This window comes from Tympanuchus pallidicinctus, unplaced genomic scaffold, assembly GCF_026119805.1.
Source record: "Tympanuchus pallidicinctus isolate F22 unplaced genomic scaffold, pur_lepc_1.0 scaffold3, whole genome shotgun sequence".
Classification (NCBI taxonomy): Eukaryota; Metazoa; Chordata; class Aves; order Galliformes; family Phasianidae; genus Tympanuchus; species Tympanuchus pallidicinctus.
In genome coordinates this window covers 96150920-96223008 of record NW_026294747.1, presented here as the reverse complement: position 1 = coordinate 96223008, position 72089 = coordinate 96150920, and the positions used below count along the sequence as shown (strand labels likewise).

Sequence of the window (72089 nt, the reverse complement as noted above, 5' to 3'; positions counted from 1 at the left end):
ACAGATTTTCATCTGGAATCATACAGGTGCTCAGCTTATCCTACCTGCCATTGTGCTCCTGGCCCCTGGCAGAAGGAGACATCACAGCCTGTTTGCTGTTCTTTCGAACAGTATTTAAGAGGAAAAAGCCATCTGCAGAAGTTGTACTAATGGAAAAGAAACCAAGGTTTTTCTAATTGGTGGGGAGACATAGCCACTGTTCATGTCTAGATTTGAGGCTAACTTGACAATGACCTTTTGTTTAATGTTGTTAATTTTGCTTCTGGCAGTTTTTCATTAAAGGAGGATAATGAAGATACAAGCCCGTAGATGTAAATCATTAAGGGCTCTAACTAGCAATGCAATCGCAAAAGGTAGATCCTTCCCTGCCTATTTTTTTCTTGTTCATATTTAAATATGTGCACAGTTTAGATAGTGGAAGACTCGGTGTCTTAAGAAAATAAACACATCATAAGACACCACACAATAGTTCGTAAGAAGCCACTGTTCTATTGTGTTCTATTGCCAGTGGTGAAATTCAGATTAGTCTGCACCTGAAGTACTTTTGAATGAAGACCTCATGCACAAGCAGAACAGCACTGTCCGGAAAGCCAATGCTGTCATTCAGGACTGAACCACATCAGCAGTGTTGGACACATACAAGAGCTTTTATCATTACAATGCTCTAAGATGATTGTTACTATCAACTTCATGACATACTACTGCTGAAGCAGAGCACATACAAGGTATTGCTTGCTAAGGAATCATTTGTGTGCACCCTTTAATGCACTGCAGCCCAACCTGCTGTCAAGAAAATGCATTTCACAGGTGCCTTATAAGCAATCTGTATACACATTAGATGAGAAAATCACAATGATTTTGAATCAGGAGGAGCTTCATGCTGCATTATCACCATCAGATATACTTTGAAGACCACATATTCCTTCACCAATGTTAGAAAACATTTTCTCACTCAGTTTTCACTGAGAGGCCCAATACTGAACACAGTATCAGAGGGATGATCACTTCCTTGCTCCTTGCTGGCAACACTATTTCTGATACAAGCCAGGATGCTGTTGGCCGTCTTGGCCACTTGTGCACACTGCTGGCTCATGTTCAGCTGAGCACTGACCAACACCCCCAGGTTTGTTTCTTCCACACAATCTTCCAGCTGCTCTGTCCCAAGCCTGTAGCATTACCTGAAGTTGTTGTAGCCAAAGTGCGGGACCCAACACTTGGACTTGTTGAACTTCATCCCATCTATCCAGCCTGTCCAGATTGCTCTGTAGGGCCTTCCTACTCCCAGGCAGATCAGCACTTCCTGCCAACTTGGTGTATTCTGCAGACTTACTGAGGGTGAACTCAAGCCCTCATCCAGATGACCCAAAGAGACACTGAACAGGACAGGCCCCAGTACTGACCCCTGAGGAGCACCACTTGTTACCAGCTCACCACCAAGCTCTGAGCCTGGCCACCCAGCCAGTTTTTCATTCAGTAAAGAGTGCAACTGTCCACACCATGGGCTGTCCAAGCTTTTCCAGGAAAACATCAAACTTTGTTTCACTATTTTGTTATTTCAGGATTCTCGTTGCCTGTAGCAATGGAGCTGCCACCTCAGATATTCTTCTGTGGGTGAAGTAGGCTAACCTAAGTGTACCTGTGAGAAACAAATAAATAGAACGGGAACTGTAACCTTAAGCTGTCCTTTTGCGACATAGTAACGTTTCCATCGGGAAGGAATTTGTCAATCTCTAATATCTGTAAGCCAATTCTAATAAATAATTACAAAATACCAAAGTGTTTTCAGGAAAAAAACAAATCTACAGACAACTGACACTTCCAGTTTTTTCAGTAATCTGGATATTGTCCTGAAATTTATTAAAAATACAGCAGGTTAGAAGTGGCTGAAGATGTGCAAATTGGGCCCAAAGGACAGCTGTGTCCTTCAAGAATCATTTTTAATGACAAAGGTGAGTTAGCATTCAAACACGCAGCACAAAACCATTCAGAGTGCAGAGTGCAGAAGCATTTTGTATGATCTAACTCTTCCTATTGCAACTAGCAATAAAACTGGCAAACTTAGAGCAGAGTTTCAGCAGTTGCTAATCTTGATCTTGCCTACAATCTTCCTATGGCCTACTATTGATTTTGTGTTTTGTTGGTTGCTTTTTTTTCCCTGTATGAAGGCCTTAAGATTGTGGTATGATGTTGTGGAGTGGTTTGTAGCTTCTGTGGTCTTCAGTGTCACCCTAAGGTATATCTGTTCCATGGTTTTCAGTGAAGTAAGAGAGAAGACCCTATGACACAGCACATATTTCCAGCTCAGTGCTCCTAGATACACAGGGAAATGCCAATAAAATTCTCTCCCCAGATGTTATGAACAGAAAGCAATAAGCAACACTGTTGGATGTCTGTGAATTCTTAAATATCATATATGGGCAAAAGGCTGGACTAACTTTCCTGATGTTCACACCCTACTTAGGCAGTGCTTTTGCTGAAACCCATGGCAGCTTTGACTGAATAAGAGCAGTAAGATTTGGTCCCATGACAATAAAAATCTAAATTTAAAATGAGGTGTGTGCTAACAAAGCTCACAAAAATCACTTGTAGGAGAAGTTTGTCATCTTTTTTTATAAAAAAAAGAACATGGCAGAGAAACAGACTGTCAGACACTTTCAGAGCCAGTATTTCTAGTACAACAAATACTTGTTTTATACAGTCGAGTACAAAGCTATGAATCATCTTGCATATGAAGTGCAAAATCAAGAAAAAGTCATGAATATAGATAGTTACTTGCTTTAATCTCAAGTCATTCCAGTCTTACTGGTAATAACTCCTCGATTAGTTTCATATTCAATGGGATAACAATTTTTAAAGGGATTTTTAGATGAATAATATTGTTGGTTTTTTAGCTCAGATTTCATTATTTCTATCTGACTTCAAGTGTTACAGAAGTTACTAGCCACACAAAGCAAGAATGAAGACATTGCTATAACAGATCAACTTGCAGTGCTTTATCTGCACCTTATTACCAGCAAATAGCAGTTTCTGTAATGGAGGAAGGCACAGGAAGGCTTAATTATGGAACAACTATAGAAAGATCATTTCAGTTTTTACTTGGACAAAGCAACAAAGCTATTCTGTAGGCTGCACTGGCTATAAGGTGGGAGAAGTGGCAGAGGCCACAATCAAGACAGTTCAAGATGAGGAACTAAAAAGTCACAAAGACATCAGTCCAAAGAGTGAAATTGTTAGGAACTTGAACTATAACAATATTGAACTGCCCAGAGGCAGCTACTTGGGTGTTACTCTGCAACACCAGCAATGGTGCATAGTAACCAATAAAAAGGACAGAGCTTCCAGCTCTTCTGCAAACTGCCAGAAAGACTTTGCATACACTGCCAGTTACTGGTGTCTAACTTCAAGGTTCAGACCTGTGCAGTGTTAACACCCAAGTAGCTGCCTCTGGGCAGTTCAATTTCTTCATGTCTTAGAGTTTTCCCTGGTATTTCCTACAGCACCATGCTGAGAGTCCCTAAGTCCCTAAGGCAGCCACATCAGAAACAGTAATGCTCGTAAGGGCAGCATGTGCACATCCAGAGATGTAAAAAAACAGACTCTGAAGGCTCCTAGACAGCTAATACACATCAAGATCTCTAGCCTGTAACTGAGGCAGTGTTTTTTTAAATTAAGATTATAATCCAAATGTAATTTTTAGGATGAACTTGTTTTTCTGTCGATTGCAGTGTTTAACAATCAGCTGAGCATTAGATGTGCCCAGTATGTGTTCCTGGGACTGGTAAAATCTTTGGGCTGGATAGACAGGTGCCAAATCGGGTTCCGAATTTTAATCTTTAATTAGTAGGGAAATACAAATAAAATAACAATTTTCTCTTCTCTCAGAACGGGTGTGCACACATATGCGTTCCCCTTCTGGTGAGTAAATATCACACCCTGACTTTGGGCCATCATCTGCCATATGATGTGTGAGAACATTTTGTTGCTCTCTTTTAGGATTTATTCCTATTTGGAAGAAAATGGAGGTGCAGCACTGCTGACAAATCTGCTAAGCCAAGTGCTTTGTTCCTCATGAGCAAGTAAGATGAAGTAAAATGTGCACAGTGGGAGCGGCAGGCTGAGGCCCTGAATAGATGGCTATTAGGAAAACTACTTGAATTTTTGGAGGCATTTTGAATGGGCACTGCCCTGTGATTAATGACTTCTCTTTTAGTCTCTCTCACCTGTAAGTCACCAATCTCTCTGGCTGACAGCAAACTGAACTGTAAATCTCATAGTAGCACAGCTCTTGCATTCCCTGTTTTGCCTTGAAGTTGCTGTAAAACATACATTTAGAGTTTTTTGGAAAGCATTAAAGACAACATACTAAATCATAAGTGGAAAAATTAAAAAAAAAAAAATGGGAGGGGGGTAGACCACTCAATTTTGATAAATTTGACAATTATATGCAGGTTTTCTTACCTTCTGTTATATCATACTGGTGGTGCTCAAAGCCCAGTGAAGAAAACACTGTGGTAATGGATTTCAAGGATTTCTCCAGGCTCTGTGAGGACTCTGCATTGCCCTGGAAGCCTGAGCTGAAGCAATGTTTTTGCTTTAGGAAAGCTTCGTAGTTCTCTTGTGCTTCTGCTGAGGGTGAGCACTACATACTTCCTACTGATACTCCTCTCATTCCACTCAGATTCCTCCAGGGGAAAATACCTCATTGGGTAGTTGATGTTTGAGCATTTCCACAGCATATCTGCATTTCCCACAGCCAGGTCAAACAGTGTACTCTGCCTTCTCTGCTATTCAGGTAAATCTATCATATTTAATAGGGAGCCTATTGCTGGTCATTCAGAAACAAAAGTTAATAAAGCATCTTTTTTATTCCTGCAGCCAGAATATGCTACTTCACTACAGATCAGAGTCAGCAACAGAAGAGAACAAACATTTCTGGTGAATAATAGCATCATTTCAGTTTGTGAAATGTTATGCAACAAAGTAATAATCACGGCCTTCCTTGAAGGACAGTTAGGTAACACATTCATTAGAGCTTAGTTGAAGAAGCCTCTCAAAGATCAAAGACTTCATCTGCAGCATTCAGTAATTCCTGCAAAAGTGACATTCAGAACTTCTAGATATTTTTATATATTGTACTTAGTAATTTTCCTTGCAGAAAAAGGAGACATACACAGCAAAACCCAGTCATGTTTCCCTACATTTCATCTTCAAATGATCTCAAATTAAGCATGCAAATATTCATACAAAAACACATAAAGCTACATACACAAACTGAACAAGTAAAAAACAAATGATAAACAATATTGAAGCATATGTCTGACACCTCTCACCATGGCAAGTATTTCCTGTACAGTTCAAAGACCTGTGAGTCTGCACACCTAAGCTCTTTTCAAAGGAACCTAATATCATTACATGCCAGAATTCACGGATCCTCTTTTTAAGGCTTTCATCTATTCCTGCCTGAATAAGAAGCAAAAAAAAAAAAAAAGAAAAGTCATTTTTTTTTCTTCCAGAACAGCCATTTTCTGTTATAACTTAAAAGACGGAAAATGGTATGGGGTTGATTCATTCAGTAGTGAATATGTCTTCCAATCTTCCTCCTGACAATGGTATGGGAATACTTCAGATACAGGACAAATGTGATTTATCACTAAGTACATCCACTTGTCAACGGTATGAGTACACACATGATGGAGACCACTGTTATCTCTTCCACTGTCTCACTATTCTCTTTGTTTCACACAGACAGGGCAGCAGGAAGGAAAGTGCAAAGAAAGGCTCCTACCCCACTGCTCCTCACACCATCACCAGGCAGCTGGTGAGAACATACAGCTCTCATTAACATACAATCATTAAGGTTGGAAGAGACGACTAAGATTGTCTAGTCCAACTATCAACCCATCATCACCACGTCCACAAACCCATGTCACTCAGTGCCATATCTACATGTTTCTTGAAAACAACATCTTTTGATATTCTCATATCCAGGGTGACAAAGGGGATCAAAAGTTGTAAGGATGGCCTCTTTCCAGCTTGCCAAAGATTATGGATGCACGAACTACCCCAGATTACCATTCATCTGCTTTTTCTGCCTGCTAAGAGTAGAATTTATGAATGAAACCCCTGGAGGAGGAACTTTGCCTGTTATTCAACTATATTTTTCTGAGGAAAAAAAAAAAAAATTATTTAAGCTAAACCAATCAGTATATGCCACAGCACCAAACACAGATGGCACAAGGGGACTTTTGACAGATAGTCACTAATGAGCTCCCTGATGGATATCATGCTAGTTAGGTTATCAGGGACTAGAGTGTCTTGGTAGTTCTGTCAGCATCACTCACACAGGGAAAGGAAGAAAAAGGGGAGAAAAGCTGAATGGGAGTAAGGGAATGAGAACATAACCAGGTGGTTAGAATTGAACATTTAATAATACGGTCATTGCATCAGATGTTGCTCCAGGAAGCACTTCAACAAAAGGGAAAGGGAAAAGGGAAAAGGGAAAAGGGAAAAGGGAAAAGGGAAAAGGGAAAAGGGAAAAGAGAAAGGAAAAGGAGGGGAGAGAAGAGAAGTAATGCAAAAGAACGACAGAGCCTTGTGAACAACAAAAATCTTTCTTTTTCTATTACTTGAATGAGCAAAATAAAGTCTATCTGGCAGCTTTACTGCTATCTGGCAACACATCCTTCTTGCAACACACAATACAGTACTATGGTAGTTCAGTTTTTCCCAGAAATGATAAGACAGATCAGTATTTCATTATTCTAGTCCAGTAAAAACACAAAGAAATACTGTTGCAACACAGTGTTAATGGTATGAGGAAGATAAAGAGTGAAAGAAAAGAATTACCACTTATAAGAGAGAGAAATGAGGGAGGGGTATACTGTAATCATGATTGCAAGTGGTAAGTGTATGTACTGTTCTGTCTGCTACTTGGGGAGAAAAAGAGCACTAACCGCATACCTTTGATCAGCCAAACCTAATGGAGAGACAAAAATGCTGAAATAAAATAAAATCTTCCTGAAATCACTGACACAATTCTAAAGTTTATCTTTCAAAGAAATATTAAAGGTAAAATGAAATGCCTCTGAGAACACTGCATCAGTATGGCAAAAAGAAACAAAAAAATCACATACAGATAAAATCTGAGAGTTAATCTAGAAATGACTTTTCAGCACAGAATTGTTTTCCAGTGGAAGACACATCAGCAGTTTCTAAAAATCTGCTTTATCTGCACATTCAAAAGACCAGAAGAGAAGTATTTAATCTCCTGACCTGGGGGCACTTACCTCAAAAACCAACACTTGCAACCAGTTTATCTTCACAGCAGCTTGAAAACATAACATGCCTCAGCACTTCAATACCTGCTGGGTATTCCAGGGATGAATGCTATACGCCGAAATAATGCCCTGAGGATGGTCGCGGCACTGTTAGTTAATTTTCTCTAAGGTAATGCTAGCACTTCCTCTCTGGTACAATCATTCACAGAATAGCTTGAGAAACCTACACTGCAGGAAACATATCTATTACCTTCTGACAATAAGAGAAAGCTATAACCACTTTGTTTCTCTTGTCATATTTCAAAATGTTACACAGTAGTAATCAGGCTGGAGTGTCATAGGAACTGCCATCATTGTATTGTAATACTGAGGAGTTGTCTCTCCAAAGCCATCCCTTCAGGACATTTCAGTACCAGCGCTGTTTTAAAGTGGCTGAATGAAAAACATCTGGCATATGCTCTTCAGGGCCTTCAGGTTTTTTGATTTTTTTATAGCATAAACCAAACTGTTAGAAGGATCCCTGCCATAGAATAGAATCATAGAATTGTTTGAGTTTTAAGGAACCCTTAAAGGTCATCTAGTCCAACTCCCCTGTAATGAACAGGGTCACCTACAGCTACATCACGTTGCTCAGAGCCCCATTCAGCCTGGCCTTGAATGTCTCCAGGAATGAGGCATCCATCACCTTTGTGGGCAACTTCTTCCACTGCCTCACCATCCTCACTGTAAAAAACTTTTTTTTAAATATCCAGTTCTAAATCTCCCCTGTTTTAGTTTGAAATCATTCCCCTTTGTCCTATCACCACAGACCCTGCTAAAGAGTCTCCTTTCTTGTAGCTCTTCTTTCAATACTGAAAGATCATTTTCAGGTCTCACTGGAGCCTTCTCTTCTCCAGGCTGAACAGCTCCAGCTCCCTCAGCCTGTCCTTGTAGAGGAGGTGTTCCACCCCTGGGATCATTTTTGTGGCCTTCCTCTGGATGTGCTCCAACAGATCCATGTCTCTCCCGTACTGAGGACTCCACATCTGGACACAGTACTACAGGTGAGGCCTCACCAGCACAGAGTAGAGGGGCAGGATCACCTCCCTCAAGCTGCTGGTCGTGATTCTTTTGATGCAGCCCAGGATACAGTTGGCTTTCTGGACTGAGGACACACTGCTGGCTCATGTCCAGCTTGCCATCCACTAGCATCCCCAAGTCCTTTTCATCAGGGCTGCACTCAATCCTTTCATCCTCCAGCTTGCATTGATAGTGGGGTTTGCTGCATCTCAGTTGGAAAACCTTGCACTTGTCTTTGTTGAACCTCATGAGGTTCTCCTTGGCTTACTGTATGCAAATACTCTTATTAAGATAAACCAGTATTTCCCAGTGCAGCACACACAGAACATGCATATATGCCTGTGTATCTGGTGAAAAAATGTAGGAAGAGTCTAAAATTAGGTAATAGTACAGAGCAATAAAAACTGTTGATGAAGGTGGGAAAGGAAATCCTCACTGAGAAGATACAGAATTTATCAATAAACTAAAGAAACATAGTTCTGATTGTTGTCACTTATACAGTAAAAACAGGACCAAGAAATACCCCAGCATATCTGAGATGTTTCTGAGTGCATCTTTCTTATGATAAGCACTCATTCGATGTTAGTGGAACTCAGTCGCAGGCTGCACATTAGGAATTAAGCTGTAGGAGAGGTATGAGGTGTGAATCATTCTCATCATTCTCCATGCACATATTCTCTTTCAAAAGATAGAGCTTTTCAATAGGATTTTTTTTTTTTTTCCCCACTTAACATTACACGTTTGCTTGAACAATCTACTTCAGTACTATATATATAGTTCATGCTCCTTTAATAGTCCAGAGAAAGGCGTAGGTTTCCCAAACATGTAACTAAATTCTGCAGACACCTAGGAGGATTTACAACAAAACTTATGGCAAATATGGTTGCATCTCAAAGGCAAACACTGAGCATGGCACGACATGCCTGATCATCCTGACTACCTAGATGAAAAGAACTGTTTGGTAGCTTAGATTGGTTTCCCACTTAGGTATCGCTGTACCATAACATAAGAAAAGAGGGTGGTGCATGTGCAGATGTTACCTGTGTAAAAAGGGATGCAGCCTGACTTCTTCAGACTTGCTGTGCAGAGGCATACTATGCACCTTACCTAGTGTAAAAAATAAAATTTAGCCAGCCAAAAATGAGCCTTTGAGTATAATCTGTATCTAGAGCAGCTCTAGCACTGCACTGCTCCCACCAACATCCATTTTGCCTGCCTTACGTAAAGATGTCTACCTACATATGCATACAGAGACAGAAACTGAAGTGATAAATGCATACACAGTGGAAAAGCAAAAGCAAAATACATAAATAAAGTACATTGCCTTTCAAAACCTGTTTTAAAATCCTTGTGGGTTTCCTCTGATCTTCTCTCTGCCTCACCTTTTTCCCCTGTTAGTACAATTGAATGAAGAATGAAAAACAACACCAAATTTCAAACGTGTCATTTTAACTGCCTGAAGCACTTTTAACTTTGTGTGTAGATGGTACAGCTAAAACAGAATCTGATAATGCCAAGCAGTCTATCATCATAGGTTGCACCAAAGGATTAACTGAAGATTTATGCTGTAGATTGCTATGCTATTCTTATAAACAAAACTTGTTACCTCAATTACTGAGGCTGTAAGTTTTGAGTTCAGGGATTTGCATTTTTCATACAGTCTTAATGAGTAAGGAGGGTAGAACGAGCTTCAATGCACTGTTGTGCTGGAAACACTTACTTTACATTTCATTACAGATTGTTTTTCCTTCTTAAAAAAAAATACAGGTAAGACTGAAGGAAAAAACCCAAATCAGTATCAGTGCCATGTTCATTTTGTTCTCTGTTTCCTCTTCCCACAGACCTCTTGGCAACCAGTCTTATCTTAATTCACAAAATAAATTCCCTCTAATCCCTTCTAACTTTTTCTAGAAGTCTTGTTTCACTTTTCTTCACGCAGATTTTTCTCCTTCTGTCAAGAAGCCTTAAGATCTCAAGGACAGGATTATCTTAGTTTCAGGCTACTATGCTCCCAAAATATCGCCATCAGTGAACACAGACTGATTATGCAGGTTAATAGTGATTATAATGCAGAAAATTGCTGAAATCATGTTGAAATGTAATTCTATGTTTACACTTATCTGGCAACAACTTCGGAGATGTCTGAACCATTTTGTTGTTTTGGCTGTGGTTGCTTGCTTCCTTTTTTGATTGCAGACATGACTCAAAGAAGGGAAAACTTGAAGAGTTTGAACTTCACTTCTTGAAGTGTGAAGGCTTGAAGAGAAAAGCACTACAGAATATTTGTTCTTTTGTCTAATCAGACCCAGACTACAGAAAGGCAAATAAAAATGACTTTGTATGAGGAGCTACAAATTACTGCTGTTGCATGCACTTGAAAGTATACAGTTCTGTATCAAAACTTCTGCTCTAGGAAAAGTTTGTTAATGTTTGAGTGATCATAGAATGGTTTGAGTTGGAAGGGACATCTAAAGGTCAGTCTTGTCCAACTCTCCTGAAACAAACAGGGACTTAATGTACACATTATGCACACTTCAGGAGAGGGAGGGAAAAATACACAAAGCTGTCTGCATTTTGTGGTGTTTTAGCTTCAGCCCTTGCACCATTCTGTACTTGTGTCTGGTGTAGGACTGTGACAGTGAAATTTACATCTTGGGCTTCACTGCATGACATTGAGATTGCTTGAAATAAGGACTCAGACAATATTTATCTTCATAAAACTAAATGGGAGAGAGCAAGCTCTTCACTTTGTGGTTTGGCAAAGTGCTAGTGAGTATTAGAGAGGGTGTTGAACATCACCACGTCTCTGACCTCTCTTCACACCATTCTGGCAGTCTAATCAAAACTTGTCTCTTCTTTGTCAAATGTCTCAGTGGGTACAAATCCTGTGACAAGACTGACATAATCTTTTTTAAACACATTAGATCATAGGATAGGAGAGCACAGTCTGCTGCAAGTCATGCTGTATATGAGCCAGCTCAGGCCAAGCTCAACCAAAAGCAAGCTTCTTCCTTCCTCCAGGGCCAAGTTTTCTTGCAAAGGGGCTCAGTTAACTTTAAAGAGTTCAGCAGCAGATCACCAGATTAACTCTGGAGGACTCAGCAAGAGAGATGTCAAGCCACTGCAGCAATGCTTGGCTCACAGGAAGATGCAGTTGTAAAGTATTTGTTTATGCCTTAACATCTAAACAATTTCATGCTTTGCCTCTACTCCTGCCACGCAGCAGAAGAAAGTGGTGTGACCAATCTTTGATGACAAAAATTAGCATCCTCCCACATCACAGTAGTACTAAGCCACAGAATATAGCCCTGTTCCTGCCAGTCTGTCACTAGCAATCATTGTGCTAAGGAAAACATAATTTTGTATTGTTCAGAGTGTTCCAAACAAAAAATATGCCATTCTTATGCAATAAACCCTGAACTGCTTAGTTTCAATTATGTCACTGTTGTACAGAAGAATGGGGTACAAGTACCTGACAGTAGATTATTGTAAAACTGAGGTACAGTGGGGATTTCCCAACCATTTAGCATTCCACCAGTGCACCTTCTTTGCTATGTTACAATAGGTCAAACAAAAGGCCTGTCTTGAACACTGCCAACTTGCAGATATATAATTGAGGATTTTCTTATAAAACCTATGTGTAGGACTGTCATTCACACAGTAAATTGTGTAAGTGATGATATATCTGCCAACAGGGATAACCATTCTGTGTGGAGGTTCTCCTACAGAACCAGTACTCAATGGTAGCTGAAGAAGAACAAAAGGTTTGGGGGCTTTGAGAAGCGCTTCCAAATCAATCACCACAAAACTTAATGAAAGCCACTTCCTTTAACATCCATTGCTACTCTGCCATTGGCTCGTTTCATTTCAAGGGAGATCATCAAACCTAACATAGTTGTTGCCTTGTAGGACAAAAACTAGTTACAAATTCCCCCTCTGGGGATTTTTTTTTTTTTTTTTAAATCAGTGAAGGGCTGTGAGCACACCTTGATTACTATATCCTTAAGGAAACTGCTCCTACACAGTGGATAAAAATTAATTTATTTTAGCCACTGTCCATTTTTCTAGTTCCTTATATTATAAAAAGAAACTGTTTTGTTAAAGGAAAGGAAAATTGAGGGATTTAAAATTATCAGTTACTTAAAGAACAGTCATACTAAGGAGAACAGCAATGGATGCATGAGATCCATGGCAAATGCATGCAGTGCTGTTCTTGTACTTCCAAAAATCTTCTTAAAGTAATATGATCAACAATGCTAACACAAGATATTCCTGATACTGGAAATCAAGGTATTCAAGGGAAAAGATGACATTAAACACATGGGTTCTGGGGAGGAGAAGGAAAAGAGAAGAGGGAAAATTGTAAGGAGATAAGACAGTTATGCCGGAGCCAAAATCCTTCTGATATCTATATAGCTAAAAAAAAAGTTGGAACTGTCATTACATAGAGAACGTGTTGTAGAAAACCATTACATAGAGAACAGGTTGTAGCACTCTGCATGAGGACAAAATTGGATGGGTTAACTCAAATTGAAAAGGGGGAGCAACCCGTTTTAACACCATTCCTAGGAGAAGAGAAAGTGCAAACCTAAGCCAATGTTATCATAATGCCTTCTGCCAACTATTTCACTCTAAAATATGATGAAAAAGCTTTTCAATGTTTTCTTTTATCGTGTTATTCAGACTGATGGCAACGTAAAGAAGTATGAGTTGATATGAAATTCGGTTGCTGTTGTTAATTTACCATATGATGCATTTTTTCTCAGTTTCAGATAATAACACAAGCAAAGGAGATAATAAATAATTGAAATACCAAATATCCATGAAAGTAATATTTTCAACTTTATGATCACCTAGTACAAAAATATTCTTTAATGTATTCTGCAATTGTATTTTAAAAGGTTGAAGACTAATGAGGTGAACTGAGCAATTCTTTGATGTTTAAAGTTCAAGACTCCTTCTAGAATCCCATTATTATTGTCAGGGCAAAATGAAATGTCAATCAATGTATTCAAAAGAAGACTGAAGTCATCCGGCAAGCTAACTAATTCAAGTATAATGCCATAGTTTACATTCAGAGCATTATTACGGAATATACAACAGCTACTGTAAAGTTATCTGAGCTTTACTGAGCTAATTCACAAAATCCTTGCTGAATCACAGGATCATAGAATGGCTTGGGTTGGAAGGGACATCAGACATCATCTAGTTCCAAAACCCATGCATGAATGCATATAGAAACCTTTTTTTCATAAATGTCTTGTAAGATTAAATCACAGTGACATTTTCCCAAGTACAAATTCAAAAACAAACAACTAAAATCATCATTTTAGGATGTAAGAGAGAAAATAAAGCTATAAACATGAAAACCAGTCAGTCTCCCAAATTTTGAAAGTGTTGGCTCATGCTGCAGAGTCAGATGGAGAATTGGTAGGATGGAAGAAACCAAATATCACTGTGTCTGGGAAGACATATGAGTTGATATACCAGCTACCCAGATCTGTTTATTTGATGGACTTGTATGGTGTCAGATGAAAAAACATCTCTATCCTTGAATGTCACATCTTTGCAAAAGCAAGCTCCATTCAGGCACCCTGTAGTTCTCGCGGTGCTTTAAATGTCCAGGGTGTTATTTGCAAAAGTTTAGAAGCAGGTCAATAGTTATCTTTAACTTTCATTCAAACCTAATATGAATTGTATGTATGTATGCATGTAACACTAGTTCTATGCTCTATTTATAACATACTAAATGTTACTCTGAGAGAGATATTTCCCTTATTGTGTTGTTTCTTACTCTTACAAAACCTCAAAAAGGCACCAACTTTTTCATATTTAGAACTTTAAATACCTTCATAAACCTAATTTTATCAACCTATTTTATAAAAAAGACTATCTTGTCACCTTTTGTGATTTGAAAGGCTATGAAAAATTATTATTCAAAAAATACTGAAGGTGTAGGACCTGCCATAAGATAGCTCATTACCATACATGATCTGTGTTTAAATCCCTGTCTGCTGTTCTCAAAATGACATGTAATTCTCAACAGTAGAGTCACTTTCTTCTAAGGAGATCTGCAGTTAGACAAGCACGATCCTTTTTTCTGCAGGTGAGTCCTTGTCTCAAAGGAGTTTGCAGGTCAAGGCAAATAGAAGTGGAAAACATATTCCTTACATGCAGAATGAATAATCCAGTAGTGCCAAATCCCATTTTCTTCCACACTGTTTTTTTCTTTTTGCTTGTGTTTATTTGTACAATAATACAGAGGTGAGCTTGTTCAGCAAGAGAGCAGGAGCTCAGGCATGAAGGTTTGTGAAAAGTTGGGGCAAAAAGTGCATGAGAACTCAAAGGAGATGAGATTTCCTTCTTAGTGACACTGCAGAACTAATTTCTCTCTTTGTAGCACAGCATGGGAGCCCTAACTCACCCCCAAAATGTTTCCTGTGCCATGGTAGCCTGATGCAATACTAAGAATTTTGTGGAGAATATAAGTAAATTCTGTCATAATTTTTTGTATTGGCATATTTTGGAAGAACCACTGGTAATCACAACTAAGGCAGTATAGAATAAATTCTTCTTGCAAAATAAAAAGGAACACATCAAAAAATCAGGTTTTCACCTTCTGAGAATACTTTTTTCCTTCTTGTAATAGACTACATGTGCACTACTGGATATTAGTAGGGCCTTGTCCGACTGAAAAACAGAAATTTCATTCATATGATTTAGGTCGAACAGTATTCATGTGTCTACTGCTATTTTTCCTTCTATGTTTGTCAGATTGAGCATATATATCAATAGAATATTACAGCAGGTAGAAACAGTGCAAAGCAGTTTTGTATAGACCTGTTAATATTTGCAAAGTTGGTCCTTTTCTCCGATTAAATGAGTCCTGATGATTGTGCTTCACAAGATTATTTTTCTTTTACATTTTAAACTCATTAAATTTAATGAATGTTTTAAAGGTCAGATGCACAAAGTAAGCACTACAGAACAATGTGACAAACCTGAGAAATACCAGCAGTAATGAATGCAGGCAAGAGACTTCTGATGACATTATGTTATTTAAGGCCATTTTTTCTCGATTTGAACTATGTATTTTGCTGAAAATAATACTAAATCTAAAATGAGGCAACATAGCATAGACTGCAAATAAACCATAATTAGGGGAAATCTAGAAGGAATAATTCAAAAGTCTAAAATAAAATGTACCATCAGCCAACACTAAGAGAAACAAGTGATTATCAGTATATATTACTACACAATTATTTTTCCTTTTTTTTTAAATTATTGCTTCCTTGCTTCCTATTCAGGACATATCTCAGTATGCAAAGATAAAAGAAAGCTCAGAGCACAATAATGATGTTATTTTCCAAAGAAAATTTGTAACACCTTGGAGATTTTTCTGAGCTTCTGAACTTGATCTAACGTGGTCTTTCACATATGGATGTTATAAAATTGCACTCTGCACTTTGAATATGGGGCTGGTTATATTCACCACTATGTTTTGCCTTCCTATAGAACTTGAACCCATTGAAGAGCATGAAAAATATTTTTGCTTAGCACAAAGCTACTTAGAACATAGAACACTTGTAATCACCTCTTGGTTGTACAGAAATGTTGCCTGATGACAAACCATCCACTCAATAGGAACATCAAGTTCAGCAATTACTAGATGAGAAATGAATAAGAAAGAGAGACTCAAAAGATATGTGGGGAAGACAGAGAAATTAGGATATCATTTTTAAAGCTCTGGTGTAGAAGTTGTGTGCAGGAAGGGAACATGGGGTACACCTTGAACTATTGTGTGAATCTTGTATCAACGCCTTATTAATAGCACAGCATCCCACCTGACCTGCTGTGTTGTGAACATGCCACAGAATACAATTAGAAAGGATGGAGCATGCCAGGACACATCAAGAGCATCGATGGCAGAAAACTTTTTTTAGTTCATAAAGACAGAATAGACCTTGTCTGTCTTCAGTCAGGTAGAAGTCAGTTGGCTAATCTAAGCCATAAATCACACAGCAGTCCTTAGTATATTACATAGAATGAAATGCAAAAATATGTAGTAAAAAATAACACTATTATTTAGTGTTTTGGCTTTTAAAAGGCCATAATCCAGAACGCAAGACTGACTGGAAGATCTTAGCAGATACGTTTTTGTCATTACACAGATTAGGATAACTGTCATTAACAGTCATTAGTAGCATTTGGATTAAACATCTCAACGTTAGAAATGAATAAGAGAAAGGATGTGTTCTGCAATGCAATTTCATTTGCTCGGATATCATGTCTGAACAAATCCTCCAATTTACAAATGCTCCTGCAGAGCCAGTCTCTCAGTTAAGGTAACAATTATGAAGAGATTAGTTAAGTGAGATAAGTTGAGCCATAAATTAACAAGGTACATAATTTCTAGTTAATATTCCTTCTGGCAGATTACTAAATTATTGCTGAATTTTGATGTTGAACAGCAAGCTTCCATGAGTCATTTTTGTAAAATCAGACCCATCAGGTAATGGCAAATAAAACAGATCTAATCCTCAGAGTGCAATCTCTCAGGCCAAATACATTTTAATCTTCTTGATTCCAATTAGAACCAAACTTTTCCTCCTCTCTACATAGCCAAAGGTTTGCTTATCAACAGAAATACTTCTTCCCATTCATAAAGCAAGTTCTGATATTCGTAAAGCCTAACTTCAAGAATATAAACAATTGCAAAAAGCATAATATGGCAGGAAGCGATGAATGTAAGCCCATCATTTCTGAAGCTCTCAGTACTTAGAAATGGAACCCTTTCTTTGTTCTGTAATAATATTTTCTGTTTTTTATCACTGAGATAAAAAACAGTAAAAATGTCCACCTGAGATTCTTCAAAATTTTATCTACTCCCAAAGAAGCATATACCTATTGACATCACTTCTTCAACCATGCTTGGTTCCAAATTGAAAATCTCTTAATTGATATTAAATCAGCAAATTAGAAGATACAAAAGAAAAGGACTATTGCACAGAGCACCCTGGACTCTGAAAGTGACTTCATACAGTCTAAGGCATTCCAAAAGCCCTCCTCAACTATTTTTAATTGCTAGACATAAATTGATCCGTTAAATGAAGCATCTCTGCCTGACAATGGAGGCAAGGAAATCTCTAACATATTTCTTTCCTTCTAGCTCAGACACAAGACTCTGAGGTCCTAAAAATTCAGCTGACTCAGAATAAAGTTTCTAATACTGGTGAGAAACCACTCTGCTGAATATTTGTTTCTTAAAAAGACTTGTTCTCCTATATTTCACGAGTCATCTATGCCATAGTTAAGTGAAGCTAAAAACCAGTGTAGAAAGAGTACACACCTATAGCAAAACCAAAGCACTTCTGACAAAACTGAAAACCAGGAAGGTGTATTGGAGATTATATTAGCATCTACAGAATTCTGGTAGATATCCAAGGTGATAAACTGCGCCTTACATTCCCTTCATTGTGGTTTTGAGCAATCAATTACATATGCAGTTAAAGCTATTCTCAAAATTTCATTATGAAAGATCTAAATGATTGCTTATTATTAATGGATTTAATATTCAACAGATTATTATGGACAGTAGTACGGAGAAAACAAGAAATAAGTCAACTTCTTTCCTGAAGATTTCAAAAACCTTCAGTGACAAGCTTATCTGTAAGAATGATGTAACCTTTTAAATTGATAAAAACTCAGAATGCCAAGAATTTAAATAAATTTGAATGTTCTAATTAAAATTCTGTCACAGCTCTGTCCTTTACAACTTCTCAAAAGCTGTAAAAATTCTTGTATATTAGAGCATATGCAGAACGTCAGCTCTGTGTGACAGTAAGGGCAGCGTGGCTTCTTCACACATTGATGATGATGAACCTGCTACAAAATATTACTTTATGTGCAGAAAGTTTTCTAAGCCAGCAGGATGCTCTGCATCAGAAACTACCATTTTTGTGTTCCATCTCAGATGGAAATCACTACCATCAGTAGAAGCTGGGAGATGTAAGAAGTGAGTGCAGCCCTGTTGAGAAGAACTTGGGGATACTGGTCAAGAGCCAGGAATCCTCAGCCCAGAAAGCCAACTACATCCTGGGCTGCACCAAAAGAAGCGTGGCCAGTAGGGCAAGAGAGATGATCCTACCCCTCTACTTTGTGTTCGTGAGGTCTCACCTGGAGTCCTCAGTACATAAGAGACACGGACCTGATGGAGCACATCCAGAGGAGGACTACAGAAATGATCCCAGGGATGGAGTACCTCCCCTACAAGGACAGGCTGAGAGACCTGGAGCTGTTCAGAGAGGAGAAGAGAAGGCTTCAGAGAGACCTGAAAGTGACTTCGCATTATATAAGGGGAGCTATAAGAAAAAAAGGGGTCAGATTCTTTAGCAGAGTCTTATATGATAGGACAAGGGGAAATGGTTTCAGACCTAAAGAAGGTAAATTTAGGTTGGATATAAGGAAAAAGCCTGGAGACATTCAAGGTCAGGCTGAATGGGGCTCTGAGCAATGTGATGTAGCTGTAGATGACCCTGTTAATTGCAGAGGAGTTGGACTAGATGACCTTTAAGCATTGCTTCCAATTCTTTGATTGTATTACATGGAATACCTATGGAAAAACATGAACCTGTTCAGCCTTCAGTGTTTTAAATGAAAAGAGCTAAATCTTTCCTGGAAGCATATCTAGGGATACAAACTTTTGTTTTTCCTGAGGATGATCTCTTTTTATTTATAGTGACCTGGTGAATATCTGCGAAGTATACAGCTTTTGAAAATGTTACCATCTTCTCATGCATCTGCTGATAGGGCTGTGGTTGCTGGACCTGACTCTATTTGTCTTAAAGATTGACTCTTCCTACACTTCCTTCTTATCCACACTTCAAGGGTTTTCAGTGCTGAGCTAGTCCTCTATGACTAATACATGAACTGATTCACTTTCCTTATCCACTCAGACACTCACCTCTTTTTTGGCAAGATTTGATATTAAAGAAGGTCCTTAGGCTATCCCAGTGGCAAACATTTGGATTTTCAAAGTACAGAAGATGATGCTAAATGTCCAAAGCATGAAACTGTGTCACTGTTGATCAAAAGGTATTATCTGAGGAAGGAAAAGAATGAGAAAGCAGATGGATTTTTTTTCTCTTTTGTCCCTTCAGTGCATGACTGCAGTGCAGGTGCAGAACTGCACTTCACAGACAGTGTAGTATGGAACTCTGACTCTCTTATGTGACTCACTTATGTGTCATAAGTTTGACAGACTCTCACGTAAGATTTGACCATGTACTGCTTCAAGTATGTTCTGAAGTATGGTGAAATCCTGACTGGAAAAGAAATCTTACAAGGAAGAGATAGCTTCTATTTTAGAGTGTCCTCTTCCCCTACTCTTCAAATTCTCTTAAGATCTATTTTTTCCACTTGTGTTTCTTTCCCCCTTTGGAAATCCTTTTTTTTTTTTTTTTTTTTTTAAGCTCTAGACATGTATTGAAATGTCCCTTTCACAGTCAGTCTGAAAATTCATATTTAACAAGGAGTAACAGGAAGTTTTAGCATGTCTTATATCAAGCACTAACAAGCTCCTAATAAGGTGTAAAGAATGATCTGAGGGCATGGGTTTAGATGGGAAGACATCAACATAGTGAAAGTGTTTTTACAGCTACATATGTGTCTCTTTTGGGACTCCACTGGGAATTCTATGTCTACTCCAACCACGCAAGATGTAACCTTTTCTCTTTACTAAGTTAAAGGCAAACACTGTGTGGCAATGACCAACATTATTCTGAGTACATGTATGTCTGCAATCAGGACATGCTTCTGGTCATCACACTTCTGATCAGGTGTTAAGTTGTAACATATGATAGATGCTGGTCATCTATCACTAGTCAGTCTGAAAAAATACTCTTTCCAGCATCCTTACATTTCCCATATCATCAGTCTCGTAGAGCAGAATTCTTATTGATAATAAAACTTTTACACACTTCTACGCACTTAAGAAAGAACATGCCATCTTTCTGTCTATACCTCTACAGCACACCAAGAGGAGTGACTGTGTACCCAGGGGAAAAATCCAGGTCTCACTTCTGTGCATCAGTATTTGATGCACAGAAACACAAGGGGCCAGGCAGGATCCAATCTTCTAATTCGAAAAAAAACACAAAACACAATGAATTGTTCTTTCAATGCAGAGGAAGAAGACAAATGAAAATCACCCACAAACTCAAAAAAACATCATCTCACAGTCTCTTTGCTAGGAAATCTCTTCCCTAAACCCCCTCTTGTTTCATCCTTGCTGTCCTGCAGGTGTGCATTACACAGGAAAACAAGTTCATCAGTGAATTAGGAAATTGGTACATGACCTAACAGCTCATTCAATCCACCTTAATGCCACTGAACCCTTTCTCCATGGACTAGAAGTGCAAAATACTATAGAAACTCAAATATATATTTTATTCTACAGCACAGTAGGTTGGAGGCAGAGATTTCCTCTGCCATACTTTGGCACACTGTTTCCATGAACAGGAAGAAAAACTTAGTACCAGATACCTTTTCTGAATAAAAACCATCTGAGGTGATGTAGAAAAACAAAAGAGCTCAATAAAGCCTGTTAATTCATTCTAATCTATATAAACAAAGAAAAGAACAAAAGTTCTAAGAATGAGTTAAAGCCTCAGTATTTCTAATGCTCAATGCAATGTTCAGGAGCAGAGATTTATCTCAGGAAATTTAAAACATTATTTCCAAGCCCATTCTTCACTGGTTGTGGATCTATTTGTTTCTACCAGGGATGACAAACAGCTGCTATTCAAGGTCTGGAAAGTTTTCAAGTGAGGAGATGAGCCAAAGGATGTATGCAATCTCAGTTACTCCTATTAACAGCTTTTATATCCAATACACAGTATTGGATTGTGGTTAGGTACTTGGTTTCTTAATGTAACATATTTTAGATATTTTTTTCAGTACTGGAGAAGAACACTTAGACCCCTGAGAAGTTAGAGTAACTAAACATAGTCTTTAACCACAAAACAATAGGCTATGATTTTCCTCATTAAAAATGTCATCTTCAAAATAGCATTACCTTGCATTTAATGATTTATTTTTTTTTTAATATGAGGGAGGGAAAAACGCTTACATTAAAAAAGCCTAAAAACATGACCTTCAGAGGCAAGTAACACATGCAAGAGTACAAACATAAATGTATCCGTAGGAAAAAAAATATATAAAAAATGAGAGAAAAGATTACAAGAAGCATAGATCTTAAATAAGGATGGATGCACAGACGTGCTGAAATATTTATAAGATTTTATGGCCTCAGACTTTTACTCACTAAGCCTTGAAAAGTATGAAGCTATGAAAAGTGGAGTCTTATGATATATGCTTGAAGAGGATGAAAGCATTCATTTTCACTGCAAGAAAAATACTGGTGACATCATTCCATAGGGCTCTGAGGTCATTTTACATTTTTGTCACTATTCCTGTAATGCTTTTGTCCTCTGTTTCCATGAGAACATTTACCTTGCAGTAATTTCAGTTTAGTAACAGATAATGGGAAATCCGAACAAATAATTCCTGTGAAATCCTAAATCAACAGTCTCTGTACCCTTTATTTGCAGGGTGGGTTACACTGCTGTTTTGTTGTTGTTGTTTTGGATTGGTTTTTATTTGTTTGTTTTTGTTGTTCCTCCCCACTTTCAAAAAACAGTTGAATCACAGTCTAATATTCTCAGGAAATCACATAAAAATTTTCCAATCTGAAAGTTAATGTATGGAGAAGAATAGAGGTGGTGCTTTCATGTAGACCAGCTTACTGCTCATCTGAAAACTTGTCAAAAGGCAGAAATCTTGCAGCTTGTCTGGCCAGTCCCAGCCAGCATGTGCTTCCTCAGATGAGAAAATTAGAGAATGATGTTTCAAGTAGATATTTAGAAAGACATTCCGAGGAAGAAATCTCTAGGAATACAGAGGGTATACCAACAGCTTAGACACGTATTTTACCAAAAAGAACATTGCTTCGTGCTGTGGAAACAGTGTATGTAGAAAGACAGGGAACTTTAATTAAGGCTGAAATGCTGTCAATGCAAGGATAAGAAAGTAAAGTGGCAGCAGGAATGAGGAAATTAAACTGTACCTCTCCTTTTCATCTACAGCTATCGGTGCCTAACAAATCCAATCTGTACTTTACATAATGGGGCATTGTTAACTAACTCAGTAGGCTTTCTCACATGGATTCAAGACCAGAAGATTTTCTTTTCCTTGTTTATTGACAGAAGTCTAAGGCACAGCAGGGTCTTGGAGTAGGGCCTTCTGATCATGTGCTGCCTGCAATCAAGCATTCCTCCTCCCCAGGATCCTAAAATTACATCACTACATGCACTGCCACTATGCTGTTGCATATGTACATGTTCTGTGTGAATTCAGCAGCATGTTCATGAAAGATATCAGAACTCCATATAAGTTCCAGTGAATTTCAGAACTCTCAGTTCTCCTGTTTGAGGTACTTAAAATAAGAAAGCAGTGTGGAATAATAAGAAATAAGTTAGTGCAAACTTGATACCCTAGAAAGTAATTCACTGTCCAAACTTTGTAAAGAAAAAGTGAACTGTGGGTTGAAAAAAACACTAATGTGCATATTTCTCTTTTAGACATCGAAAATCTTAGGAGTAAAATATCATGACTAGAAAAAGCTCTGGACATTATTGATAGGACTCAGGCGTCTAGTACCATCATAGACACACGTAGGAATATCAGCAGCCATCCAGATGCCTCTACAGCACTGTGCAGTTGCCCAAAAGTATCAGTGCCAGATACCTGTCATCAGACAGCTGAATTCCCTGTTTAGGAATGGAAGTTTCAAATACCAGGATACAGTGTGGTCTGATTGATTTTAAACTCTTCTTCAAAAGAGGAAAGATAGTGATTGCTATAGGACAAATGACTTAGAAAAGGCACTCTCAGGACCTTTAGTGTCACATCAAATCTCTTCAAGCAACCTTTCAGGCACTGCACGCAGGTATCATCAGCAGGTCCTCATTTCTATCTTCATGTTGCAAGCATTGTGTTTGAAGGAACTGGGACACGAATAAGCTGGAAAATTTGATACTAAGATTGAGCCATGTAACGAGAAATCTACAAATGAGGAAAGTATTGAGTCAAGGAAGGTTGGGAATTTTGCCTCTAAAATATGAAATAAATCAACTAGCAGACAACAAAACATTGGTACCTGTGACTTAAGAAGGCATTTCCACTAAAGTCAACAAAGGCTGCAGCCCAGTGTGACTCCCTGCAGACTAGAGCAGAATTGAAATCAATCAATTATGCATCAATTTATGCTCTAAGGTAATAATGAAAATAAACTTTTCTTCCAGTGGCATTACCAGTACTTAAGCTCAAGCAAAAATTGTTGCGGTAATCAAACATCTACATTTTTAATACCAAAAATATACAGAAGGAATGTTTTCATTAATATAATTTCATTCTCTTCAGGAGAATTTCACATAGTATTTGGGAAGGATATTCTCCTTCTTCCAACAAGAACTCGGTACTATTTATAGTACCTCAGTTTTACATTTCAGTTTGATCACAAACACTTTTTCCAGCCACTGCTGGAGGCTAAGAAATGACTCAAAGGAAATTTTTGATGCTGATCCTTCACAAGCTGTCAGTACATACTGCTGTGTTTTGAAAAACGCATGTGTGAGCACAAATGGACATGTGGTTGTGGGTGTGAATATCACTCCCTGCAGTGCCTCTCTTCCAAAACTATCTGACAAAGGACAGGCACTCTTAATAATAACTCTCATTGCCAACATCATTTTACACCTCTTCTATTTCAGGGTACGTACAACATGTTACTATTACACTGCCTGATGCATTTCAGAGTACTTGTACTTTGGAAAAGAGGTAAAAGAAACAAAATCATTTTACTACCTTTCATTTGGCTGCCAGAGGATATTTTGAGACATTTTGTAACTGGATATCTGAGGGGTTTCAATGAAGGAAAAAAAGAAAATAGATTTTCAATGAAAACTAAGGACTGAAATACCATTCAGGGTACTTTTGTGCATTGACTGAACTCATATGTATAGGTCACTGAAAAAAATCCATTAAGGGATTGGCTTGAACTGCTTTGTAAAATCTTTTTTTTATACATATCTGAAGATAGTAACAGGATTTTCACTGTGGCTTCAATTCTCTTCAGCTGGGTAATTTGTATAACACTCTTTCAAAGCACCCACCAGTTAAATGGCTGTAACTTCTGGTTTTAATGTGTCTCAAAACACAATTGCACTCATCACAGTTCATGTGCTAGAAAGCAAGAAAAAAATGTTTCAATTTGACAAATTAGGCACTGCCTCCTCAAAACAATCTAATATTTATAGACATTCTGACAGGCTAATGAATAGATAGGTACATTAGAAAGAAGGGCAAGTACTAGTTTCTAAATGAAAGAACAGAGCAATATGATAAAACACCAAAAGAAAGAAAAATATGTATGCAAGTTCTGATTATATGACCTGAGTATATGGAGAAAAGGAAGTAATTCATTAGCCACGTCTTAAGGAGACAATTCAACGATCAAAATGCTGTGAAAGTGTCACCACATCTTGAACAATTTTTGGACTCTGCTGGGGCTAGTAATATTTTTTTGTTGCCAGTGGAAAGGTAACTTTAAATTGAAAAAAAATGGTATGTCTTCAAAAATCCAGCATCCCCCTGGGTGAGGTGCTTTAATTTTAAATAGCAGCTAAAGATATCCAATATTTAATTTGTGATTATATTCTTACGTAGGAAAAATCTGACCTTATTGTTATGCAGTCCCCAGCAGAATCATTATTCTACCCTCCTTTCATGCAAACTTATACTGTCATCATCAATGGGAAAATTGGTATAATGGAGACTGTAAGGAGAGACCATTTAATTAAAAAAAACAAATCTGTCATCTAATCAGAAGTAAATAAATAATGGAATGTTCAAAATCTGGCAGGGTAATTAAAGCATCGATATGCTTATGTGAGAAGTGAGCTGGAACAACTTCTTTATTGGTAGGTCTTTTATGAGCTTACAACAATACAACAAAGTGAAAAGTACTTCATAAAGAATATGTTTATAAGATGCCTTGGAGACTCTGGCTGTGAATAAACAGACTTGCTAGGAAAGCCATAGAGATAGTAGCCTAGGTATTTGGTCTGCAGGGATCCTGATGAGTTTTGATTAGCACCATAAATAGGAGTTTCTGTCAGAGAAGTTATTAAAGTGTGTAAAGACTTTTAAAGAACTTTGTTTATCAAAGACAGAAATTACAACTTTATAAGGATGACTAGCCATTATCAGGACAGAAATAAAAATATCACAGGAAAGGGTCTTCAAGGAGTGTTCTGCAACCCTTACTTGCTCTAAGTTGCAATCATTCTTTCAAGGAGGTCACACTTAATATGAACGAGGGACAAACTTAATATGAAAACTGTTATAGAAGTGTGCTTAATAGCACAATAAATTCAATAGGTGTCTCCCTCTTGGTTTAGGGCAACCAGCTTCAGTTTCCTTCAAAATTGAGAGAATGAACTAGGAGAGTTACTCCCCAGATGAGGCAGAACTATTTACTTCTTGCTCTTGATTTTCACACAGGGACTGACTAACATACTAAAATCCACGCTTAGTTTTCAGCATGTAAGGAGTCACAAAGGAGAAAACAGGACTCAGAAGCACAGCACTTATTAAATACTTTGCTGCATGTGGGGACTATGGAGATACAGCTAATGAGGGTGACAGTGTTGACTGGACATGCTAATGTGATTTGGTTTCACTCGTGGAGTAGTAGGGAGACGCATGTGATGCAGAAATGCCTCAGAGTAGAGCAGACTTTACCACAGTCCTGATAGAAGCCTTCTGCTTGGAGGATAGTATTTTATCTCAACAGCAAGACAGGAGATTGCTCACATACCACACACAAGCATAAGAAAATAATATAGCAACTTTTTAATATCAATTAGTAAGACTAGTACTGCAAGAAGCAGTGTTTTCCCCATGCGTATCTTGGACCAGAAGACCATGAGGTGACATAGGAGAAATAGGAGCTAATGATAAACCACCCCTTCCTCAAACTCATTCTTATCATGAGTTCACTGTATGAATAGCCCCATCACAACTTCTGAGTCACCAAAGTCCTAAGCTCCTTTGTTTCTACTCTTTTTACTCTTTGTTTTCATCGTAGTTTCCTGAAAATCATACGAACATTTCTGATAGGATTATTATATTAGTATGCCATCTGATATTGCCCATTTAGTCATTTTCCCATAATTTATTCTCTGTTCCTGGTTAATCTAACTTATCTTCCACGAGACATTCTCTTTCATAAGCACAGGCTCTACCACTACAGCTCCTTAAATTAGACCTTATCGGTTAACTGAGACATACCTGAGTGACCCAAACATCTCTATAGATGACAGAGATGCATTACTGACTTACACTTCCATTAGCTCTAGAACAGAGTTATCTTATGAAATTAAATTTCTAGGGTAAATGGAGCTTGGAATGAGCACCTCTGAGATTTTATCAACTTAAAACTCAAGTGAAAAAGAAAAGGCATTTCTAAAAATGAGCGACCTTTCCTAGAAACAGCACCCCCACCTGGCAGTACAAGTTTCCAGGAACACAAGCTGATATCAGCATCTTCCTCTATCACTTGGTCTTTGTGTATGATATCCAAGAACAAGAATAGACTCCACCTATTTATACTGTTCTCGACATAGCTCTGTAGCACAACAGACTTCATGCTTACATAAATATTACAGCCAATAAGTCATGGACATTACTGAGAGTTTCAAGATTAGCAAATGCTGGAGACATAAGGAAGAGATAGGGCATTGTTCTGGACATAGCTGGATTCTGCTGCTATAGTTAGTCATTACAAAAACACCACAGACATATAAAAGCAAAACATGGCACCAGGTTAAGGGTGATGGAAGTGTGGGCTTCCTTCCAGATGCTAAAGCTGAAAACTTCCTCCAAAGTTAGCCTTACAGTTTGTATATAATTACTTTTCTATATTTTGAAAATCCAAATCTGAACTCTTATTATCCAAATAATTTAATTTTTTTTTTCAGCTTGATAAATAATTTTACTGCATCCTTTCAAAGTCTGTGAAATTGTTCAGAAGCCCAACTCAGAAAAAGGAAATGGTGACAGTGAGTCTTCTTGTTCTGTGGACAAAGGAGTTGGGCTTATTCCAGAGGAAGGAAGAAAAACAAAAAAGGATTTAGTTCACCTAGGCTACATAAATGAAAAACAAGGGTAGTGTCTATGGTAATATGTACTGCTGGTAGGGAAAGAAGGGGGCAAGTCAGTCATCTTTCCACCCAAAACCTCATTAGTTCCCAGAACATCAAGTTGCAGAACTGCTTCCATCAGTCCAAAGTATTGCCTGTCTGAAACTATTCTTCCAACCTCATCAGCTACTCTCAATCATCATTTCACATGAAAGTGGATGAATAGAGCTAGAAATTAACTGTGAATCTTTTCCTTCCCTGTATATTTGAGGATTTTCATGTTCTGTTTTCACCCTTTCTCTTGAAACCCAGAAAATAATTAGTATAATAACAAACATAGTGCAAATTCAAATCATTTCACTTGAAATTTGACACATAGTAACACCCTCATAGAAGACTTACACAACAGTAGAGGAGTTTATCCTCAGGATAAACATCAGTTAAAAGAACTGTCACTTTCCCTTAGGCCTAAAGGTACTGTCACCTGGACCACAATCCTTGCCATCAGGGAACTGTTCTGGAAGAAAAGCATACTTTCCATACCTGTGCCTTTACACCCTGAAGTTATTCCATTTCACTGAAATTTCTAAATTCAAGACAATTTGGGCAACCAGTGGCACCATATGAATTTGCATCTCTGGTACAAAGCAAAAGTATGTTTGTTGCTCTCTTTAGATGAACATTTCACATCCCACCTGAAACACAACGGGTTTGAGACTATAGGACTAAGATCAAATGTCATATTCTGATTACAAAAATACAGGCAATGACTAATTAGTTTTTTTTCACTTTTAATGATTCATCTAGTATGAAAGGTTAAGCTTGTGAACATTATGTTTTCATTCAGTACTTGGGTACAGATTTCTAAGAGGAGCCTCAAGTGCCAAAGTTAAGCTTTATGTCATCAGCTGCTTTTCCAGTTCTGCCGCTGACCTTCAGTAATTCATCTCCTTTAATAATACAAAATATATACAAGCAATGAGCACCAAAAAAGAATCTGTATGCTTATTTCTATAAAAATTTCCAGCAAATGGATTTTTAAAAATACTTCGAAAGTTCAAATATACATCTTGGCAAAATACACAAGCAAAAAAAAGAAGACAGTATCTTCCTCAAGTTTTATCTTAAAACTTAAACGTTTCTGAAACTAGCCTTTTCTGTTTCTGCATATATGTCATCTACAGAAATAGGAAAGACAGGTTAACTCATTCAGAAACCAGCTTAATGACCATAATTATACACATAAAGTGCTCCAAAGTTAACTGAACTATAATTCTGGATCAAACACTCCTATTGCTTACATACACGTGGTATCCTGTTTTATCATCAAAGGGAGCTGCCAGTCACCAGCAGTATTATATATCATTTTATTAAGTTTGGAAGGAAATGAGTTTGCCAAGTTTGCCTTTCCCTGCATGAAACAACAATTTCAAGCAAAGATGAGAAAGACATCCTAACCTTCTTTTGTTGTTTTAAGCTAATTTTACTATATTTATACAAATTTATTATTGGTTAAGAATTGTGATCACTGCCTTCCATGCAGCAGCTTCAGCTGCTGGCAGGTTTATTCCTAGATCTAGACATATTTGGAGAATTGATCTGGTTATTGTAAACTTCACCTTGACCTTGCATATTTTGCATGAATTCTTATCATTTAGGGTTTCTGTTAATCTCTGCATCTGAAACAAGACACAGTGGAAACTCATGAGGCTATGTATGTTCCTCTTCAATTTCAAGCAAGCAAGCAAGAACAAAAAGATTCCATTATGAGCAGCATACTATACGGTTTCATATACATTACTCCATCTGAATAAAAATAGCACACACACATTTATTTGTAGAGAGATGCTGGTGACGGTTATTAGTGATACAGCCAATTGACACCTAATCTGACTGTCTCCCCTGGTTTCATCAGCATCCAGAAGCAATAAGACAAACAAACAAGCTCTTTGGATACTGTAAGTATTTAATATCATTGTTTAAACAAAGAATTAAGAATTGTTGACTGGATAGATAGAACACATGGAAAGCCTTGGTTCATTTTCCAGGTTGTACCTTATTGACAACCCCTACAGAAGTCAAATATTACAGATGGAAACGGTGATGAAAAAAAGTAAAGATTCACACGAAATGTATCAGAAATTAGACAATTAAATAGAATGTCAGTCTGTTGAGGAAGAAAGCAGGTAAAAAACAAATTAAGAAATAAGGAGATGAGGTTCATAACAAAGCCGTAAGCAGAAAATATAGTGGAGAAAAAGAGGAAATTATAATGGTTCCTACAATAGGAGCATAAGAGAATAACTTGAACATTTATCACATTTATCTTTGGAGTCTATTGTTAAATATATTGGAGGCTAGCTGTACAGATAATTAGCAAGAATCCAACTCAGAATGCCATCAGATCAGCCAAGCTACCTGCATACAGACTCTGTTGATTTCTGTAGAGCTGTTTGGGGAAAAGGAATCAAAGCTATATAGAGTTCTATCTTTGCATTAAGTTTACTAAAATAGAAAATATAAAACCTCTGCAACTTCGTAGATATCTGTTGCTTTAAACCAATAAACGAACAAACAAAAAACAACAAAAACAACCATTACAGTCCTAATGATGAAAATAATAAAGTGACTTTCATATGTATGAAAGCCCTAGCGAAGACAGCAGAAAAATGATGCCCATTGCTAACACCAACTGATGCATGCCACACATCAGAAAGAGGATGACAAACATTAGATGACAATAACTTCTAATTCTTACATATTTTTCATTCCTCAAAATGATACACTGTTGTCTGCTTGTGTTCCACAGTGGTCTCATACCAACACACTACTCGTTTTCCAACTGCTTTCAAATCCCGTGGAATTCTAGCCAGCAGCACTGATACCCCAACGGACTTATTCAACAATACTGTATTTTCAAACTGTACTTTTCATTTTTTTCCTTTGCACTGTCCTTTTTCCCTCTCAGAAATCAGACACAAGAGCCTGCACCTTATAGTCTGAATGAAGGACTCTATTACCATGCAAACCCTTTTTCAGGCTGAAGTTCTTAATCACTTCAGTAGCTGCATGAAGTATGAAACAGAAGATCAAAGTGAGAGGGCCAGCTAAGCAAGCTAGAGTAGTACATCTGAGTTCAGTTCAAAGGGATGGTACTGCAAGCTTTCAACCAACCCACTCAGAAAAACCTGTGACCATAATGCTACAGTGAAATATTTTAACAAGCACCTGAGGCAATTTCAGAAGGTGCTCAGCTACATCAGAATGGACTGGTGAGAGCCAGAAAACATGCTAGAAGGCTCCTACATTGAACGGGATTCATAGGGATTTGCTTGCAAAGGTACAAGACTGTGCTTCTCTCAATAAAAGAATAAAAGAAGGAAAAAAGGAAGAAACAATAGAAAATAAATGTAGAACAATGCTATTTTGTGCTTTCTCTTGCTCCAAGACAAAATCAACTGCATCAATGTCAGGAGGACAAGCATTCTTGTAGCTCTTTGTATGCTTTCTCCTTCAAAATCCTTTGTGAAGCAAGGCTGCATCTTTCCAATATTGCTCTACAGTCCCACAAACCAAGGGCAGTTACCCACTCTCATTCAAGCCAGCGACCTCCTTGCCACCTCTTGGCATATCTGAAGAGAGCAAAAAAAATATATATATATTCTAGCTACAACTTAGTAACAGAAATAGATATTTTGTTATTACCTTTTCATACAACATCATCTGTAAATCAAAGTCTTTCTATATGTGCTACGGCTACAGCAGAATTAAGTAATGAACTTGATGCACAAATTAATTGAGAGGTGTATTAGTTGGTATTTTTCAGGTCAGCCTGACCTTTTGCAAAGAGACATGATGCTCAACTTGATGTCAGCCCTTGAGAAAGCAGTGTAGTAGTTTCACCTGTAGCATACTGGTTCAGAGAAATATTCCTTTTGAAAGTCCATGATTCAGACACTTAACCTTGCTTCCTCTCAAGAGAAAACCACACATTACTGCCACTTGTACAGCTTAAATCTGACACACAGAGCAGCACAGTTCCCCTGTATCTGCGGTGAGCGGTGCTCCAAGTGACTCAGTGACACAGAGGCACAGCAAACTGCTGTGAGCAGAATGAGCAGAACTCACCTGGGAAAGCACGAAAGAAAGGCTCAGAGGCTAAAACTGTGTCACTCCCTGGGACACCACTTAGTGAAACAGTGAAGCCTCTAATCCCTCAACCTAAGCAATACTCTTGGGACAAGCGACATCACTCCCTTTCAAGTTTTGTGCCCATCACAGTTGCTATTAGATGAAATGCCTCTCCAGGTCATCCTTTGCCTCCCTCAGTCAAGTGTTAGAGTGGTTCCCTGATGGCATCTGAGGCCACAATGAATGACTCCTGCCATTAAAGGGAGGGGAAGCAGAAAATGAAGTCTGTTCTTTCTCTCTCCAATTTCTTTTATCCTCCTGTACTTTCTTGAGCTCACTGTGGCTTCCAAGTTGGAAATTCCCTTCCCCATTGCCTGACATGAATTGAGTCCACTCACCTCTGAAATAGAAACAAAATTAACTTCTCAAAATTTTAGGGATTATTTGGAGCTCTTGAGGCCATAGAAAACAACCTTTTCGGAAACAGGGCTTATGAGTCTATGAGCTCTCCACTGGGAACAGTAAATGTCTTAAAATCTGGATACCACTGCCAGAGCTAACTAAATCTGACTGTCAGCTAAATGCTCTCCACTGATCTGGAGATGCATGAGTATAACATAAAAATGAAGTATTTTTTGTGCTTCCCTTATTTGCCTCCTCTGGGAAGAAGCAGAATGAGCTTGGCCAGTTCAGTTCAGTTTCACAGGACACACATGAATACGTCATCAACTTTTGCTGAAAGGCACATACCACAGGGGGCTTTCAGGTCTCTGTAATGCTGAAGTTACTGCTAAATTGTTTTATGTGAGATGAATCCCAAAATGAAAGTGGAATGACTTGTGACTTCTCATGGAAGGCACTATCCAGCCCTTTCCACTCAGCCTGCCACTGAACATTTTCCTCAGACTGACCCTACATCACAACCTGTGATTTCTTCAAGGCACTTTTGTCAGAAGATTTTTCCCAAGGGCTTTGTAGGTACAATTTAACTGCAAATCTACATATGAACAACACCTGCTTGTCAGACTCCAGCTGCAAACACAGCTTGTTGGTGCAAAAGGTGGGCAAAATATTAAACAGAGGGCACTACACCCACACACAAATTACAAAAATCTTCAGCACTGAACTCAAATTAACCCGTAGCATCAGCTGGCTACTCTCCATTGTGCTGCTGTTGCTACATCAGTAGCAGCTGAGTGAAGAAGAGGTCTGAATAAATCATTTTCTTGCTTCAGAAAAGCTAATTAAGATCATACTGCAGAATACTTTTATTTGTTAGGAATTATTTCTTGTGGGAGGGGCCAAGTATACTATATGTTTGCTGTCCTTCATAGCTGCAACGCTGATGTACAAAAAGTAGCAATGAAAATTTTGAACTATAACATGAACTACAACTCAGATTTCCTTTCTCACGCAGCATAGTTTCAAAATGTAATGTTTCAATTTCCTGGAGAAACTTGAAGAATGAAAATGATACCTACATAATTAAAGTACTAATAAAAAAAATTCATTTCAATTATGTTTGAATCAAATAGGGACAGTAAATAAACATTAGAATATATAACTGAAATTTTGGCATCCTTGTTTTTTCAGTCCATGTGTCTCTACAGATATGACTGTGCTGACTGCATCTTGTTTCAGCAGCATAAGCAGTACTCAGTGAAAACTACCTCCTTTTAGACATGCAAAGTAGGCATCACATGCTCAAACTGTGTTTTATTTTAAAACAGATTTTTGGGGGATGAATGTCCCCTGGATAATGCTTATCTCTAGGCAGATTCCAGCAGAAGCCATAAATAGAAGTTTAATGATGTTTTAATATTTAGTTAGCCCAGTAATATGTTCATGTGGCAACCAGCTTTATTACTATTCACAGTAACTAATGAATCAACACACTCTGGGATAGAGTTGTATAGTGAATTGTTATCCTAGCAATTCAGACCATGCCTTTAGCTGTACTAGTCACCCGAGAACACATGCAACATTGTGTGATGTGGTTCACCTCACCTTGCCCAACCTACAAAATAACTACAGCAAGCAACTGAGCATGATGCCAAGATCCCTATGCATGCACTAGCAGAGCTCCTTCAAGCTGGAAGGAGATAGCTGCAGAATAGGTAATGTGAATACATGGCTTCAGGGACCTGCACTAGCTTTGTTTCATGACATTGTACTTTGCCATATTGACACAGCTGACTGCTTGAAGGCAGCTTGGGAATTTCTTACACGATGCTTCACTGTGCCATGGAATCATGATTGTACTGTGTACTATGAATCAAAAAGAGATAGGAGAGAATATTTGTACTGACATTTTACTTTCAATGGTTATTTTAGTTTATAAACGCACACATACACACATACAAAATACCTTAAACCTGGCCATTTAAATGTCAAAATCTAAAGCAAGCAATTAAGATACATCAGTGTCACCAATTCCTGACATGAAAACATATATATATACATTTCTTATTTAGAGGGATATAAACCTGTAAATTGTTACTTATTTCACCTCTGAGAAAATTCACAGGTTATCATCTGCTTTAAGATCTCTGTTTTCCAGAGATATTTTCCATTCATGGCTTAACAGCAGCTCTGATTTTTGTAGGTACAACGGAACAGACTCATTGGTTTTGTCAGACGTCACTTAGTTATGAATTATAGAGCTCCATATTGACTATTTACAGTTGCAGATTGAAGACAGTGACCTTTCCCGCTCCCAAGAAATGCACTGTTCCTGAGAAGATCATGAAGAGTGGCTGGATTTTTAAAGGGAAGCAGCAGGTATACAGGAGAGAATCATTAAGACAATTTATTGCCTTGTGCAATTTCCTCAACTCAGAAGCCTTCCATGACTCAGTAAAGACATGCAACAAATAACTAATTCTTTCAAATATTACATGTACTTAATCTGTGCTTTCAATTAAAACTAGATGAAGTTCAAAGCTGAAAGTTCACTTCTTATTGTACATTGATTTGAATCTGAAATCACCTGTGCTTTCCACACACGAAGATAACTTTTATCCTAGAGGGGCTCTAGTGTCTTGGTTTCAGCTGGAATGGAATTGTTTTCTTCAGCGTGTTTGCTATGATGTCCTGTTTTGGATCTAAGAGAAAAACAATGTTCATAACACACCAATGTTTATAGTTGCTGCTTAGCAGTGTTGTACAGAGCCAAAGCTCTTCTCAGTGAAGGGCCCAAGGAGCTGGGAGGGAACAGAATTAGGACAGCTGACTTAAACTAGTCAAAGGGATATTCCATACCACGTGGTAGCATGCAGAAGGAGTTTTGAACGAGTTGGGAGTTCATCTGGCTCTCTTCCATTGGTCATGGGGCTAGCTGGGCATCAGTAGGGGTGAGGTAAGCAATTTTACATTGCTTATTATGTACATTCATATACATGTATATATACACATAGTCATAACTATTATCCTTTTCCTTTATTCTCAATCCATGAGTTCTACTTTGTTTTTTGTATTCTCTCCCCCATCCCACTAGAAGGGGGGGGAGGGAAGACTGTGTGGTGCTCAGTGACCTGTTGAGTTAAACCACAACATTCTAGTCCTGGAATACAGCCTTGTAGTACTCTCAAACACTGCATGAAATCCAAGTTACTCACTTCCAAAGTACCCTCCTGCTCAGCAATACTCATTTCAAGCCACATGGGAGTGGTAGATAGGATGCAATTACATTAATTCACCAGAAAGTGTGCTCTATTTCTTATTAGAATATTAAGGGCACACTTAACTGTTAAAAGAGTAAAAAAGTTACATTTTATTTCTTACACTGCCAACTTTGAAGATGTTTTCATGAGTATTCATGAAACTTCATCATCTTTGCACAGTTGATTTTTGTATTAAATGTGCAGCATGGCTGTTGCAGGTCGTGTGTTCATCTGGTTGAAGTGCCATTGTTGAGGACTTTGTAGGAAGGAGGATCAGTTCTTTCTAGTTCTGAAATTCCTATTTAACGTAGATAGGAAACATGGCTTTGAGGATCAGCACTTTGGAGAACTTCTTTGTTTTCCTTTTTTCTTTTTAAGCATAACAGTAAGATTTTACATTGCATTTGTCTGGCTTTTTTTTTTCCAGCCTAATTTACTGTTGTTTTATATAGCATAGTTCATCTAAGAGCATCCATTAAATAAAACAATTCATATTTAAAAACAACAAACCTGGCAGTTGAAACCACAACAGGGGTACAATTCCTGTCTCATAACCTGACATGCCTAAATGAAGACTGCTCATCTAAGCCTTGTATAACCAAGTTACTTTGCTCCCTCTGTAGTAAATGCCAGTGATAGAGTCTTACAGAAGGAAAATCATTCACCTATCTGAGGTGCCCACCTTGGGAAAGAATGACTTGCTTTCCAGAGGAAAAAAAATGATTGGTTAAAATCCATTGCTTAAAACTGGGAAAGATAAATCCTACCCCAACTGTTCACAGACAGCCAGAATCATTTATGTCTTAAGCTGTAATCAACATCAACAGTCAACCACGACCAACAGTCTGTGACTGCAAGATAGAATGAAGCAAGGCAAAATGTGGCCATGAGGTAAGAATGAACTGACATATGAGCAAATCATAAACAAAGATTTCTGCATCTAATTTTTTAAAGGAAATATTGATTTCTGATGACTAATGTAAGTAGTAGGGTAAGGAAAGGGAAAACATTAGCTGGGCTTTTCTGGACTAATCTCTGCTGCAGATTTAGGTTGTCTAGGGTTCATCTTTTTGGCACACAAAAGTTAAATTACTTAAGAAAGAAGAGTCATGGGTAAAACAAAAATGTACTGAATTAAAATCCTTGAAGGCAATAATAGCAATCAAACACCAGCATGAGACCCCCTTTGCTACCTGTTCTGATGGAGAACATGCTTATCCTGCTGACAGAAAAAAATACAAATTATGACAGTGTGACAAGGCCTTTGACCACATCAATAGGTTGGGCTGCAATTGCTGTTCATTTTCCTTTCAAGATAGCTTCTCACCAGCTTCTTGGCAGACAATCAAAACACTGTGTAAATGATGCTTCAAGGGACAAATGTGAGGCACCCAGGAGCTTATGGAAGGGAAAAAAATAAAACCAACCAACTCATTTGTTCATCAGTGGGGAAGGGAGAAACACTCCTCTGCTGATCCATATAGATATCACACTTCTTTATATAGAGAAATTCTATTCCTATCTTTCATAATTCTTGTCCTTCAGAAGACAAATGCTTATGGGATAAGATTTCTACCAATTAGTTTCAGCCCTCAAGCTACTTGTTGTTGGGTTGTTGTTTTCGAGTTTGAGCCAAACAGTGCAAAATATTTTGTTGCCTAGATATTTTTCCCCCCTCTGAAAAGGAGCCAGATACAGCAGTTGGGGCCCTGCTCTGAAGGTCACTCAACATGAACCCTCCTCAGTAGTAAAACCTGATGGCTAACAGTAACAGTGTGTATTTTACCAACCAACAGTTACACAGCACTTCTTCTGAGCTGCAAGCAATTTAGAATCCAGAAATACATGTAAATTGTTTCATTTATCTTTCCAGAAAAATTATTTTTAAAGACTTCCTTTTACTTGTTGCAATCTATCTTTTCACATAGCTGTTGAGATTTGGTTTGCAAAACAGGAAAAAACAAGCAAACAGAAACAAAAATGAGCAAGGAAAAGGAAATATTCTTGAGAAGGAAGCTTATCATTTTTATAGTTTTCAACAAAACTTGGACAAAATTTAAAACACAGAAAAGAACTAGCTATTTCCATGTTCAAATACATCACTTCTCTATAGTTCTTCCTGGCTAAGTGTCATGGTTTAACCTGGCTTGTGGCTCAGCACCCTACAGTTGTTTATTCACTTCCCCCTCCTTACCAGTGGGGATAGGGGAGAGAATAAAAAAAACAAAAACAAGTAGGACTTATGGATTGAGATAAAACTATTTACTTGATAGAGAAAAGGAAAAGGATAATAAATGTCTACGCATGCACGCACACACACACAAATGTATACTACAAGTCAAGAGCAAGCAATTGCTCTCACCCCTGACTAATGCCCAGCTAGCCTCCTGAGCTGTGGAAAAGCACCAGATGAACTCCCACCCCCTTCAAAACTCCTTCTGCATGCTGCCATTTGGTATGGAATATCCCTTTGGCCAGTTTAAGTCAGCTGTCCTAATTCTGAACCCTCCCATCTCCTTGCTGAGAATGGCCTTGGCTCTGTACAACATCGCTTAGCAGCAACTATAAACAGTATGTTATCAACACTGTTCTTCTAGATCCAAAACATGGCATCACACCAGACACACTGCAGAAAACAATTCCATCCCAGCTGAAACTAAGACACTATGCCTTAGCTTATGCTATGTTTTAACCTCCCTTTTAGGCCAATTTTCCAGATCATTAATAACTCTTCAGAATTAGGCCTCATCCAAATTTTCCTCCCTCTTCTCAGCACTTCAATTTGATCTAAAAATACTGTTAGTTGAAAGTGCTCTAAAAAAGGCTCAATCACAGAGCAATTGGCATTGTATTTTTTAAGTGTAAGACTAAGTTCTTTCAGATTTCATCCCTGAAAGGGAACAGCATCTTCATCTGTTGGAAAATACACCTTTCAACACATCTTGAAGCTGTAATACCTAAAGTCTGGACTGATGCTGTTCCGAACAGGCAAAATCCAACAGATTGTTTTAATGAAATTTAGTTTTATCAAATTATATTTAATTAACATTTTTAATTATTGCTTGCTGACACCCCACAGGTCTAATAATTATTTTGAGGCTTTCAATAGCAGCTATAATGTCCATCCAGGTTGAAAAACAGCCATTTATTCAAATAACTTTGCACATTAGAATTTATCTAGTGCCTCATACAGATTTTGTTCACACTGTATCACTGTTCAATTTCCTTAATAGCCTCCTCTGATGGATTTGCCAATGAAATTAAAGTTAAGAACTTCAGAGCAGGTTTTGTTGCTAATTTTGTAAAAGACCCAGGAACATTTGGACGTTCTTCAGTGTACAGGTGGCTCATGATTGAAATCAGTGATAAAAGAAACACAAATCTGATTTCCTCAGTCTGATTTTTATTATTATTTTCTAATCTAGATATCTGATTTAAATCCTAGTCCTTAATACTCTGAATGTTGACAAGGTGGTAGATGTTAACATCTCTACAACCAAGTTCAGGATGCAAAGAGGCAGTAAACTGTGTTCCCTAAACATAACACCCACACGTAGAATCATAGAATCTTTAAGGTTGGAAAAGACCTCTAAGATCATCTAGTCCAACTATCCACCTACCACCAACATTGTCCACTAAGCCATGTTTGTAAGCACCACATCTACACATTTCTTCCAAAACCTTCCTAGGGATGGTGACTTCACCACATCCTGGGCAGCCTGCTCTTGTGCCCAACCATTCTCTCTTTGAACCAGAATTTCTTTTAAATTACTTAAATTAATTACTTCTGGGTATATTGACTCAACTTCACTAAAGGTACTTCACTAAAGGTTTGCGAAGCATGGAAACAGGCTGCCCAGAGAAGAAATCTTTCTTAATATCCAATGTAAACTTTTCCTGGTACATCCCGAGGCCATCTTTTCTTTCTCCATTTCTTGTTTTTTTGAGAGAAGAGACTGACCCCCACTTTGCTACAATGTCCTTTGTGGTAGTGGTAGAGCTCATCAAATAAAGAGGAGCCGCTTACATTCTTGCCATCCATTTATGCCATCCCTTCAGCATGTTTAAGCTTCATCCATTTTTCATGCCAGACAGTGGTTGATTCATCTACTGAAGTCAGTATAGACTCTTCACATTTGCTATACACATACTCCTCAAGCTGTAGGAGCAGCTTGGGAGAGATTGGCTTTACAAACTATGATTCTGTAACATGTCATTGCTATTTTTCCTCCAACAAGCAAAAGAAAAGGACAATAAAGAGTCAGAAGTTCTGCAGAATTCAGAGACAAAAGTTCTCTTTGTTCAAAAAATACTTTCAACTTCTATTTCTTCTACAGAAAACCTTCTACTTGTGTTAAATGCACTCAAATATATTGGTGAATTGTTTTATCAGAGATAAACCTCTTGACCTTTGAAGTTACAAATAACTGAATCCTGCAATTAGCGAAGACAGTGCCAGCTTACCTACAACTGTTTTATAGCACACATCAGATAAAAGTATTTTTAGATCAAACTGAAACTGCAGTGTAAGAATGAAGCTGACCAGAATCATAATGCAGAGGAAAACCTCACATGGACATCTGTTTTGAAATTATTCCTGGCTCAAGTAGCAGATCAAAGTGTGCCAGCTACTTTTGATAAGCTCTGATAAGCCCTTGGATATTTTGCAGATCCCAAACTCCTTAACGTAAGAGTCACACTAATCAAAGTTTCTCTAGGGTCTCCTAAAAGTAACTGATGAAATTTCACAGCATGTAAAAGGGCATAGATTGGGAATGAGCTTTGCATTCCTTTCCCCAGGTCTGCAAGCTCCTTCTCACAGGCTCATCTCACAATTACCGAGTGAAATAAATTTAAGAGCATCTTGAATTGTTTCTCTTCATTTGAGTTTCTCTCAGTTTTCTATTACTTTATCCAATAATTAGTTAGAATACATGTAGACGTGGACAGCTACAATGAGTAAAATTTATCTGTCAGGAAATTATTTTCTCTCCCAGTCACATATAAATATATTATTTCCTTCCTGATGACAGGGCTAAACAATGTTGTGATCAGCCACAATGACAATATGGACAATGAAAATTCCCTTTCATAGCTCAGAAGAACCTGAAATTCTCACAAGAAACTGGCAGACTCTCCTTCTTGCCCGCCACTCATCATGAAGGCTGAAAGGCTGATTTAAAATTAAACAGGGGCATTCTGAAATGGAAAAATTCTCACTTAATGGGGAATAAGTCAACACTATTGAGCACATATTCCTCTTCTTCCTTCAGTTTTAATAAGGATTAAAAATCTATGGCAGATATTTCAGGATTACTTTCATTTCCATACATAATATAAGAGTTTAGCTGTTTCATAGTGGCCTAAGTAATAATGGAGAATTAACTACTGGAAATAAAATTGTTGAAATGTAAAAAGTCTCAGCAGAAAAAAAAAAGCAATCATAGCTCTAAATTTTCCAATCAGCATAAACAGGTGCATATCAAAAGTTTTGATGGGAACTTAGAAATCAAAACCAAAATAAAAACACTATCACAGCAAAAATGACAACATTAAAGAACAACCACTTTCCCTCTTCCCACATCCCCAAACTAGCATCCACATTCACAAGCATAGTTTCATTTAACTGTAAGAGAGTCTTGCTCCTGGTGCAAAGGGCAAGCAGGAGAGGTGTCAAGAAGCAGAAGCTCTCATCTTCCCTGGGTAAGTTTTTGTTGGTAAGAGCCCGAGAAGGGTTTGTGGACTGCACTTCACATTTCTCAGAACTAAGTGCACATTGCCTTTCAATAACATCTGGTGCTTTCTAAAGAAGGAAGAAATCATGAAACAGAACCAAGTTCGATCTCAACCCAAACTCAGTTTTTACTTGCAAAGATATTCAGATAAAGGTGACAGGAAGATAGGAGTTATGTTTTCTGCTCCTCTTGTAACAGACTCTGCTTGGCCTTTGGTGTTTTTCATCATACAGGTGTCCAGAGAACCATTTAAGCATCCCACGTCTGAGCCAGAGCCTTGGAGTAGCAAGAAGCAATGTTGAATTCCAGTAGATGTGATGTGAACCACTAGCAGCCACAAGCCCATCTCTGCTCAGCTAAAATGAAATGAAAGTGCTGAGCAGTGAAAAAAAGAAAGGGAAAAAGAAAAGCTTGGAAACAACAGTCTGTAGTTGTATAAGGAATTACTATAAACTTGTGGGAGTAATATTTCATTTTAGATAGTAGTTCATAACTGGGTAAAGCTGTCATATGCTGACAGTACCTTAATTAACTCTAGGAGATGACAATGCTGTCAGTGACGTTAATATTTACCTCCACGTGCTTTTAGTCTGCCACAGTTACCCGAAAGACCCACAAGTAAGAACTGTTCTCTCACTGGTCTCTCTAACAAGTTTAAAGCCATCCCCTAGATCAACCTTGCGTGATCTCAGAGAGTAGGTGCCAGAAAAGGTCCATGTCTCTGAAGCATCCATTCCGAAACACAGGTGATGCCAAATATCCCATGTCAGACATGATACGCTTACATTTTGTGGGTAAGACTCATTCAAAGGGTAGGAGTTGCATTAAAACATGGAGATAACTCACAGGAACGTCACCGGTGAATTTCAATGGGATGAATGTCCAAAAGCATCTAGAAGCAGAACTCTGATCCTTTCAAAGACATAGAGGGTTCCAAACATGTTTGGGACACCTTCACACTTGAGGGCAGTCAGTAAATTTGTTTGACATGGTGAGGCCAGGCACAGCAGATTTGTAGTATCCAATGACATGCTTTGATGCAGGATACTGAATCAAATGCAGAAGTGAGTCTACTCCACTATGACAAGTTCCATATTCCTCTACATTTATCATTTTAATAAGTGAGATTAACTTCTCAAAGCATGCTGTCTAGAATTTATCATGATGACTGATGATGCTTCTGTTGATTTCAGAATAAACTTTGCATTTAAAAAGCATTTTATACTCTGATGTATATAACGCCAGAGTTTTCATTTACTTATGCAGCCACAGCTACTCTTTAGGCAGCCCAAGAACTGAGGCTAGCTTCTTAAAGAAACTGAATAGAGTTATTTTGAAAAATTGTCCCTGCATTTGTGGACAAACTAGATCTACTCCCCACACCATCTTCATGGAGCAAGTCTTTCTTGTGAAGTTCAAGTTGGTTCAAGCCTTCCTTAGAATAAGAGGAAGGATGGAGGGAAGCCTCAGCATTAACCTTTCCAGAAAAAAAAAACAACAAAAAAAAAGATTTTTATTTGATTAAACTTCCATTACAAGAACACAGAATATATCCTAATACTCTCAAATATTAAAATCCAACTTACCTTTATGCATTAAGGTTTCACTCCTTAATGATCACACTACCTACGTTTTATGTAATTTTAATTTTCAGTAAGGTAGTATTAAAAAAGTTTGCAGTCACAGAAATCAATTTTAAGAATATTGCGCTGACATCAAAGGGTGAAGACTGAGAAACAAAGAGGAGGTTATGAGACTGTGGAGGAAGATATCTGAAGTAGGAGAGAGAAGAATCTAGCCAGTGTAAAAGCACGAGTAATAATTAATATTTACACAGCAGAGGTGGATTCCCTTGTACATTCTCCTAATTGTAAACTAACCTGTAAAGCAGGAATTTAGATGATACTGCTGATCTCAGTTGGCCTAAGAAATCCCAATACAGCTAGGTAACAACTCTTAGACTGCTCATTATACATGATGCTGGCAAAAGCTTAAGCTCTGAAAAACACAGACATGACACCCTGATCTCCCAGCACAGTTGCACAGGTGTTTATCTATCATGTGCTATCCAGTAAAAATATAATTAACCAAAATGTTAGCAGGAGATGTTTGGAAGCTTCCAGCACATTGTTCTCCTCAGGATGGACAATTTCCAGTTGAAAAAAATGGGTGGCTTGTCCTACTTAAAAATATTAACATAATTATATAATCAGCATGAGATATCTATTTCTCATGTCAAGATCTGATGCCCCTAGGTCTTTCTACTAACCGATGAAGGCAGTATGAGAAGAAACCTGCTGCAGAAATCAAAAACAGATCTGGAAAAAACAATTTGCTGTCAGACCGATTAATAGAGGAGCTATTGAATGAACAGAGACTCTCAAGAGATAAACTGCCATCAAGGCATGGCTCCCTAGCAGCACCTCTCTGCTACAAGCCATGGTTTCCCAATGGTACCTCTCTACCGCAGCTATTCATATCCCATGTTTCTGTAGGCCAGATACAAGAAAGCTAAATCAATTTGACTTGAAGCTCTTCTTGAGTCTAGGATCACACTTCTTACTTTAAAATGAAAAAAAAAAAAAAAAGCTAGTAAATCATCTGCTAGAATAAAATGTTCTTAATTCACTGTTCCTTAGAATGTTTTAACAAAAATGGGAAGATGAAATAAGCCACATTCTATACACAAAACACATCCTAAGTCAAAAAGGTAAAAGACCTACAGGTTTAATAGCTCCAGGGTTTCTAGTGCCTAATGAAAGATGCTCCTGACCTCACCTTCAGAGTTTTGGACAGCTGCTACTGAAGGGCATATTCGCAGGACCAGAGCCAACCTTCCTAACCCCAGAGCACCATTCTAGTCACTCAGGCACACTGCCTCCAAAAATTAGGTGTTATTTTTCTCTGCCAGCAGTCCTGACTTCTGCCTTGCCAACACATTATTCATGCCAATTTCCATTGCAAATTCATGACAGTATTGACTTTTTCCTATTATTAGAACAGAAACATTAAGGTAAAGCACAGGCTACCCGAAATCCTTAATAGATTATTAAAGTCAGCAGCCGTGCCACAGAATTTCTCAGATTATTTAGCTTTTTTTGTAAAGAAACAGCTAATATATGACCCAAACAATTACTGAATGTGAACTTTTGCAGATAGCCTGAAGGCAGCTGTAGAAGACAGGACAGAGCAACAATTTCCAAAGAGCAGCAGGCAGTCAAGCACTGTCTGCCAGGATAAAGCTTCTCTTAGTTCATTAGCATCAAGAGGGAATCAGTTAATAGGAATGCACTTTCACATACGTTCAGCTTTTTAAAATGCCTTTGAGCTGGGGGATTTTCTTTGGGCATGGTGTTGCACTGCTAAAATAAATCTTTTCTTAGTAAGAGGGAAAGGTAAATTTTCCTTGTTAAACATCAGTTCATCTGCACTTAGAACAGCCCTAAGAATCACCAATGTAAGTGTCAGAGTTTTGGCTTACCTCTGCTCAACACTTCCGAAATAATTAACATAAATAATGAATAAATTGAAAAGAACAGCAACAAGGGAAGGGCAAGTGAGCAAATGGAAACTGGAACATAGGAGAGGGTGGGAAGAATGACTTCAGACTTAGGTGTTTCTGATGTAGTATAATGGCTTGTTTAAAACAAAGTCCTTGAAGGGCTTAATGGAAAACCCACCATTATCATTTCCTCAACAGAGGAACTAAGTAAATAAAAATCAAGCAAACAACAACAAAATCAACTGTCTTTATAATCACATGAAGCCAGACCTAAATAAACAAGTCCAATAATACAGTGAACCCTTCAAAAGAAAATTGAATGTCTTTTCATCCTCCTTGTGCTGCTTATCAGAGATTTAGGAAAAATAGAAAGTTGAACACTAATCTGTTAGGTTTCAATGAAAATCTGCAGGACAAAGAAGGGATTTCTGATGTTGTCCTAGAAGAGCAGGCAGGCAGTGCAGGCTGGAGAATACTAGCAAGGGCAAGAGAAATGTTAATCTAGGCAAACCAAATGTAAGAAGCTTCATGAAGAGCTGGTTAATCCATTCCAGAAATCCAGTGCTGGCAAATAGGGCATGCACTGACCTATACCGAACCAGATGAGATAAACTGAGGAAGACAATGTGGAGAAAGAAGAAAAGAAGAAATAAAAAAAGAAAAAAGCACTGTTTCCGTTTGGGGCTATTTACTTCCTCTACTACATGCTTGTACTCTTCAGAAGCAGGATTCAAGATGGAGGTGTCCCAATGAAAGCCTACCACAGTTGTATTTGCATCTAGAGATGCAGTCAGTGATCCAGAAGAGAGATAAAACACACTGAATCAGACTGAAATCCGAGACTAAAATCCTTCTTCACTGTAACTGTTTCTACTCAATTAAGTTAAACTTCCGAAAGGCCAAGGAAAATTTTGTTTATATATACACACACTGTAAACACACATGGATATATATACAGAGCACCTGATTTCATCTCACTATGACCTGTTCCTAATGTGGTATTTTATGATAACCATTGCACACTTCTTCAGAATATATCAGTGGCACACTATGATGTCACTGTCACAACCAGAACACAGAACATTCACTGAAATTTCTTCTCTCCTACTTATTTTCCTCACAAAATAGCACAATAACTATAGGCAATAAATGATTCCCATTTCTTCAGTACTGAGGAGGTGAAATACATGATCTCTAACAAAAAAGCACTCAGATCTTAAAGGACAAAAAATTCTGAAGATTTTTCAATAATCCAAAATAAGGATGAATACTTCAAACCTTGATAATACAAGCTTTTACCATTCTCTGACAGGTATTTCTGGATAAATAAATCTGTATGTTTTCTGTCCAGAAAAGTCAAGTCAGTACTGGATCATTGCATACAAATGCTTACTTATAGCAGATAAAGCAGCAAATCTACATGATTAGCTCAGAACGTAATTACAAAAGGGAGCCATAGGATAGATCCTGCTATCAGCTACACTGCTTTTAACTGCGGTGGATCTGAATGGAACTCCTCTAGTTTTACACAGGATTAACATAGGCAGGGTACGACTTGTTTTCTTAATTTCTCCATAGCAAAATTATTATAGAGGGAAAGTTTAGGTGAGTGTCTTGTATAACAAATTGAGAAGCCCCAAAAAGAAGGACTTCATGGTGTTGGCAAGTGGAAAAATTCAACTTGGGCTGGCAACGTATGCTTACAACCAGAAAAGCATCTCTAACTTGGACTACATCAAAAGAAGTGTGGCCAGCAGATTGACAGAGGTGACTCTCCTTCCTCCTCAAGTTCATGAGACCCCACCAGCAACATTGCATTCATCTCCAGGGCTGCAGCATAAGAAACCTGTTGGAGTGGTTCCAGAGAAGGAACATCAGAGACCTGGAGCACCTCACCTATAAAGATACAGAAGTTGGGTTTATTTAGCCTAAGGAAGGGAAGGCTCTGGGAAGACCTTACAGCAGTCTTCCAGTGGTTGAAAAGAACACTAGAGAGTCTTTATCAGGGAGCACAGCAGCAGGACAAGGTATAAGGCCTTTAAACTGCTTGTGGCCAAGAAGGTTGATGGTATCCTGGGGTGCATTAAAAAGAACATAACCAGCAGGTCAAGGGAAGTGATACTTATGTTCACCTCTGGAAAAGATGGATGTTCATCAGTCTAACCATCAGGAAATCTATACTGCTTCTTTGTCATGTATAGGTAGCAAGAAGAGAGTTGTGAGAAAGATTTTTTCAAGCCAAACATAAGAAGAGGGCTGTCTGGCACCTAAACTTTTTCAAATCCTTGTCTCTGATTACAATAACCTAAGATCTTTAATTTGCACACACAAATAAAATGTATTTTGCAACAGCCGGGGTAAGACCTGTTTTCCGTCAAGAAAATGATAGAGTTATCTTGCTTTTTAGGTTTTATCTTCTCTACAGTTGGTCATAGACTTAGCCAAACCCACCCCATTTATTTACCTCCTTATTGTCCGCTTTTCTTCCACAAGGATGTACATAAGTACTGTCTCAATGTCTTTATACTAGACCCTGGTTAAAATGACATTTTTTTAGTATTACAACTAGATTTAGATAATTGAAAGTCTTCCTGTGTGGAAGTTATATAAAACAAATATACAATATTTATAATATTTAATATAATATTTAGTATTTGTGAAGCTAAATATAGCTTCACAACATCACCTAGAAAGCTACTTAGGGATTTTTCCCTTTCAGTTTCAGAAATTCAGCCTCAACACCTAAGAAACTTCTGTTGTTAGGAGGTGGGAAAAAAAATTGCATATCTAGTTTTTATTTCTGGAAAAGGCCTATGCTCAAGTACATTTTTACAATACCTAAGACTACAGAAATTACATGCCCAGTTCAGAACTTATTCAAGAGTAACAACGGTAGTTACACATCAACAGCAGTTCTAAGCAATTCAGTCCTAAAATCTGCTACCCTGTTGGAGAATAAAACTCACAGACAATTTCTAGCATCTCTTAACAGCTTTAGTGTTCTCAGAGTGGCATATGCAACAGATGCCTGAAACCTGAAAGGATGAGTACCAAGTGGGAGAGTAGATTTGTTTTTTGCACTATTTGGACACTTCTGATAGGGAATTAATAAAAAAGGCTGTTATGCAGGCTTCTTTTGAGATTATTCTACTGTGGAAGCCTGCCTATCAAAAGCCTTTTAAAGAATACTATGAGTTTTCTTTACAACACAGGCCATTGTCAAGATGAAAGGCTTAAAGGGAGAAAGACATTTTCTTACTTGGTTCATTTACATTTAGATAGTTAAAAACGGGTAGTAATTAATTCTGAATTCTTTTGCACACTTTCAAGGAAGAAAGAAGCAATACATTTATTATTTAAACTCAAGGCAGTAAAGCAATGCAGATACGTTTAGAAGTTTCATAAACTATTATTTTGTCAAGAGAGATCTAGAAAAGGCATTGTGGGAAAAAATCCCACGAACTGCAGAACTGAGCAATCTTCCCATGATTTAGATTTTTCAGGCCTCTATACAATGAAAAAGATATTCAACAAGAAAAGTATAAAGTTACTTTTATTTCTGCACCCAACTTTCCTAAAATATCACGATTATTCTTCTCTTGTACTGAACCTCTGCTTCAACACAGCACCTTACAGTGAAATTATTCTCTCATGGGGTCTCTATAACTGCTTTTGTTCTGCAGGGAACACCACAATCATTTGCCTTTGTTCTATTACTCCCAGCAAAATTTAAAATAAAACATTTTTCCTTCTTTAGTAAAAGAAGAAATACTATGAATAAATCTTTGAAATATTAATATGATTATCTGATATTGTATTACATATCATTCATATATTTAAAAGTACTGAAGTTTTCTTACTTAAACATAATTTGTACAAAAAGATACAGAAAGATTTTTAGTTCCAATGTAAGATAGAATGAGACCTCTTTGCATATAAGGAACATAAACAGTAAGAAAACTTCCACAATGGCAAGTAGATTTAGCTAATGGTATTACGAGTCCAGATTTGTAATACTGGATTAAAACCAACCACTATAATTTAGAAGAACTATGGCTTTCTTTTTGAAGTATATCAGGCTGATTTTAGTCATTGTGTTGTTTTCACTGTGTCCCGAACCAGAATGCTTAGGAAGATCTAGTTTGCCCAAATATCTATCACAGAACCATAGAATTGCTCAGGCTGGAAAAGACCGTAAAGATCATCAAATCCAACCACTACCTAGCCATAGTACCCTAACTCTTGACAACCCTCCACTCAGTCATGTCCCTGAGCACCAAATCCAAACAGTTTTCAGACACATCCAGGGTTGATGACTCAACCACCTCCCTGGACAGCCTATTCCAGTGCTTAACAACCCTTTCTGTAAAGAAGTTTTTCCTGATATCCAACTTAAACTTACCCTGGCACAACTTGAGGCCATTTCCCCTCATCCTGTCACTGTCACCAGTGAGAAGAGACCAATTCCACTCTCACTGTAAGCACCGTTCAGATACCAGAAGAGAGCAATAATGTCTCCCCTCAGCCTCTTTTCCCCCCAGACTAAACAGCCCCAGTTCCTTCAGTCTCTCCTTGTAGGGCATATTCTCCAAGCCCTTCACAAGCCTTGCTGCCCTTCTTTGGACCTGCTGCTGTACCTCAATGTCCTTTCTGTATTGAGGTGCCCAAAACTGAACACTGTACTTGTGGTAGGACCTCACCAACGCTGAGTGCAGGGGCAGGATTACTTCCCTCGTCCTGCTCAGCACACCATTCCTGATACAAGCCAGGAAGCTATTGGCTTTCTTGACAACCCAGACACACTGCTGGCTCATATTCAGCCGACTGTCCATCAGTACACCAAGGTCCCTTTCCATCAGGAAACTTTCCAGCCACTCCTCCCCAAGCCTGTAGGGTTGCCTGGGGTTGTTGTAAAGAGAAACGATTTGGCCCTAGTGAAACTCATATAGTTTGCCTTGGCCCATTGTTCCATTCTATCCAGGTCCCTCTGTAGTGACTTTCTCCCCTCAGGCAGATCAACATTCCCTCCCAACTTGGTGTCATCTGCAAACTTACTGAGGATGCACTCAATACCCTCATCAAGATCATTAATAAAAATGTTAAATAGAAGTGGCTCCAGTACCAAGCCCTGTGGGACACCGCTTGTGACTGGCCGCCAACTGGATTTAACTCTGCACTTTCTGAGGATGGCCCCTCACCAAAGAGCTTGAATCTGTTTGAAAAATGACACAAACATTTCCTAGAACAACTCTAAACTGCAGGAGGTGGCACCACCAGATCTGGTGCAGAGCAGCCTCTCACAGGTGCTTCACTTGCTTTCTAAGGTTGATAGAATAGAGTGAAAACCAATATAGGTTGAGTTTTAGTATTGAAGTATAACTACATTTTGCTTAAAAAAAAAATAAAATCAGTAGAGTTTGCATGTTTTGTAAGCAGTCTCATTTAACCTCTGAAAAGAGCTGTATTCATTACACACATTTATCACTATCTTTACTATTAATGCTCCAGGGCAAACACCATATAAACATGTTTATCATCCATTTGTTAATAAAGGTCATTACAATAAAATGATGCACTTGTTCTCCATTAAGCCATTAGTTAATGTTTCATCAACATTCTCTTACATGCACTTTTAAATCAAGCTATTGAAAGCAGCTGCAATAAATTCCTAAACCACAAGTAGTCATAAAAACGTTTACACACACCAAGCCTATTCCACTATTCCTGGTCTTTTAAATCATTCAGCTTGTATCTCCCAATCCCTAGGAGGAAAACAAACAAACAGACACGACTGCTAGCACTAAAGTATGCCCAATGGATACATGTCATTTAAGCTTTAAAATATTCTAATTCATTATATGGGCAACTTATATTTTATTTCTAATGGGCTCCAAGTGAATCTTAAAGAGACTGAATTCACTAGAGGCATCTGAATTAAAACATCAGAAGCATACTAAGACTGAAAGTCACTGTGGTTTACATAAATCCTGGATAACAATATGGAAGAAGTCCTTTATTTGGGACATGCATAGATAATGAGAACATTAGGAAAGCTTCCCTTGCCTGTTTTCAAACATCATCAAAAATGTTTCCCAAATAGGATAAAAAGCCAAAAAAATAATTAAAATTGAAATTCAGTCTAAATGTTCTGTTTACTTTTAATTACAAAATTTTGCACTATAAAGACATATAGTCAACCATAACCAAAAGCCAACAGCTTTAAAATTTATAGATGTGAGGTGAGAATAGGCAGATACAGTCCAAACATTGTGTTAAGAGATTTATTGCTATATTTAAATGATACAAACAAACGACATGGTGTTCAAACCACCCAAGGGGTAGTTTGCAATTCAGTGCACTGAGTCTTAAGCAATAAATAATCATGGTCAGAAGGACATAATTCTCATGTGAACAGCCACTGCTGGATTCCAGGGAGCAGCTTTCCTTCATGGACACCAAACACCATAAAAAGCAGGAAACATGGAGAGTCACAGTGGCAATGTTTTACCCTGCTGCTTTGAGAGGAGGCTTTAACTGGCAGAAAAAAATATGTAAAAATCTATATTGTTTCCCGGTAAGTTTTAATTTTCAGTTTGAAATGGATTTAAACTATTGGAGAAGAAAAATAACATTAAATCCTCTTTGTTTTCCCTTACTACATCGTGCCACTCTAAGCAGTGTCCCAAACACAGTCTTATGCAAACTAGGGAACTGCTCAAGGAATAATTTACTTTTGTTGGGTGGTAAAGTAGTGGTATTTGACCACTGCATGTGTTTTGTGCTGCACCAATCTTTGTCTTCAAACACTTCAGTGCCAAGAAGGGGTTAGCCTTGCCTCTGTTAAATAGAAATAAAGCAATCCCAGAAATGGAGAAATCACCTGTGCATCCAGGCACAGCCTTGAATATAACATTCTCTTACATGGGAAAAGAACTCCCAGAGCAAAACTTTCCTCAGGGGATTCTTACAGCAACCTCCCAGAAAGTTGCTATGCTTGTTTCATTCAACCCCGATCATCTGAAATAGATAGTTCTGCCTTCTTAGCAGGGTTGCCATGGCAGCCCTGAGCTCCCTGCAGTCCCAAAACCTACTCAGGAAAATGGGATGTGCTTAAGAAGGTAACAGGGACTATAATACAGGCTACTGCAGCACATTTCCTCTCACTTTGCCAAGGCACCCACCATAACAATACCCGAACTTGCTTTTACTAAGGCACTGTGGAAACCCTGCTCCAAGCCAAAACTGGATTCAGCCATCAACCTCTTCTCTGCAAGTGTTAGAGGCACAGAGACAGCCTGGGAACAGCAGGATCAAATGCAAACACGACAGCAGGCTGAAGATACTGCACACCACAGAAGTCCCCACCTCACTGACACCGGTGGCAAAGCTCCACCAGAGCCACATTTCATCCAAAGCCCCACTGGCACTCATAGATGAGTGGTGGTAAGACTGAAGAGGGCTGGGGGCAGATGAATAAGTTACCAACAGTTTCTCTCCGGGCCTCCCACGCAAAGAAACAGCAAAGCTGCTGGAAGGAGACTCCATCTGCTCTTGGTAGGGAGCACAAACATAAACAACGCCGTATGGCCCATGTTATCCAAGGCAGCTGCTAGATCTAAAAGAATCCTGATATTACAGAATGCTGCAATCTGCATTTGAGCAGAAGATGATCCTAAAGAGATTCTAAAATTAGTTTTCAAGCTAATGTAAACCTGAATATTTTATCAGCAAATATAGGGGAGGAAGATACTGCAGTGCTTGGGGGGAAAAGAAAGAAATAAAAGCTGTTTGATATCACCATATAGTAGTATTTTAGCAGAAAGGATCCACATAAGAATAAGTAGCAGGGGGCATTTCCCTCATGCACTTCAGATTCAGTATCATCACTCAATAATCTGTTTGCACAGGTTGTTTTGAATAGAGTTGCAAGGGCTTTCTGTGATGTTGTGAATATACAATCAGCTTTGTTAAGCTCCGAGCTTCCAAACAAGAGGAAAAATAAACATGCAACACTGTGGTATGCAAATACTGTATCCTCTGAACCACATTTACTTTGCTGATGACGAGCAAGGAAAGAAATGGCCAATTCTTCCTGTGTTTCCTCATGAGGTAGCAAAAATCCTGCACTGCAGTTCTCCCATAACTTGCAGAGTACTGTGCCAAATGCTGGGGTGACTGTTGACTCCAAAGACAAAGAAGGATGCAAGAGCTAAAAAAGCCTTCAGATAAAAGTTTCATATACATACACACAAAAGATTCTTAAAACAAAGATTGTTATTTATGCTTTACAAAAGGCAAATAGATACTGCTTAGTGTTCTCCCATCCAGATAAACAGTGTGTCAGTCTACAAACATCACTTTGAAAGACCTCATAACATAAGCTTTGATTTTGATTTAGCAGAGCAGTTAAGCATGCAAGAGCCCTTAGGTACATACATAAGCAGTGGGCTTGTTATTGAAGATGAAAAGGATATACAAGTGCTTTGCTGAACTACAGCTGTAGTGAATTCTTTTCAGAAACTGCTGCCTAATAAGAACAAGGAGTGATCTTTTTCTCTTCATTTCACCCCCCACCTTAGTCAGGATTTATCATTTAAATTACAGCTTAGTTACTGGTATGTCTCTGACAGATTTAAACTTTTTGCTTTATATGACTAATTTGTACATAGCTTCTACTATTGTCCTTTTCTAAATGACATCAATTTTTTTGTTTTTTTGTTTGTTTTAAATCATCTCTACACATGGGAGGGGAGGAAATAAATGGTCACAATCTTCTGGCTTTACTGACTTCTTCCTTAACTGCAGTTATCAGAAATGTTTGCAAAAATAATTATTCAGGCCACCGGTGGTTCAGAACTTCTTTGCTCTAGCTGTGGTTTGACATATGCTATGGTGCATAGCATAAAGGTATATTCTTCTTCCAGACTGTAGGATTGAAGCCCATGGACAAGCAAAGAACCATCATGGTTTCTGAACAGTAAACATTAAGGAAGCACCATTGTTTCTATTCTCACACCAGAAGATGACAGTAAAATAAGGTGTTCTATACAGTACATCCAAAAGTTCTGGAACGCACGACTTGCTCTTAGATGGTCTAAGCAACGCACAGAATCTGCAAGGGCTGCAGTACAGGTTTGCTGACTTACAGGGAGGGGGGTTGGAGTATATCACTGGGATGATTTTAGACTCACATGCTCAGTGTTCTATGAGAACATTTATACCCATTACGGATAACTCATTCTTTTTTATTATTATTATTTAATTAAAACACAGATTTAAGGTAAATAGGAGCTTCCACCACCATCCTGTTAGACATTTCTGGTGAAATTTTACCCCAGAACTGCTACATCCAAATACAAATCTATTTAGGAGAAGAGCTTCACTTGCACATTAGTAGTTCACTTTGAGGTATTTTTGATTGGAGATAGGCTGTATCAGTACTGTTTTCTCACTTTCTTCCTTTCCCAGGTTTGTGATTTTCCTTCTTCACTGTACAGACTAAAGGATAGCAGTGTTGTTTCTTATGATCTTTTTCATTTTCTCCCTGGAAATTACCAGGTGAATTTCAGTAATTCACCTTGTGGAATCCTCACAAGTTTTTATTTTTGGTGCCGACCACTCTAGTACAAGAACATTTGCTAAGGCACAATCAAGAAAAAGCAGCTGATGATACATCTGCAATGGAAATATCTGCTTATGCACTGACACAATGTGATTTAAAGATTGAGAGTGATGTGTGACTCAAAGTCTCTCACACTACAATAGTGCAGCTGGTGAAATGCAAGGGCCAAAGCTACACTATGAGACCACAAAGGAAGTGTTCCCAATAAAAACAAAAAACAAAACAAAACAGAAAGAAAGACTGACAGACAAGTCATTGTATTGTCTGATTTGGATCCCTAGGAGCATTATAAGTGGAATCAGCACTAACAGAAGTAGCAGACATTTCATTATCTACAGACACCAGAATCAGAAAAGGAAGGTGTATTTGGAAGGAAACCAACAGTTAATCAGTTCTCCCAATTTAGATGGAGCTTTTGAATAAATACTTAATGAGAAGAAGAATGAACTTTCAAAAGAGACAGCAAAGTTGACATTAATATCAACTGCCAAAACTGCTTTCTAAAGTTCTCTGACCCAATGAAGCAGCTCAGTTATGCCTCAGTGTAAAATAACCCAGTCTTCCCCCAGACCACCTGTCATTCTGTTTCTAAGTTCATTAGCATGAGCAAGGGAAATCTGTGCTTCATTTCAGCAACAAGTCTCCGCACCGCATGACTGAGATAGAACCACCAGCAGGTGCAACAGGACAGGCTCATGGCTCCTAAAAGCTGTGCTGATTATTCATCACTGAAATGTTTACACAGCCAAGGCACAGAAAGTCTTACTGAATTACTTATAACCACTTGAATATCTTTATAAGTTAAATAATCAGATGTCATCAAATTGCAAAGGAAATGATGGACGCTCACTAGGGTCTGCATCTTACCTTTTCCTTCCTCTCAAACCTCTTGAAAAATACTTGACGAGTTCTGATGCGATACAAATTATCTTCCTCCCAGAAATGTCATCAAAAAGATTAAAACCCAAAAATAACTGTCCAATTTTATCTCTTTTAAATTATTAAAGCTGAGACCAATTGTGGCTTCAGTCGACTGTGTGAAAAGATACTTTCAGGAAGCCTCGAGTGAGGGATGCTCTATCTGAAATATTCATTAAGAGACTGATATTTTTGTTTCTCTCAATATCTTTTCTCACCTACAGTGATGACTTAGATGAATCTAAATGAATTCCCCAGGAATCATTCCACATTCTCAATCAGGCTTTATCTGGCGAGGCTACTGCATACCTTTACCTCTTGGACACAATTATTTTTTTCCATCCTTTTATCCCAGGTCTGCTTTCCCAGTGAAATACGGGTGGGCAAAAGATTGATAAGCGTAGCCTAGTAGATCTCAAATTCCTGTCTGGGATGGGATATTAAAAGAAAATTGAAAATAAAGGATCATAGAAGTTTCATTCCCAGCACCCCATTTTGATGCTTTTTCTCATCTTCACCCGGGACTGGAGGAAGGTTGTGGTGGTCAGTTTGGGGAACCAGGCTCCAGCCCTATCAAGCAAAGACCTCTGAAGGACTTCCACAGCACCAAGATGCTGCATCCCACTGCCACTGGTGCTGGCTCCCTCCTCACCTCTACTGCAGGCAACTGCAGGATGAGGAGTGCACAGTGCCTGAATTTTCCCCTTTCACATTCACCAAAACTGCAAAGAAAAAAAATTACACCTTCCCTTTGACCAGCTTGATGATAGTTGCAGAAATCTACAGGAAAGGCACAGTAAAACATAGACCGTGGGTGACAACTTTTCAAAGCACCACACCATGAACACAGACCTGTGTAGGTCTGAACCTACACAGTTTGCCCATCAGCTGACAGCTTTCTGTAGCAGCTTTCAACCCATTTTGGTAAAGTGCAGTTTTTCATTCAGGAGAACACATACAGAATAACATGTTGACTTGCATATATCCACCTCCTAAAATACACACATCAGATATTCAAGAGGATTTCCCAGAACTTTCACTGTTCCTCTGCTTTTGTTCTGTGCCAGAGTGCAAATGGCAAAATGAGAATAGCATAGAGAAAGAAGGTCAAGACTTGCATCGAGTTCAAGAATACACTTTTGCAACTGGTTGAAGTAATTTCTCTTTTCCATTTGAATTTGTTAATCCAAGCTAAAGCTTACTAAACAAGTATACTGGAAATTAACTTTATGAAATCTTTTATACTTTAAGTATTAGAACATCAATTCAATTAAATAATGACATTCAATACATAATCATAGAGTATTCCTAGTTGGAAGAGATCCACGAAGTTCTACCTCCTGGCTTTTCTCTACATCTTCTTAAGGGAAGAAGAAAAAAAACCTCTGCTTAATGATGTAAGCCTAAAATATATTTATATACAATCAGCCAGTTGATTTTTACGTAAAGACAAAGTTTTTGCCCAGTTATCTTCTCAGCAAGTCTCACTGTTTTTTTCCCTACTAAAAAATAGATAGGTTATAGAGGAAAAAAGTGAAAAGTGTAATTTTCAGTGACAGAGCCAAAGCCTTAGTGACAGATCTCTGGGAACCCTTAGTCTGAAATTCTGTGAAGTGCTGATAAAGAATAGAAAGGATTGTATTCAGAAAAGATTTCTTAAGACATTATCAGACAGTATAAAAGTGTAATAATAAGAAAAAATACCTTGGCTTTTTTCCAACTTTTTTTTTTTTTACTTGAAGTATATAAAATGCAGATTTCAGAAGATAAAAGTAGAGAATTATTTAAAAGCAAATCAAATTAATATTTTTGATACTTTTACACCATGCATTTTACACCATTCTTTTTTCTGCCTAAGCAAAATGAAGAAATGAAAAAGAATGTGTTTATTCATAGCAAACATTTTTTCCTTGCCCCTGATACCTATGCACAATCACTTCACATTAGGCTTGTATAATTAAAGTCCTAGCCTCTCATTAATGTGCAAGTGGTGACTCCAGTGTCCAGATCCTCTGCAGAGATATTCAAATGAGGAAAACTGAGCACTTCTTAATTTCCTTCCTCAGAAGCACCTCATTTAAATAGTAAGTAGGGCATGCCCAAAGATGGTGTCCTCAATTACAAAGCATTTAATGTATATCAACAAATTCCTACTCAGAAAATGATTTGAGTCTACCAGTCTTTCTAACATAATTTATAGTAGCAGCTGCAAAGACATGCATTTAGGGGAGACGATAGCATAGGTCCTTCAAGCTGAATGCACTTATTTCATCATTCACTGCAAAAACAAAAATTTAATTCACTGAAGGATGGGGTTTTGCTTTACTCTTGCCAGCCATCACTGAAACAGCTGGCACCTTGAATTATTTGCTCATACACAAATAAACGAAACTGCCAAGCCATCAATTTGAAAACGTTTCTCCTGAGCCAGCCAAACTGTTCAAACATTTACTACTGGTGGATATTTATGAGCCTTTTACACTCACTTCAGATTTAAGTTTGCTCATTATGGTGGTTGGAGTTGTCCTTAACACGTGTCTTCTAAGTACAGAGAATTAAATGAAAAGAAACTATTACAAAAATTGCCATTATTAAATTATGAATGAAAAACAAGGTGATACAGGGAAGGGAACAAGTTGGTCTGCTATCAGTGTTGTACCTTTTTAAAGTGTACTCTGCTAATCTTTCAGGATGGTATTTTTAAGTCCTGGATGCAGAACTGAGTAAATATCACCAACGAACTCTACAGTGATGACATAACTTACTCTTATAACCACAAGCCTCCTCTAGTGGCAGAGAGCTAGTTTATGAGCCAAACCAGTGGTGTTTTAAATCTGTAAAACACTCTAAATTTACAGTCTGACCACAGTAATTATAGGTCCTTTCTGTGTTATACAGATGTAATGCAAAATTTTCACTATCTGGCCTCAGCTAATGCATTCAGAGTGCAGCTGAGCCTGGGCTCAAACCATTAGATTTAAATTCTTGCTCCTGCACCAGATCAAACAGTCTGTTATTTAACCTTCATGTCTTAGTTATATTGTGCACCAAAAGAATCCAATTCCTAGAGAATCATAAAGAATTCTGCTCTCCTGTCCCCCTCCCCACACATCACTGCATTATCAAGTCAGCCCTGCAGGGGAGGGACTAATGTCATGGATGCACTGCTACACACCAATTACACTCTAGGCTCATAGAGAAAATCCTGAAAAAATACTGAAAATTCCATTCATCACACACTAAAATTTGAAAACAGCAGAAGCCTCCATATGCTTTTCAGGGATCAGGGGAAATGAATCTGAATATCAGATCTCTTAAGTTCTTTCGAGTAATCAGAGATGAAAATTATGCATTCATTCTGCAGCATTGCCATGTGCATTTTGATGCAGGGTAAATTAATTGTCTTCGCTAATTTTCTCCATTTACTTCACAATCTTGTTAATTAGGCAGATCTGTGCCTTAGTATGATCCTGTTTCCTTCAGAATAAATTTCCTTTGTTTTTAAAAAGAACTCATTGAGCATACAAATATGTACGAGATGCTGAGAAGTAAATCTAGACACCCCAAAGGGAAAAAAAAAAAACAAAAAACACCACCACAATAAGAGGCAATATTTTCACCCTGTCACTGGCACAGCCCTATTGACAGCATGGAAAGTGCTGCTTGCACCAGTGCTGCATGGTGCCTTCTGCCTTCATGTACATCTCTCCATCTTCCAGCCTGTAGGTGGATTCAGAAGCCCAGCAGGGCTATTGCTCCTCCTGCCCTCTCCAGCTGGGGAGGAAGAAAGAACTCTAAATCCAAGCCTGTACCTCAGACAGAAGGGAAGGGGATGAGCCAAGTGTAGGCTCAGAGCCAGCAAGTGAGAAGAGCCCACCGTGACAGTGGATTTAAGTGAGCAGCCTCCAGAACAACCTCCTGTAACCAAAGACAGTTCCACAAGCCTAACAGGTTTGTGCCTCAGCTTATGCCTGTGGTTCAGCTCCCAAATTTTTTTTCATTTCAATAAACAGCAGGGGATAAAGATATGGCTCAAATCTCAGCATCCATTCAGAATAAAGACAAATAAAGATATGGACAAGTCAAACCAATTTTAAGGACCGACTAGTCTTGCCAACCAGTCTTCAGGGAAATCTTTAAGCAGAAGGAGAGAAGGGGGGGGACAAAAAGAAAACCCCAAACTCTGACAAACCCATTCATTTCACTCTATTCTTGGCAAGCTTTACCTCACCTTGCAAAAGGCAGTACAAGAAAAAGAAAACAAAAATATAGCAGCTTTCCTACCCAGCTCAGAAGCACCCAGAGGGCAAGACAGTACTTCACAATAGAGAATAGCTCTCTACAAACTGACTTCTTCCATCAACTAAGCTGAATGAGGGCATGCAGGCCCTAGTTAAAGTGATGTAAGGGGTCTGCCACAGGCAAACCCAGCAAATCATAGTTTCCTTACAGAGAGGACACAGCTGAAGTGAGGAACGCTTGGGGTAATTTTACATAGAGTACATTCAGAAGTATACCTCAAATGTTTGGAGCCTACCACCAAAAAGACCATTGTATAGAGAAGCTTTCTAACATTATAAAGAAAAGCAAAAAAGGTTGCTGGGAAGTATTTTATGCTTGAGGCATGTCACACCTTCCTTTCGCATGCAGACATAAAAACACATGAGAATGCTGTAATGTATTGAAGCATTAGTTTTGTGTATCTGGGCATATTGTTTTGTGATTTTTTTTTTTTTAGGAGGGAAAAAAACTTGCATTGTACAGCTGTTTTAATTAGAGGTGGCATTGCCCGCTACGAAATTATAATTCAATAATTATAATATTATATGTTAGAATAGAATGGATTGTCCTATTTCTCAGGTCAGAAGTTAGTTAGGATTTGTTAGCTAGCTCTTAAAAAACCTGTAAGTCCTGTCCCAGGAGGACGGAATAGCTGCCCTGCAAGTTCCATGCAGAGGATAAGCAGGTTGTTCCAAATGTAATCCAGGGACAGACCATGAGCTGCAGCAATGCAGAATGCATGCTGATACAGACTGGCTTAGTGATAGGTATCAATACATTAGCTTAAAGATAAATATATTAATTTAGTAAAAGGAATCAACAGATGCTAATTCTAAAACTTTCCATTTCAGCTTTGCTTGATGAGTGAACAGCCTTGCTTATCTCAATGATCCCGTTTCACAAAACCACTGGAGTCAGGCACACTAAGGCTACTTTTATCTTTGCATCCACCAGGTACAAGGGCTTTTTCTTGAGTTCCACATAAACTATTTTGAATTACAGTGCACCAAGACAGAAATTTGTTCGTTTTGGCATAACAAGTAATAGAAATTTGCCAAACCACAGGAAAACAGCTACAGGTTGGCCAGAAGTCACGTTCATGAAGATGAAGGAAAAATAAAGCAGAGGAAGCAGGTGGTCACACAGCCACCTTAGATGCAACCATGTGTGCCCAGGGAGACATCAGCATGTACTGAGTTCTTGGAAAACAATGAACTTGTATGTCAGTGTACTGCATATGTATGTATTAACTTCTTAAACGCAGAACCTGAACTCTGAAACCATGCATTTGATTTGTTGAGTCACCCGGTACTTAATGAGGAATAAAGGAATGTTGGCTTTCTAACACCACATTGGGCTTAAGATGATAATACAAGGGGGAGTCTGTGCTTGAGGACAACATACATATATATGTATGTGGAGGAAATGCAGCCTAGACTGATCATCTACCTGATCTTGGGTATTTCAGGAGCAGAAGATAGCAAGGCCATGATCTCTCCAGTCTGCTTCCATAGGAGCATAACAGTAACATCACAGATCATCTTGGGAGAGTTTCCCAGCCTCACATTGCTCCCAGCTCCATGGAGATTAAGAACAGTCTAACTGTGCAGGAAGAAGCAGACCTTCATTCAACATCCCAAGACTATCCTTTCTTTCACCTTAAAAATACAACTCTGAATACAGTGAGATAATTCACTACCTCCTGCTTTTGTTTCTAAGGGACGAGCTTGAAACAGGTGATAATAGCCACGAAGATTGAAATAATCTGAGGATTTAAGGTCTGAATAACAGCAGAGAATTTTATACACATTAGTATTTCTCACCCAACAGCTGGAAAATCTTTGTGATGGTCTTCTGCAGCTTGCTGTGCGTGCATATTTCTTAAAACCAGTTTGGTTTCTCAGTTATTTCTAAGGTAGAATATCTGAACGTACTGACTACTTCTTTCCGTTTTGCCTTTCTAATGGCACATTGTGTATGTATACAAAGGTTTTTGCTCTTCTCCAAAAGGATTCTAAGTATTTCTAGCAGTTGGGTTGCATGGACTGAAATCTCAGCATGAAAAGATCTTAATTCCCTCTTTGTTTGCCTAAACAAACTTACCTTGACTTTGGTAAATCCAAGTCCTACTTCAAAGTTACAGAGCCATAATCAGTTCATAATACATAGATGCAGACAACGTATTCTATGCCAAATAAAACCAAGTAGTCTGTTGTATAAAATATAGTCCCATTTAAGAATATGTTAAAAAATACCCAAAGAACAAAAGTAGAATTAGACTTCACTGCATTCATTCTGAATATGCCTAAATGCTTAACCATTGGAATGGTTTAAAAAAAAAAAAGAAAGAAACACTCTGTAGCCACCTTATCCCTTCTTCTTCATGGAGAGACGGGTCATTTATCCAAACACAGAATTAGCAATTCCCTTTCTCATGTTCCAACTCTCCTGTAGACAGCAGAGCTGACCATTCCTGTCTTTGTTTATGAAGAGCTAAGTGAGTGAGACTTGGGTTTAAACGTTGATTCTGGTGCAACTATGCCTCCTGAAGAAAGACAAAAAAGTCAAGTCCCCAGTTAGACCAGGGAGCAGAGTCAACATTAGTGCGGAATGCGTTGTCTCAATATTCTTATCACAGTGCCATCCCACAGCCTTGGCCAGACGACTTTCCAGTTGCGCTAGGTGTCCATGTTGGTGGCTTTATCAATGAGTTGTTTGCAGCCCAGAGAGATACCATTCTGTACATTGTCAAAGACATTAAAATGTTGAGAAGAGTCAGAGACAGACTAGAGGAAGCAAAAGAAATAAAAATTTAGGAACAGCGAAGCAAAATTGCAAAATAAAGAATTACACCCTTTGCAAATGTATTTAGCCTAACACAAGTGCCTTGGGACATAGTCCTGTTCAAGATGACAGGAATGGTTACACTTGATGCCGAATATGTCCCTTCCCAGCCCCATTTGTGAGGAAGCAGGTTCAGCCACTGTTCTGAGCTCAAGATATACATTGTCTGTAAGCTCATTTCGGGCACTCACTAGAAAACTCACTAGAGTGTCAGTATTTATGGCAGTTCCACATATTTATGATCTCCAGCTGTACGGCAACCTGAGTAAAGTCACTGCATTGATGTGTGAATAAGTGATTTCATAATCATTCTAAAGTTTCTCACTATGTACTAATCAAACTTCTAATCCCTCAGCCCTTTCTTTTCTCCCCTTCTTAGGGGAGCCACACAGAATTATCAAATATACCACCTTTTTCTAAACATGCTTATAAAAAGTCATCAGATAAGAGGCACTCTGACATCAGAAAAATTAAGCTATTTGCAGTGAATATATCCACAAATGAAGATAGTACTAATCTGATTATAATCTATATTAAAAGATCTATTTTTGAATTAAAAAACTGCCTTCTTAATCCTTTTGAAATCAAGGCATTATGCATTCAGTGTAGAAGTCAAATTTGCATTGTTTCCTTGGATATAACTAAGAAAGCAAATTTCCTGCTTCTTGATGAATATGAACTCTATAGTAGGTTTAAATCAAACATCTTTTCTCTCTGACGAGACTGGTTGGTTCTAGATGTATCATTTCACTTATGATGCTCAGTATCTCAGGAGCTTTGTAAGATGGATGATTTGCCAAGGTTCATCAGCTACTGATTTTACAGTACTCAGTAAATAATGTAGCAGTAGTTCTCATCCCTCACCATCTTCCATTAAGAATGTATTTGTTTAATTAATTTGAAAAACAGAAGCATAGGTCACAACACCCACGTAAGTCTAAGCAGCTTAATCAGTCAGACATGGAAAGAAGAGTAAAGTTGGCTCTGGCAGAAGACAGTGGCTTGTGGATAACATTTCAGCTTTTCTGGTTAATTATAGGAAGTGCCAGGCAACATTATATGAGGGAAGAAAGCAGAGTGGGAGAACAATAATTACCATGAAATTCACTACCGAAAACTGTCAGACAAAGTAATAACTAGGATTTTTTGTGTGAGAAGAATGGGTAAATGGGTGCATGAGCAAATACTTATGAGACTTCTAAGGTCCAAGTAGTATATTAGTCAAATATAAAACTTTAGTGCTTCAATATAGTGAGGTTATGAATTCTGGGTTTTACTGCATTACTTTCAGCCAAATGGCACACTGAAACTTAGAGCAGGGCAGTTTGAAAGTTCAAACCTGCTCAGGCAAACCTGGACAGGCACACCACAAAACAAAGCAGAATTTGACAAGTCTGTCTAAGTTACAGTTACATACATAAAGCAAAAATGAAAAATAAATATCTTCCAGCTTTAAAGGCTAACTTGTATAAATTAGCCAGTCTGGAGTAAGTACCAAAGTACAAAATCATTCAGCCTCTTCTCACCTCTCAGCAGCATTAGCAAATGGGCTGTAATAACATAGAACATATGGCAGTATTAAAGATCTAAACTTCTCTGAATTGAAGAAAATCTTTCATGAAGACTTTGAAAGACAGGGTGACATCCATTTTGACATACCTGAGACTCAAATACTGTTTTGTATGTCCCTTCAAAAATACACCTCAGATGAACAAGAGCTGCTGATTTCCTGCAGAACAGAGGTTGCCTAGTCCCTGGGAAACCCTCTGCAGATACCCACAGAGACAATAAGCAAGATGAAGAGATGAACTAGTTCATGATGGCAGAGGACAAGAGAACTTTAAGAAATGAAACCACTGATACTGTGGCTCTCATTTAAAAAAAAAACAAAACAAAAAAAAAACAAAAAACAAAAAAAAAAAACAAAAAAAAACAAAAAAAAAAAAAACAAGAAAGATGCTTGATTTCTTGAGATTGGAGAGGGACTCAACATTCAATGTTCTGAGGTTTCTAGCTTCACACTTTTCCTTTGTCTGCTGTAACTGTCTCTAAAAAGCCAGTGCCTACAGATAATGAACACAATGACTTTTAAGATTAAAAAGAGACTATGTGCTTCAACAGAACACAACCTTCAAGATTAAAAAGATGACATGTTGTAACAGGTATCAGAAGATCTCTTCCACATGACAATATCGTTTTGACTTCAGACAGCATTTTTGACAAAGTCTCATAGTCAAGGTCAATAACAAGAATCTAAGGTGTAGGAATTACAAAATGAATAGAAAGATGGTCTAGAAAGTTTAAAACATTTGCATGAAAAATATGTAAAGGGCTGAAAAGTCAGCTGCATCTTGCAAGAATGATTGAAATGATGAAAGGATGGGTAACAGAAAACAGATGCAGCAGAAATTTCAACAGTGTTGATCAAAAAAAGCTTAAAACTGACAATGTTTAATGCTGATGGACAGGTATGAAATCAGATTGGTAAGAAGAAGAGGATCTGAGTAACAACATACAGCTTCATGAAGAATAAAAAGTGAGAAGGGACAAAAAGTCAAAATACTGAAGACAAACAATCAAGCAAAATTAATTTTCTCTGGTACAAGCCCATGGAAATGAACTTTGTAAATGAAAAGACAGGATTGAGAAGGGTAGGAAACAGCCTAAACAAAGAAAAAAAATGCATCTTATTCTATTGGGATATTGCAGACTATGATCACTGAGAAGAAAACAATTTCTGAGTCTGCATCCAGATCATGACAATGTAAAAGAATTTGATTCTCAGCTGTTCCCTATCTGACACATACTAAGGCTCCTGTTGCTCTTCCCAGCAACACACCAAAGGATCAGCCCTGGAGATGTAATGTTATTGCTGCATTGCATTTATTCCCATATCTGCACGAAATCTGTCACAGTAATTATAAATCTCAAATTTTGGTAGATTTATAACAGCAAGGGTTTGTTGTAAATAGAAATTTTTGATGGACAGGCTTGCCATCTTTCTTTCCTCAATTCAATGTCGGAGAAAGCACCAGAGTTTTTTCCTGAAGGCTGATTGTGGAAAAAAACTGAATTTTTTATTGTTTCTTAATATTCTTGCAAAGAATCACCCCTTCTCTGAGCACAAAGAGGTAACTCCCATGGTCAGATTCTATTAGAAGATATTGCAGTGATTTTAGAAGTTCACAATTTGCTGTTTCCAGGTACATTTCTGCCAGTAGATTCATTGTTTGAATATTCATAGACAAGAAAAAAAATGAAAGTGCACACATGCAAAAAGCATAATTTTTTGAAGTGCAGCCACAGTCTCAGAAGCTGGAACACATACATGAGCAATGCTCGGCAAGAAATGCTAACATGCTGCTGAGAGGACATATATTAACAGTATGGAACTCTTACCATGTGTCATCCACATGGTATGTGGATGGTGATATCAGCTCTCACAACCTGCTGAGAACTCAGCTTGCCTGAACTGCGTAAAAGCTAACAACTAAAGAAGTCTGTTTTACATCACATAATGCACAGTTTTCCATGTAATTACGCTGTAAGACTCTGAATTTGATCATTAGACTAATTCAGAGTCAAATAAATCATCATTTCATCAGCCTAAAGCTCATTGCCAGGATTCAGTTCCGCCAAATCATCAAAATGCAGGAATCACTACTCCTTTCTGGCCTGACAGGTTAAGCTTATTATAATGAAGTTCAAAATAACTAGCCTGTCTTTAATTTTGAGCATGAACATAGACAACTGGAGCTTAATTATTGACCTGCTTACTCAGCAGCTGAGCCAAGTGCTCTAAAGGCTACTCTCAGTACAGAGCTCAGGTAATCTGCTCAGGTAATCCCCACTCCGAAATTCAGTATCCTGTGTTTAAAATTAGGCTGGGGCTCAGTTCACCAAATTAGTACAGAGAGCAGCTGCAGTCAAGAAGTTTGCCTTAATGACTCCACCAAAAAAAAAAACAAAAAAACAAACCCACATGATTTAAAGAAGGCAGACTTCATTTTATCTGTTCTTAAAAGAATCTACACCCTGCAGCATAAATTCTGGATTGGAACATAGAGGTTACATGCTGCAATTGACCCAGGCATTCTCTTTCAGGTGTGAAACTGAAGCCTTTTTACTGCTTAAGGCTAATTAATTGGAGCTAGAATTAATTTTCCTAAGCTTTTCATTGCTGTTGCTCTCATCATAACCTTTCAATTTCTGAACAAAAAAAAAAAAAAAATCAGGAAAAAAATTGCTGCTGTTTGGCAATGTGGAGGATTACTCATTTCTGTAGCTAGAAAAAGGGTAGAAAACTGTCATCCAATGAAAGAACCATGCTCTAGCCATGATAGCAGAAATAATACTGTAAAATAAGCCATTCTTAACTTCAGTTGAGTTTTTCTAGGAGTTGGGATAGGCAGATTCATGTTAGTTCTGAAAGTTATTTACCAGCAGCTAGCAAAAGTTTATCCCAACACCAAAACTCTGGTATTTTACTTGTTAATCTCCCAAGTTACTCTCTGGAACAGACAACCAGATGTGAAATATCTGTATCATTTAAAATCCCAGGACAAAAGGACAAAGTGTAAGTAACATTTCCCCATGCATACACAGAGTTCCATCACAGTGAAAGTATTCATTTCTTCACATAAATAAGCTTCAGGGAAGACATGCAGAGTGCTCCAATTAACAGCCCTTTAAGGAAACTGATGGTGAAATTAGTTTACCCACAGACTATCTTGCAGGCTCACACCAAACAAAACATATGGAAAAAATACTGAGCTGCTCTGAATTTACTCTCCAGCAAAAACAAAAGTCAAGCCTTTTTTGCATATTGGCTTATTTCGTACTAGTTACCCTCCCGAGGGCTCAGTTTCTTTTCAGTTTAATAGCCATAATGTACCACAAATGCTGAGGGTAAAGAAATCCTTGCAGTAACCTAGCAATAGAACATGTTCATAGCAAAAGTGAGACTTAGAGACTTGTTTAATAAGTAAATTGTGATAGCTCTATCAGCCCTCAAAAACATCAGATATTCCTGGCAGTGCAGTTAGAACTCCCTTGGAGATCACAGCTGTCCCCAGTATTGCCTGCATGCCTGCTAACACTGGCTTCCAGAATATACTTTTTCCTCCCAGACTTTGTGTAAACAGCTCTTGGGCCAACTTGCACAACTAAGCAAAAATTCCTCTTTTTACTCTGTGGACACTCGGAGAAAGTGTATTGCAGTACAGAACAAAGACAAAACATTTCAACAGCCTGAATTAAGGATTGCTGCTAACATAAAGAGGGAAGGTTTTCTTATATCAGGTTGAGAAGACCGGCTTTACAACTAGGCAAAAAAATTAAGGACAAACTAGTACCTAAATCTGCTCTGATGAAATACATGCTCAAAAGAAAGAGCAACAAATGCATTAAAAAAAGATTCAGAGGAGAAAAAAACGTTCCTTGTGTGCTTCAGCCTCTCAGCTAGTTTCTGAGGTCAGTTCAATGCCCAGTAGAATGAGTGGGCTGGATAGTTTAGCTTCTCTGCTTTAAGAATCACTCCTTTTTCATTTCATCTGCCTGCTCTTCCTTACAACTTGGCATTGAGAAGCCAGGACCTTCAGAGATTCAGAGACTGTTTCTTTCTCCCTGCTTTGTGTTATTTTTCTACTGTGTGCCTTTGTTGCTACAGAATTCAAGCTGCCTTTGCAGGCTTCTCACCACTCCAGAACGCAGTGGTACAGCTGTAGGAATAGCATCTTTTGGGAAGTAAGCACTGATACGTCTGGAGTGATCATGCTTGTTAGGTTTTTCACTTATAGTCAGGCAGGCTGTAAGTGTAAACTTAAGCATAAACTTAACAAAATATTGACATGAAGATGAGGTACAGGCCCTACCTTACTTCCTCAGTAAATTTTGGGGAATCACATCACAGCAGATTTTTTATGTTCTGATAACCCTTTCCATGGAAGTAGTAAGAAAACTCACATTACGTATCTTGCTGGGCATTTCATGCTTAATTTTTAAAAATGGACAATTCCAAGGAGAATATCTGCAGTGCCCTGAGGTCATGACAGCAATTCCCCCAGTGCCACCAACTGCAGACTGAAATACGCACAGATGCGCTGAAACATAGGAATTACAAAGAAAAAGCTGGTGCCTACCTGGCTACTGGACATCAACACTGTCTGCCACTTTTCCTCATTTGAGCAGCTCTTTCTCCTTCTTTCCATAATTAGCAAATACACATCACTGACAGAACAATGTCAGATTCCTTTGTTTGAGAAATATGCACATACGGACCACACACATCTATGCCCACCTAAGTATTCAAGCTCAAAAACTCAGGTGAAAGATATGTGTATATATATATATATATATATATATATATACACACATATATATAATGAAGTCCTAACTATGTATGTATTTCTCAAAACTGTTTATTGTAAGAAGACCAGCCTTATAAGAATTTTACGCACGTTTTGAAAATTTGAAGTGCTTATTTTTCTCATAATTATGGACTTGAAACTGCAATCACAGTTCCATTGCCATCAAAAACCTCTGTCTGCAAAGCAGGTCATATGTCCTGTTTGTACAATTAGCAAATGCACAGTAAGAAGAGTGGCACAATTAGGAGGGTATTTTACAGGTTTATAGTTGGAAAGATTCATAGAACGGCCTGGGTGTAAAGGACCACAGTGATCATCTAGTTTCAATGTCTTGCTATGTGCAGGGCCAACCACCACCAGACCTGGCTGCCCAGAGCCACATCCAGCCTGGCCTTGAAAAAAACAACACAACACCTGCTGTCACTGCAGTAGAAATTCAAGCTTTTTCCTTTTAAAAGTGTAAATAAAATAAAATAAAATAAAATAAATAAACCAAAATACTCCCAAATTGAAAGAAAGGAAAGCCAGGAGCAAACGGACAATTTTGTTCCATTAAATCTGTACTGCAAAAGCCCTCAGATTATCATGATGGAATGAGACAATCAGAAACAAAATGCTCACCCATGTCCTAGGCTCACAGCAAAAAACTCCAAAATGAGAGAGCTCTAGAAAGAAATCCTTCCCTAGTGGCAGTCAGCCCTTAAATGGGGTCTAGGAGAGGTGCAGCCAGGCTCCATCCCTTCTGGTCACACAGCTCAATCACCTTCACCTGTGCTCCATGGCTGACTCAGCGCTTGCCTCAGGTGATCAATCAGTGCTTCAGTCCCTGACTCAACTGCTCCCATACACCTGTCCCACCTTGTGTTCTGACACAAGCAATCTGGAGTACAATCCAGCATCCACTTTTGACTAAAGAAATGCTATGATTTCAGAAGCAGATATTTTTGGGCAACTTCAAAATGTGTTCCTATTTGTATGTGAGACACACGAACACAGTGTCCTCAAGGTTAGCCAAGAAAATTACACCAAAATTACAAGAAAAAAAATTACAAGAAAATTACTAAAACTGATTGAAGGAGTGAAAGGATGTAAGGCCACACTAGTAATAAGTCACTGTTTAACAATGCTGTGTTCATTATCATGGACTGCAGTTGCTTCAACTTAAGTCATGTTTTAGATGCATTTCCTACAAGACATGCCATTGCAACCAAAGCAGCCAGAGGCCTGAAATCATCACAGAAGTTTCTCTTAGCTCCAAATCCAAGTTGAGGATGATAGGGTTTTTCTACTGTTACTCAGGCAAAAATAGAATTACTCTGTGGGTGAACCAAGGAACTTGGAAAGGGTAGTAGGATCTCTGAGGAAATATGAAAAGAAAATCCAAACAAGTCAGTCAGAGTTCCTCCAATACCTCCTGCAGCTACCCAGTTGTGTGTACTGAAACTTAAAGAGCTCTCCACTATGCTGCTTCTGCTGTCATGCTGTATGCGGGGCATTGCAGCTAAATACTTGTACATATTTCTCTTTTCTGATGATACTAGCTGGCTACCAATTGGTGTTACACTGATTATTAATGCAGTGCAGAAGCAAAATACACATAAAATACATTTACTGTGATTCCTGCAATTCATATTTGGCTTGTAGTTTGATTTCAGTGAAACACATTTTCCAGTTATGCAGAATTCCATCAAACAATGCAATTAATATCTGTCACATGGCGCAGGAAACATGACCTGATGATATCATCAGATAACCTCTCACTGACATCAATAAGATCATAATTTCCTCTTCCAGAAGTGATGTAACATGTTAAAAAGCGCAGACACTTTCAGTAACATTAACAAGCAAGGAAGTTTCTTCACATCCACATGCTACTCATCTCCACCATCCTCAAGGCCACCACGGTGGAAACTTTGCGTATTTGCTTTCATTGTATCCTGTGCACATACAAATGAATAAGCCCAAACCCATTTGTTGCCTAGCCTAGAAAAAGATGTGATTCTGTTTGCAAGGTTGTTAAATGCAACGTCACATCACAATGTGTGAGACTTTTTCTACATCAAGTGCTGACCTCTTGTAGTTTATTAGGGATAAATATATATATATAAATGCAAATTTTAATAATCTACTGCAAAACTCATGAATGGACCTTTGTAAGGGGATATCTCCAAATTTTTATACTGAGTTGTTAAAACTGGCACTTATACATAACTATATCCTTGGGAAAAGATAGTGCAAATAATAAGGGAAAATTGGCAAGCCAGTGAGTGCATTGCCCTTGTCTGTCCTTCTCTGGGAGAATTAGGCTAAGACACTCTGATACATAAAGGAAGTTATAGGAGCATTTAATGGTTCAGTTGAAGTTCTATGCTTCATAGATATGCATTGGAAGACCACATCAAATCACTGGCACAGTGTAAATACTGATATAGACTATCATTGAAACAAGCTATACAGCACTGTGCCATTAGTGCACTAGCCAAAGTGCAGCTGCTTTCTCAAGGAGTCACTGAAATAAATGCATACATTTATGACATTCCTAGTCAACCAACCAAGGAGAGCTCTGAAGAAACATCATTTTATTTTTCAGTTATAATTTTGCTGACATTTTGAAAATTGTATGTTAAAAATAAATAAGACACAACAGCAATTGAACATAGTACTTCAAAGACACAAAATTGTAAGACTCATTAACTTTTGAAGGAAGATCCTATTAAACATATTAACTGTACAATTGATGTTATTGAAATTGGTAGAAACTGCAGTACAAGAAGGGATATGCACGGCAGACATGAATTTAGGGCTCTACATAGAACTTAGAAAGAAACAAGACAGTTCCCTGAGAAAGAGCAAGAATTTTTTTGTCATTGCCAGCAAGTCATGAGTGACATAAAACAGCAAGATTTTTATAGTAGAATTAGATATGTTTTAATCAGCAGATGTGTAACTCAAAGCTGTTCTCAGCCAATAAAACTCCACTCTTAAAAAGATTACATTTTTCTAAAACATTTTGAAAAACTAAATCAAGGGTTGTTTGTATCATTCACAGTGTATCTGTAACATAATTTTTCCCTGTAGAAATACTCTAAATGTATTTCCAATGAGAAGTATATCTGACTTAGAATATTAAGCCTATGTTTTCAAAATGTGCTAGCATTACTAGCAGCTTCCAATATTTCAAGGCAACATCAGTTTCAGAGATGTAGATACATATACTTCTGTAAAACTGTTTCCTTCAAGATATCCTACATGGACATCTCAAAAATAGCACATTTTAAAAGTTTAGATATAAATTTAGGAAGTTTGTGAGATGTCCAGACACAAGAACACTTAACAATAAGGGTAGCCACTGAGCAAGCTTTTCCAACACACATTTCTAACAAGCAAGAAGGCTGAAGTGGCACCATCAACTCTAAGAATCAGGAGAT

The 72089-nt window shown here is 38.1% G+C and overlaps 1 long non-coding RNA gene across 1 annotated transcript; it reads right to left on the bottom strand.

Moving 5' to 3' along the window:
* Positions 1-41235: 41235 nt before the first annotated feature.
* LOC128085198 (uncharacterized) lies at positions 41236-69398 on the bottom strand. The gene is made up of 2 exons (XR_008208837.1): positions 69283-69398; positions 41236-42603 (listed from the first exon to the last, which is right to left on the bottom strand). It is a non-coding gene; the product is annotated as an uncharacterized LOC128085198 (long non-coding RNA).
* Between the last annotated feature and the right edge of the window lie 2691 nt (positions 69399-72089).